At 34.2% G+C, this 72,089-nt stretch overlaps 3 protein-coding genes and 3 long non-coding RNA genes across 6 annotated transcripts in view; 2 read left to right on the forward strand and 4 right to left on the reverse strand.

Annotated features, from left to right (window-relative positions):
• The window catches only part of LOC145323314 (uncharacterized), a 1,114-nt gene extending 56 nt beyond the window's left edge, over positions 1–1,058 (reverse strand). Inside the window, exons 1-2 of the long non-coding RNA XR_013880915.1 lie at positions 1,019–1,058; positions 664–723 (exon numbers count right to left, since the gene is read on the reverse strand). This is a non-coding gene — a long non-coding RNA (uncharacterized LOC145323314). The remainder of the gene's footprint in view (positions 1–663; positions 724–1,018) is intronic.
• Positions 1,059–3,928: 2,870 nt separating this feature from the next.
• On the reverse strand, positions 3,929–6,034 carry LOC145323434 (uncharacterized). Its single transcript, XR_013880975.1, has 4 exons — positions 5,973–6,034; positions 4,907–4,937; positions 4,243–4,314; positions 3,929–3,983 (listed from the first exon to the last, which is right to left on the reverse strand). It is a non-coding gene; the product is annotated as an uncharacterized LOC145323434 (long non-coding RNA).
• Positions 6,035–15,121: 9,087 nt separating this feature from the next.
• LOC145322149 (uncharacterized) lies at positions 15,122–18,007 on the reverse strand. The gene is made up of 6 exons (XR_013880511.1): positions 17,924–18,007; positions 17,386–17,527; positions 16,929–16,979; positions 16,456–16,540; positions 16,204–16,269; positions 15,122–15,382 (listed from the first exon to the last, which is right to left on the reverse strand). It is a non-coding gene; the product is annotated as an uncharacterized LOC145322149 (long non-coding RNA).
• An 11,156-nt stretch (positions 18,008–29,163) lies between these two features.
• Positions 29,164–51,754, forward strand: LOC145322155 (endoglycoceramidase-like). Its single transcript, XM_080163963.1, has 18 exons — positions 29,164–29,317; positions 30,122–30,164; positions 30,678–30,801; positions 31,313–31,402; positions 31,823–31,857; positions 32,205–32,300; positions 32,706–32,862; positions 33,189–33,294; positions 33,660–33,748; positions 34,418–34,494; positions 35,057–35,180; positions 35,635–35,709; positions 36,015–36,085; positions 36,430–36,507; positions 50,015–50,099; positions 50,327–50,457; positions 50,773–50,882; positions 51,303–51,754. The coding sequence occupies exons 1-18, from the start codon at positions 29,232–29,234 to the stop codon at positions 51,487–51,489; spliced, it is 1,764 nt and encodes a 587-aa protein (XP_080020089.1). The 5' UTR covers positions 29,164–29,231; the 3' UTR covers positions 51,490–51,754.
• Positions 51,755–60,400: 8,646 nt separating this feature from the next.
• Positions 60,401–63,134, forward strand: LOC145323315 (uncharacterized). The gene is made up of 2 exons (XM_080165745.1): positions 60,401–60,462; positions 61,914–63,134. The coding sequence occupies exons 1-2, from the start codon at positions 60,448–60,450 to the stop codon at positions 63,006–63,008; spliced, it is 1,110 nt and encodes a 369-aa protein (XP_080021871.1). The 5' UTR covers positions 60,401–60,447; the 3' UTR covers positions 63,009–63,134.
• A 3,002-nt stretch (positions 63,135–66,136) lies between these two features.
• On the reverse strand, positions 66,137–72,023 carry LOC145322150 (uncharacterized). The gene is made up of 2 exons (XM_080163961.1): positions 71,968–72,023; positions 66,137–67,371 (listed from the first exon to the last, which is right to left on the reverse strand). Exons 1-2 carry the CDS (start codon positions 71,977–71,979, stop codon positions 66,388–66,390), a joined length of 996 nt encoding a protein of 331 aa, XP_080020087.1. The 5' UTR covers positions 71,980–72,023; the 3' UTR covers positions 66,137–66,387.
• Between the last annotated feature and the right edge of the window lie 66 nt (positions 72,024–72,089).

Here is a 72,089-nt window from a genome sequence, read left to right on the forward strand (position 1 = left end):
AAATAAAAAAACAACAAGAATAACAAGTTGCGTAACTGAGACAGCGTAAAGTAGCACCAAAAAATGACGATATACGAGAAAATAACCAATGAGAGGCGAGTAAAAAACTTTACCATTGGTCAATTACAGTGTATACTGGCCCCTCATTGGTTAACTTTAATGTATGACGTCATTTTTTTGGTGCCACTTTACGCTGTTTGCGCAACTACAATATCAGTTTCATGGGAAACAAGGATGACAACGTTCAACAAGTAGCGAAGGTAAAAGTTGTCCCAACCATAGGTATTAAATAAAATGTACACAGATTACAACACACAGAATAATAATATGGGGGGGGGGGGGGAGGGGTGCTCCTCTTAATTCCCCTAGAGGTTAGGGGCTAAGCCTCCAGTTTTATGTAAAGCGGTTTTCTATTTCTATAAATTTTTTTTACGGTAATGAACAACTGCGCTATAACTACTTTTTAAATTTACAGGGTAGGGAAAGGGAGAAAAACAGCCTAAAACAATCCCAATTCTTAAATCTTAAAAGAACAGCTATTCCGGGACATATGTGACGCTTACCTTATAAAGAGAACCCAATCGGTTCAATGGTTATCAAAATCTTAGCTTTTGACAAAGAAACCTTACTACTGTACTTATTAGGATTGAACCATGAACTTACCTTATAGCATTATTGATCAGGGTTATATTATCTTGTAAATCAACTAAACTGGCACTTTTACTAAAAAATATTTGTGGGTCAAGATAAAAGTCAAATAATAGACGGGACCCTGTTCCGACTTTCAATTGGGTTTTTAAATATCAGCCAATAGCGTCGGAAATATTAGCACAGCTAAGTCGCTATCAAAGAGCAGAAAGCAATTTGCTAGCAGAAGAAACAGGTCCCCACCACTGGAACCAGGTAGTTGTATGGCTTATACATACATCTATACTTATACATTTATTGGGACAGGTTTGTAAGCAACGTATAACAGGTGAAAGTAAAAAAAATTGCATAAGTTATCAAATGTGGTTACCTTATATAAGCTAGATTTTCTATGATGGGATCCACTGAATACACTCTTTAATTATATAGCAAAAAAATTAAGTATTTGATAAATCTAATAGATACTATCTGTCTATATAAAGGGTGTGCAAAAAAAAAATGCGGACATTTTTAAAATTGAAATTGCGCGGCTTGTGTTAGTAGTTATAAAAAATACTACGCATACCGTTAGAACCGCTAAGAAGTCCATTTTTAGGAAATATAAAAACGATTCCTGTGCTACGCATAGTTTAGGAGCTACGTGTTAAAATGTCCCAACTGACTTAAAACTTGACTTGCGGGTAAATTTTGGGACATTTTACCATCTGGCTCCTAGATTATTTGTAGCACAGGAACCGTTTTTACATTTCCAAAAAATACAGTTCATAGCAGTTCTAACGGTATGCGTAACAATTTTCTACTATTAACACAAGCCGCGCAATTTGGATTTAAAAAATGTGGCATCTCTTTTTGCAAAATATCTTCTCTAATTTTTAGTTATATTTTAAAAGAAGTTGTATCAACTTTTTTGCTTTTTATTTAAGATAGCTAGCCGGTTCTTTCAGTAAGTAGTAGATGTAAAATTTTTCATAGAATTCAGATATGCAATCGTTTTTTTGTAGACCTCTTATTTTTAAAGTAATTTAAGTTTTTTTAAAAAATAATTAAGTCGGTTTTAAGGTACTAAAACGCAACAAAATAAAAGAAGAAAATGGCCAGTATGAACAAAAATAGTAAGATCTTTAATTTGACACCTTACTTTTAAAATTCTGTTGAGTAATTATTGAAAAAATCTATTTTTTTAACCTCGCTTTAATAAAAACTTTAGACCTAAATATTTTCTCAAACAGACATAAAAAACATGGGTTCATATATACCTTTAGAATCAGAAAAATATTACGAATCTATTCTAAGCAAAATTGAAAAAGTTTTATAAAACTATAATAAAAAAAATAAGTTTATTTTAAGAATCATAATTTTCGGCTTTAAAGGGTTAGCTTGAACCAAATCTGAACAAAACCTAAACAAAAGACAATGCAATGTAGCAGATATTTTTTAAACACAAGAAACAATAATGTATTTTTAACTGCATTGTTTTGAAGTTTATAAACAGACTGATGCATATTTGTTCATAATTTTTCATTCTTTACATGTTCTTTAATATCACTATATTTATTGTAGTATCTATTGTATATATTGTATGAACGTTCTCCTTTTTTTCTGGTAATTCTATAGGTTAATTTTATAGGTTAAGCTTCCCGATTCGTCAATTTTTGCGATTTGTGATTGGCTAGTTTAGTAGTTACAATTCTTAAAATAAACTTTTTATTTTTTCTATTTTTTATTACAATTTTTTAAAACTTTTTCAATTTTGCTTAGATTGGATTCATATTATTTTTCTCATTCTAATGGTATATATGAACCCATATTTTTTATGTCTGTATGAGAAAATATTTAGGTTTAATGTTTTGATTAAACCGAGGTTAAAAAAATAGATTTTTTCAACAATTACTCAACAGAATTTTAAAAGTAAGGTGTCAAATTAAAGATCTTACTATTTTTGTTCATACTGGCTATTTTCTTCTTTTATTTTGTTGCGTTTTAGTACCTTAAAACCGACTTAATTATTTTTTTAAAAAACTTAAATTACTTAAAAAATAAGAGGTCTACAAAAAAACCGATTGCATATCTGAATTCTATGAAAAATTTTACATCTACTACTTACTGAAAGAACCGGCTAGCTATCTTAAATAAAAAGCAAAAAAGTTGATACAACTTCTTTACTCGCAAGTCAAGTATTACATCAGTTGGGACATTTTAACACGTAGCTCCGTAATTATATGTAGCAGAGGATAGGTTCTTATATTTCCAAACAATAGACTTCTTAGCGGTTCTAACGGTATGCGTAACATTTTTCTACTATTAACACAAGCCGCGCAATTTCAATTTTAAAAATGTCCGCATTTTTTGCATACCCTTTATCTAAAAATTTTTATATTACCCCATACTGGCGAGGCTGCTGTTCATGACACTCTAACTAAGCGTCAGGTTCAACAACACAGGATAGCTAAGGGAAGAAAAATCTATCCTTTTCTGTCCAAAAATCCGGGGTATTAGGTTAAGTAACACCCATCAGACAACCAACATTTTGATACACGACCTTTGTCAGGAAGTCATAACTGTTCATAGTAATGAGTTGCGTCTGTTTTGGGCTAAGGCATTCCCCCTACTCTAGCTAGTTCTGTCGTGCATCTGACTTAGCAGCAGTAGGGACCATTTTTTTCGTTTTCATTTGTGACACGGTGGTTTGAAATTTGAATCACCTCCCCGACGACTAGCAGATGCAATACGTGTTGAGCCATGGTCGCGGGATCTATCTATATAATTATCTTTCTCAGGGGCGTCCAAGCTTTTTTTTTTGGGGGGGGGGGTAATTCGATTTTGGGGGGGGGGGTAAAATGGCACTGACACTATATAATACTGATTATAATTTTTTTTACCCCCCCCCCAAAATTTTTACCCCGAGGGTAAAATTTGCTTGGGGGGGGGGGGGGTAATTACCCCCCTGAAATCTGTTGGCAGGGGTAAAATTTGTTTACCCCCCCCAAAATTTATTAAAAATTTAGTATTAAATATGCGCGCGAAGCGCGCAAAAATTTTTTTTGTTAGAGATATTTTTTTTTTTTTTTTGGGGGGGGTATTTACCCCCCAAAAATTATTTGGGGGGGGGTAAATACCCCCTCCTAAATGGTTGGGGGTGCCTACGGCACCCCCAGGGTAGGGGTAAATTTTAAATGGGGGGGGGGGGGGGGGTAAAATGAAAAAAAAATCGTTTGGGGGGGGGGCTAATCGCCCCATTACCCCCCCCCCCCTTGGACGTCTATGATCTTTCTATCTGTACCTATGTTGAAGTTTAGCAGCCAAGATAGAATAATAACCCAGGTTACTTCCAATATCTAAATATAAAATAAGAAAAAATAATACACGTACATTTCGTACTAAAGAGTAGCCTATATATCAAACAGTAATTAAGCTTTAATTATAGACATTTTACAGTGTAACGGATAGATCTTATGTTTTACACGTCCATTTAATAAAGTAACAGGATGTCTGTCTGTCTATTTGTACCTAAGAATCTCACTAACCGCAGAACCGATATGGTTCTCCTTTAAAGGTTAGATTTTGATAAGTCGTGGGAATTACCTAAAAATTTACCTAAAAATGAAGCTTCTCGGAAAATATTCAGAACTTCATACATTAGATAAGTAGATTCCCTTTCGTAACCAGCTGAAATTGAGGTTATTTTAATTAATGTTTAATTTTCAGTTTCAGTTTTAAGAGTATGCACCAAATTGTGCCAAAGAGTAACTTTAATAAGAGTTTTTTTTATTTGTCTCTAAAGTTTAAATAACTATATCTTTAAAGGAGTGTGGACTTTTAGGGTCACAGCCCCTAGAGGCTAGCAGCAAAATTTTTAGTAATCCCCTACAGGATTCTAGATAAGGAGACAAAATAAGTTTTTAAGCAGCAATATATGTATATTTTATACAACCTTTTACATTGCAATGTTGCGTGAATTTATTTAAGTAAAAACATGTCAATAATGTTATATTAAACTGAATTTGGTACAGGCTTTGCATGTTCTTCAAATAAATAAAAAATAACAAAAAAATTATCTTATTCTGGTTCGCCCCGAGAGGAATCAGAGGAGGTCTTAAAAATAGGGGGAGGTAAAAATGAGGGATTTGTAAGGTTTGGGGGTTAAAAAATAGTTTAGGGAGAGGAAAAACACCCATGTACCTTCCCTCTTGGACATCTCTGGGGGTGATAGACAGAATTTATCATTTATAGAGTAGCTTCGCCACTAAAAAAAACTTACATTCAAATTCTTCATACGTATTTGACATAGTCTACAAAAAAAGAAAAATTAATAATAATCTATAATACAAAGTAGCTTGATGTCTCTCTGTCCGTCCGTCCGTCTGAAGCTTAAGATCTCGGTAACCACTGAACCGATCGGATTCTACTCTTCAGGGAATATACCTACTGGTCCTGTGGTGGTTTTAGGCTATTTTCTTGGGGGGTGGGACACCCCCAACCCCCCCAAAAATTCACTCCCCCCCCATTTTTTTTTTTGCAGAAGATTTCCTTGGTCCTCTTTTTTTTTGCAGAAGATTTACTTGGTCCTTTTTTTTTGGTGAAGATTTCCTTGGTATGAATTTCGCCTAAATTTTTTTTTGATCTCCTCTTGGGGCAAAGCCCCTAGAGGCTAGGGGCGAAGCCGCTAGTTATTAATACACAATTGCTACAATGTGCTCAATGGGTTTTGTTGTTTTTTGAAAAATGGTTTTTGTAATGTTTTTTTAAAGGTTAGGTAGATAAAGTAATGTTAAGCAAATTTAGGGTGAGAGGGAGATTAGGGGGGGGGGGGTAACAATGTGTGTAAAAGATATGAGGCCATAATTAATGGGAATTTCACTAACAAAACCAATCTGGAGGACAAAGGACACCAACAAACCCTGTAGGTTCATCCAGGTACAGATTAAATATTTTTTATGACTTTATTGTGTACAAGCAACTATGACCTTAGAGGCCTTTATAGGCAGGAGGTGAAGTGGGAGTTCAACCCCCCTTTTTTTTATTTTAGTTTAAAAAGAAAAATTCTGAATTTTTTTTTTTTTTTTTTTGGGGGGGAGTTTTTTTTCTGGAGGCAATGAGCATGAGAAGCGACATACATTGTAAAAGAACCCACTTAGGTTCAGTGCTTAGCAAGATAGATTGATTAAGTAAGAAACTATGATTTTGACTCTCTCACAGTAGGAAAATGTTCAATTCTACTAAATTAAAAAAACCTCATTCTTCACAGTAGATTTACACAAAAAGTAATTTTTACCCCAAAATGTAGAACAGATATACAAAGTAAATGGCAATAAAGACATTTTTACCTCTAAAGCTTCTTTGATGCATAATATCCAGGAGAAATTCAAATGTTTATAAGGTAGATAAGTTCTAAATAATAAAATAACAATTTTAAAAATGCAACATAAATTTGGTTTTAGAAAGCTAAATGATAACATCATAAACAAGGATGATAACATCCACAAGTAGTGAAGCACATAAAAATCATAGATGGACAAACGAACAGAGTAGTTATAAAGAAATATTCAGTTGCCATAAATAAGAAAAATATGTATAGTAAGCAAATAATATTTATTAATAATGAAACCTCTATATAAACCTCTTGATACAGGTAATCATCACAAAAAAGTCAGCCTTCTATCCTAGATAGAAGCCAAAATTTCCCCATAAAGTAACAGACAGAATGTTGGCTCAACAGACAAAGTTTATTATAAGGTAGCTTGGCTATTATAAAGAAACAGACTGACATAATTATTATAGCTTCTTTTTGACGATATTTAAATTTAAAACCTACTTGACACAAGATCTAACTTTGTTTCCAATCATTGGTAAATCCTTCTCTAGTAAGTAGAAAATAATGATTAATATTAAAAAAAAGATATAATACATACACTCTAAATCTGATGTGGCAAAAGAAATCTCTTTACTAATGCCCAGTTCACAAATAACTTTTAGAGGTCGACCAATTTATTCTGTAGGTCAACCTAAACAAATACAACTAAAAAATTGGTCAACCTAAATCTTCTTTAAGTCGACCTAAAATTTCCAGAGGTCGACCTATGTGTTTTGTGAACTAGGCTATAGTTTCATAGATACATAGTTACAGACATATTTAGGTATAGTAACTAGTAAGCTTTATAGAACACATGATACGTTTTAAAAATAATACCTTGAATTACGTTAATTTTAAATGATGAATTTTGTATGATAATATCTGAAATAATCATATAGTAAAAGGAGGAATTCTGTTCCAAAGTTTGTCTGTCTAATAGAAGCTGCCCAGGTTGACAGATATATGCTAAGAAAATTATCTTCATAAACATCTAAAGTGTTTGATCGTACACCTGTTTATAAAGAAAATGTTGTACACTTTGAGGTGACCTATAGTACATAATTTTCATATGATGGTACACACAAGAAGTACAACGGTACAATAAAAGAATTTGTAACTTAGCCAAAAAAAAACACAACTATTCATTTGTACACTCAAATAGGAATGAAATGAGCTACAACCTGGGTTTTATATAGTAAAAGTTCTTAAAGAAATGTAGATGGCAACTTCCATAAAAAAAACAAATATATAACATTAGACGGTAAAACAACTGTACATGAACACTTGAATAGTTAGAATTGTCCTATCAATTTAAAACATTGATTCATGTAATAGTTGGAAAGTGTACCATCCCTTTAACCAATACAAGAAAAATCATTTTTAAGAGATGCTTCGCTTATAATATTGGTCCTTGTTGTCCTAGGTACCATAATTCCAAAAATCAGATGAATAGGATATTATATTATACAAAATATTTCTCGTATCGATTATAAAGTTGCTACGCTTCAGAAATCGTAACTAAATGTTATACGGACGGACATACGAACAGACCCTAATTATATAAAAGCTTCGTTTAAAAAAAGAGAATACTTACATTGAGTTATGATACAAATTACAATAAAAATTGCTAATTTAGAAAGCATTTTTCTCATTTTCCACATTTATTCCTCTCCAAATTGTCTGTAATACAATACGATACATGAGTTTCAAGTAAGGCATAAAAACCGGTTTTAATCCTGCAGATAAGAATCGGATTCGTAATTACACGAAATTAATGAAAATAAACGAATTTGATGTGTGACATCATACCTAAAACATTTTTGAAAATTAGCAGACTCTAGGTGTTAATTACATCGTTGCTTCGCCCCATTGTTACAAAACATTTTATTCCAATATGGCTTCGAATCCGATTAATATCCGTTGGATAAGAATTGGTTTTGAGCCATACTGAAAAATCATGTATAGCATCATATTACAGACAATTTCCCAAGAATATTAAAATAAAAACAGTAAAACTGCTTTTAATCTTTCAAATTTTCATTTTAGTATCCGCGGAAAGCGGTCTATAATACGATGCTATAAATTAATATTCTTTAGGCAAGGTTAAATGCAATAAGATGATTGTAATATTCTACATTTTAAGAGAACTATTCATTATCTATAATACAAAGTAGAATGACATCTGTCCGTCTCCGTCTGTCTGTCCGTCCGTCCCTTAAGATCTCGGTAACCACTGAACTGATTGGATTCTACTCTTTTATATTTTCTTTATACACTATAGGCTATTACACTCCAATCTCTGCAAAAACAAAAAAAAAACATTTAAAAATTTTTTTTGCATATATTTTGTGAATTCGCCATTTATTCGCGAAAATTGGCGACTAATTCGCAATTCTTTCAGCTGGGAATGGCGATTCATTTGGCTGGGTAGGTAACAGAAGATGTAAGGATTCCCATACTCACATCATTTCTTAAATTTCCTCTTTGGGCAAAGCCCCTAGAGGCTAGAGGCGAAGTTCCTAGTATAATATATACTAACAACAAACAAAAGAGAAAAAAAAACAGTAACGAATATCTCCAAAAATCTGTGAATTTTAAAGGCTGCTAGCTTTCAAACGGCTGAATATACAACGTTTTAATCGACATAAAATGCCTACAAATAACCTGGAATGGCCAATATCCAATGATGTAAAAAACGCGTAAAAAAGTCTTTTTTTTGTGCATTTTTGTGCACTGCGAGATAACTGTGCATTATTGATTAATGAATATTCCAGATTATTTTTAGGCCTTCTTTCGTGGGTTAAACTTTTGTGCGAGCATAATCTATATATTTCACCGTTTGGCCGTTTAAAGCCTTGAAAGTTCTTAGATTTTTAGAGATATTCGTTACCAATAACATTTTACCGTGGAACTTGACCCAAAAAATCGACAAATCTACAGAAAGACAACAAAAATGAAGAGACTGACAGACAGACACAAACCTCACTATAAACAGTAAAACATATCTACGCACAAACTTACACATTCGAAGAATAGCCTCGCAACTAAAAATATATATGCTTGATCCTATAGTTGTGAATATATATACTTGATCCTATAGTTGTGAATATATATGCTTGATCCTATAGTTGTGAATATATGCTTGATCCTATAGTTGTGAATATACAGGGTGGGGCAAATAAGACCGGACAAATTCTAACTTCTAAAGAAATGAACATAAAATCGTCAATTTTAAAGATTTTATTAAATTTTAAAAACTGGCAAGCAAAATAGGTATATGACTATTAGATTATTTAATAAAATCGTCGCCAGCCTTAATCACCGCCTCTACCCGCCTCCTCAACCGCCGGCAGGTCCAGGTGAAAATGTACCTGTCCAAGCTGGCATAGTTCTCCTTGATAGTGGCCATGATGGAGGTTTTTGTGGTATGGGCACGTCTATTGGTGCACGCTTCAAAGTAGCCCCAGGCCCAAAAGTCCATTGAATTAAGATCGGGCTGCTGGGAGGCCACATTTCCTTAGGAACGTGAGTAACCGCAGGACCTAATTCGCCCAACTTTTAAGCTACCCTTATACACGGAGGCTCTTATTTGGACCACAGTTGAGCTAGAACGACGTTCTATACCGTTTTGGAAATGGCATGAAGTTTCAGCTAGGGTTGTCAGCGCAACCCATAGTCTAAAATGAGGTTAAAAGTTCAATATGGGTCGCTGGAGTCAAGAACTGAGAAATTTTCACGAATTTTCACAGTTTTTGACTTTTTTTACATCTAAAAATCTGCCCCGTTTGACTTTGCTGGAGTACTACAGCCAAACCATTTCAGATAGAGAGCTCTAGTCTTTTCTAGTGTCTTACTTATGTATCTAACAGTATACCCAGCAAGTTGCATAACTCTACTTTACCTACAGTTAGGCTGAGGTCAGATTTAGTGGGCCCTAGTCGAGAATCCAGATTAAACCACCGGCGCATTTGGAATCTGCCTTGTTGAACATATGCGCGGCCAGCTCGTTGTACACGTCCATCTTCGTCCAAAGATTTTTTTGTGCTAAAAGGTTATTACCTAAGCTTTTTATAGTGTGGTCAAACGTCCTGATTGGTCAAGTAGTTTTGGCGCTATGGCCGTTTAAAGTTTGTCCGGTCTTATTTGCCCCACCCTGTATATGCTTGATCCTATAGTTGTGAATATATATGCTTGATCCTATAGTTGTGAATATATATACTTGATCCTATAGTTGTGAATATATATACTTGATCCTATAGTTGTGAATATATATACTTGATCCTATAGTTGTGAATATATATGCTTGATCCTATAGTTGTGAATATATATACTTGATCCTATAGTTGTGAATATATATACTTGATCCTATAGTTGTGAATATATATACTTGATCCTATAGTTGTGAATATATATTCTTGATCCTATAGTTGTGAATATATATGCTTGATCCTATAGTTGTGAATATATATGCTTGATCCTATAGTTGTGAATATATATGCTTGATCCTATAGTTGTGAATATATATGCTTGATCCTATAGTTGTGAATATATATGCTTGATCCTATAGTTGTGAATATATACATATGCTTGATCCTATAGTTGTGAATATATATACTTGATCCTATAGTTGTGAATATATATGCTTGATCCTATAGTTGTGAATATATATGCTTGATCCTATAGTTGTTAATATATATGCTTGATCCTATAGTTGTGAATATATATGCTTGATCCTATAGTTGTGAATATATATGCTTGATCCTATAGTTGTGAATATATATGCTTGATCCTATAGTTGTGAATATATATTCTTGATCCTATAGTTGTGAATATACATGCTTGATCCTATAGTTGTGAATATATATGCTTGATCCTATAGTTGTGAAAGCCAGGGAGGGAGAGGACATTTGGCTGTTTATTACACTAGTCCTTAAAGTTTTGTAATCACGTTTTCTTATACTTTAGCTTAACAACTTTGGGGACTAAATTTTGATAATCTGGTTCATGAAGTTGAGCGTCCAAATGTTTTAATCACGAATAATAATGTACAAAAGGGGTAATTTGTTGTATCATTATTGGGCATGCACATTAATTTATCGGCCATTGTCTTATCCCTGTAGATCCCTATGTGAATGGTTTAGGAAAGAGTTCTGGCAAATGAAGGTATTATTCTGACAATTATCTTATTATTAATCTTATTTAATATAGTAACAAGGTCAACTTTATCATTCTAATAAAAAAAGGATATTTGTAGGGATATAAAGGGATAATACAATGGACGACTAATTGATGTACATCCCCAATTTTAATAAACAAGATGAGCCCTTCTGTAGATTACAATTAGTGGTTGAAAAGTTTTGGATACTCAATTTAATAAACCAACCAATCAAAAATCATTAAAAGTTGTTAAGCAAGCGAATAAGGAAACGCTTTTTACAAAACTGTGGGGACGTGTGTAATAAACAGCTAATTTTCCCCTCTATAGGTATGTTTGTCTTAAGTTAATTAACTACTAGTAGGTTGCTGAGGTAACAATTTTATGCAATAAAAGAACAAGTTTTATTTTAAGATTTCCCTCAAAAAGCTTGGCGAGCAATGATACTACCCCCCCCCCCCCCTCCTATGATTTGAAATATAGATTAGAAAAAGGGGAAAGGGTAGTTTTATCCCTGTTGGGTACCCTAACACTGCCGGGATACCCTGTACCAAATATAACCTAATCTGAGCTGAAGAAAAATAACATACAAAATCTACCCCTCTACTTCAAATAATACTACTTCAAAATATGAAAAGGGGGGGGGGTTCTCTGCCTGACTAGGCATTTGGAGGGAAACCGTTTTTATTGCATTATGAATTGATCAAAATTCACTTTTATGAATTAAGATTCAGTTTTGTGTATTACATCTCATATGTTACTGGTTTATTAATTACTTTTATGTATTATATAACAGTGAGTGTTTGCCTAATAATTCTTATATAAAAGTAACAGGATGTGTATATGAGTCTGTCTGTTTGTGTGTACCTAAGGATCTTAATCCTAATAGGTCTGGGAAGGTTTATAATTATTATATGGGAGGGTACCTCCATCCTCCAATAAAAAATCACCAATATAAAAATTACCACACCAAAATTGTTCTACTTTTTCTTTTTAAATCAATTTAAAAACGGTTGGCGGGTTATTTTTTTCTTTTAGCGATTTTAGCTTTACGAACTGACGGACAGAAAAAGTAAATTACAGAAAAGCTTCACTTCAAAAAGTTATTTCAGAAAGGCTGGATATAAATAAACCACTTCTAATGAATTTAGTTTAAGTTTAAAGTGAACTAATTGCAACTTAGCCAACTAGACTTCTTTATCAGGGAGGGAGGGAACACTGGGCTCTTTATTAAGCTGGTTCTCAAAGTTTTATAATAACGTTTTTTCATTCGTCGACTAAAAAAAAATTGGGGACTTGAATTTTAATTGGTTGCTTCAATAAGTTGAGTTTCCAAACGTTTCAACAACTAATTGTAATCTATATAAAAGATATTTGTGTATAATCATTGGAGATGTACATCAATTTATCGGCCATTGTCTTATCCCTTTAGATCCCTGCTTCTTTATAATTACACAATCAGACCAACACAGTGACTAAACAAAATCAGGATTAGGTCAGTTTGGAATTAGATCTTAATTTTTCTTAAATATTAGGTCAAGTAAATTTCAGATTATTTTCTTTATCCTTTTTTTCCATAATTTTTTTTTGTTAGGCTAGATAAATTATCTTTTCTTTTTATAAAATAAATATTTTTAAAAAAATTATAAAACTCTTATTTTGACCTAGTTTCTTCCTTGTTAAAAATCTTAAGTATCCTTAACAGAGAACCAAATGAAAAAACTTTAAAATGAAATTTTCATTGAACTAAAATGTGCTGAATTTGTTGATTTCTAAGTAGTTTAGATCCAGATTTTTAAAGTTTTTAAACATCCATGCTATTATTATATTTATATATCCGTACACTTATTATAAAATTTTGTATGAAGATTCCTTTATCATTATTTACAATCTGGAAAACAGAATTTGGTTATTACCAGAAAGTAAGTTGAAACATGTTGATTATTTAGTTTTTTTTCAAAATTGAAATGTTGAATTGTCAATGTTTATCCTATAAAATAAAGTAGAATGGATATAGAATATGCATGGATATTATTACAGGGGAAAATTTGTCTTCAATTTAGGTTGTGTAGTATAATTCAGTTTTAAGTTTTGGCTTAAAAGTAGAAACATCATTTACTCTTTATTGCTCTGTAAAAGTTAAGAGAACATTTAAGAGAACATTTAAGAGAACATTTATTTAGTTAGTCAGTTGCAATTGAGAGTCCTTACACAGAATACTATCTGGTTTGGGGTCGAGTCTTATTAGACCAATTCAGCTATTTACAGACACCCTACTACTTCAACTAGTTCAACACAGACAAATATTCCACCTCTTCAGAGTTATACAGCTAATTAATACCTTTGTATTAATTAGACAGACAGTCATCCTGCTACTTCAGAGTTATACAGCTAATTAATACCTTTGTATTAATTAGACAGACAGTCATCCTGCTACTTCAGAGTTAAACAGTTAATTAATACCTTTGTATTAATTAGACAGACAGTCATCCTGCTACTTCAGAGTTATACAGCTAATTAATACCTTTGTATTAATTAGACAGACAGTCATCCTGCTGCTTCAGAGTTATACAGCTAATTAATACCTTTGTATTAATTAGACAGACAGTCATCCTGCTACTTCAGAGTTATACAGCTAATTAATACATTTGTACTAATTAGACAGACAGTCATCCTGCTACTTCAAAGTGCATAGTTAATTAATACATTGTATTAATTAAACAGACAGTCATCCTGTTGCTTGGTGTCCTGATATACAGACAGACATCCTGTTACTTCAGAACTTTCCAGCTTAAATAATCAGTAGTTTTGAATTATTAATATATTTAACCATCTATAATACAAAGTAGCTTGATGTCTGTCCGTCTGTCCGTCTGTCCGTCTGTCCGTCTGTCTGTCCGTCTGTCTGTCTGTCCCTTAAGATCTCGGTAACCACTGAACCGATCGGATCCTACTCTTCAGGGAATATACCTACTGGTCCTGTGGTGGTTTTAGGCTATTTTCTTGGGGGGTGGGACACCCCCAACCCCCCCAAAAATAAAAAAAACCAACCCCCCAAATTTTTTTTTTTACATTTTTTTTGTAAAATCTCAGTAACTGCTGATCAAATTGGGCTCTACCCTTCTGGGAATATACCTACTGGTCCTCTGGTGGTTTTAAGCTATTTTCTTGGGGGGTGGGACACCCCAACCCCCCCAAAAAAATAAAAAAATCCCCACTTCCAAAATTTTTTTTTTTAATTTTTTTAAAACAAAAACCAGTAATTGGGGTGGGGGAACCCCACTGCAACATGGGGCGAAGCCCCCCATAAATCCCCCCCCCCAAAAAAAAAATCAAAATATTTTTTTTTTAATTTTAATTTTTGTGTATGCAAACAACCTAGGTCTGATTTTTACGAATTGAAATTTTTGTGTATACGGCAAACAACCTGGGTTTAATTTGTACAAATTAAAATTTTTGTGCTTAAAGGCACAACCTGGGTTTAATTTTACCACAGAGTAATTAAACAAAGAATAATTTTTTGAATATTTCTATTAAGGAGGGTTGACTTCCCAAAACTATGTAAGGAGGGTTGACTTCCCAAAACTATATAGGGCGAAGCCCCTAGAGGCTAGGGGCGAAGCCGCTAGTTTCTAAATAAAGTATCTATATATAATCTTATTTACTCAAAAACTGCATTTAATCCAATATAATAAATACTTAAAAAACTGTTTGCATTTTGAATTGAATATTAAGTCTACTCTATCATTAACTTATGTAAGTCTGTCTATATCACATTTGGCGCAGTCTTATTGTACTACGTGTTATTTGGACCTGCTACTGAGTTAAGGGTGGGGGAAGTGGTGTTTAATTTGAATTCACTCACTTTTTGAGATTTTTTTATCTCGGATTTTTCACAGTTTTGTTTTATTTTTTTTTTTTTATATTTATAACTTTATTTATATTTTAGGTTTCTGTGGAATTTCATTCTTTAACTTTTCTGATCTAAATTTCACGGCGAATCTAGTTCTAGTGCTCGGATATGGCTGATGAAAAAGGAGAGCGGGGTAAAGGTGAAGGCAAGCGTGGACGGCGGCCTAAGCGGCCTCGGGAGGCTGAAAGTCAGGATGATGATGGAACTCCCGACAATTGGGAGGAGGATGACGATGCTGTTGATGATGTTGGTGGAGGTGCAGGTGCTAATGCAAATGTGGAGTCGGCGTTGGGCGACGTGGAGAATGATGTTGTGCCTGAAAGTATAAAGAAATATGTTAGGGCAATGTTAAAGGAGCATACGACTGTCAAGAGTCAGGTGGATAAGCTAACGGCGGCGAATAAACGGCTGGAGAATAAGGTGAAAGAGTTCAAAAGTTCAGATGAGCATAAGAAATTAGGTTATGATGTTGATTTGGCTACTATCAAGAAAAAGGTGGCTCAATTGCCACCAGATGGCGACATTGGTGGATTCTTGTATGAGACAAGTTTGGGGGCTAGTGTGGCTACAGCTAAATCGATGGGGGATGATTCATTTAATGCATCTTTTATTAATCGATTGAGTGTGGAGGCTAAATTGGATTCTACTAGTTTCGAGGCTAAGAGGGTAAAGAGTGCTCCTGGACATTTGAAGTTTTCGCAGATAGATTTTTTGGGTCCAGCTGGTAATGGTAATTGGATGAATGTACGTGAGAGTTGTTTGACCGAGTATGAGAATCAGTTATTGGATATATTTCCTTTAATCGAGGAAAGGGCTGAAGTGCTTAAGGCTTACAAAAAGGTGGCTGGTGGCAGTGTCAGTCAGCAGACTGTAGAGGGACAGTTTAAGGAGTTTTATCTGGTAAGGGGTGTCAAGTGGGACAGTGATTTTGTGCGGGACGCTCCATTTTGGGATGGAAACATTGATTTTGAGGATTATTTTTTGTCCTTGTGGAGGGTTGCTCGGTTCGCAAAATTGGAGGATCCCATGCTTTTTAAGGATGTGTTGTACAGTAGGATGTTTGAGTGCAAGGGAAAGAAAATGGGGAGGCTTATTACTCCGGAGGCTAATGCCTCCCTAAGTGCTTTAGGTTATTACCTGTTGATAAGGAGGTTGGTGATACCATTTGCAGATACAGAGTCAGCTACTGAATTCTTCTACGCCCTGAAACAAAAGAGTGGTCAGAATGTGGATGTGTTCTTTAATGAGAAATTACGGTTGTTTAGACTTATGCATCCTGGTCATATTTCTAAACAATCTTGGCGTGATTTTTATAACAATGTGGCGAAGAATTTGTTGTTTACAGATTTAGCTAGAGATATGGCCAACTTTGTTGAATCTATGCATTACCTGGAGGATTATAGCTCATTCTTGACTTATTTGATTCGTAGAGGTCAACATTACATCAGCTGGGCTCGTTCTGGACACATTTCACCTGAAAATGTGACGTCATGTTATTCCCAGGCTATGGAAGGGTTGAAATTGGAAGAATCTAGGGAGGTGAAATCTAGGCCTGTGATTAGTGAGGTGCATGTATCCGACTTGGCTGACAGAACTGGGACTGGCGATAATAATGCTTGGATTGAGGGGAAGGATGATATCCCTTGGGATCAAGTTGAGAATGTGATTGGGGCTTTGAATTCGAAGGCTAAGAATATGATTTGTTGGTATTGCGGGAAAGAAGGACATATAGTGGCTGATTGTTGGCAGAAGAGGGATGGTAAGCCGCCTGCCCCTGATTCTCGCATAGGTAAGACCAAGGCTAAGTTCTTTCCGTAATGAAAAGGGAGAGGGGCCTGGAGTGCCTAATAATCGGGTGATACCTGAGCAGTTTCTGAAGAAATCAGTCAATCAGAGGGGGCCGGCTGTGGATTCTGAAAAAAGCAGAGATGAAAAACAATACGAGGCTATGATTGCTGAAATGGCTAGGTTCAATTATCAATAATATCCTATGTAGTAGTGTGATGATTGATTCGATGTATAAACCTTATTTTATATATTGTTTCTTTGTTCACATATATTATATCTAGGTTATATTAGTGTAATTGAGTTTTTAAGCTATGTAAAATTTGAAAATTTTTGCTGTTTTGTATTCGGATAATGGCTTTCAATGTTGTGAAGAAGTTTCTGTTTTTGTTTTTTTTAGTCAATGTGTGGAGGTGCTAGTAACTGTTAATGGGAACAATATATTATATAATACATTTAGTACAATTGTGTATAAAATTTGGTAGGTATCTAAATAAAGTTTTAATGAATATTAAACCTTTGAGGGGTACTTACTTGTGTTGCAAGGAGTTTGGTGTCTAGTCACGAGGGGCTGGTGTTCTGCAGGCTGTGCATGACATAATATGTTGATCAGTATGATGGCGGCTGGTGGATGGCGGAGGGCTGGCTGCTGTGTTGTAGATTGATGGCTTTGTATCTGAAATTTGAAGTTAATTAATTAAATATATACATTAATTATTTATAACACGACATTGAAATTTTAATCCGACGGAACGGTGGCAGAAGTTACTAGGGCTTTAAAGGGATCGTGAAGTCTTGAAGATAAAGAAAGAAAAATGCCTATTTGCGCGGATTTAGAGTTTTTGTACCAGGAGCTGATATTACAGTGGGGGAATTAGGAATTGTTGATACAGGAAATAATCTTAATTCTTTAATATCTAGAGAAATTTTTGATAAACATGAAATTGGTTTCTGTCCTGCTAAGTTATCAGCCTATTCGGTAGATTAAAAGAAAGTTAATATTATTGGATATGTTGAGTTAAAAGTTAGATTTGTGGGAACCAAGCTGTGTTTACAGAAATATTTTATGTACCTGAGGTAACAGGCAAGTTGGTGAATCTCAGTTCTGATTTCCTGAAGAAAAATAAAATTAATATTTGTTTGGAAGTGGATAAATTTGAATTTCATGGGGAATCTGTTCCTATTAATTCCTGTTTACAGAAACAGGTGGTGGCGGAGATACAGAAAATTCCTATTTTGTCCGGACGAATGAATTCTGAAATTCCATCTAAACCTACCTTGTCAGGGATAAAGGAGGGGGGTGGGTTTGGAGAGTTATATTCAACGAAGTATAATGTGAAGTTGCTGGACAAAACTATTTTTTATCCTGGAGGATCTACAGCTGTTGTGCATGTGGCTGGATTAAAGAATGATGGGTTTTGGTATGTGTCCCCTAATTCTTCTAAGATGACAAGTGGCAATGGGATTATGATTATTGAGGGAGTGTATCAGCCACGGAAAGATGGGTCCTGCGTGGTTGATGTAGTTAATGCGTCAATAAAACCTATTACCTTGCTGAGAAATGTGAAGATGGGGCATTGTTTCGTCATGGATAATCAAGATGTCACCTGTAATAAAACAATTAATGAGTTGGATAAGCCAGAAAAGTTGTCGGGGCAAAAAATGCATGAACGGGTACAGTTTATTATTCAAAAATTGAAGTTAAATGAAAACCAGATGATTAAAGAAAATCCAGAATTGAAACCTAAGATTATTAAAATTTGTTTGGAAAATTTTGATATCTTTTCAATGAATGATTCAGATATTGGTGATTGTCGATTAATGACATATAATATAGAATTGTTACCTGGAGCTAAACCTGTGAAGGCCAGAAATATTCCGTTGAATCCAGAGTACGATGCTAAGTTGAAAGAACAGTTAACCAAAGGGTTGAACGCCGGCATCATTGAAGAGGGTTTCTCGGATTGGTCTAGTCCTATTTTTGCTGTGAAAAAGAAGGCTGCACCTGGAGCAGAGGCGAAGTTGAGGTTTGTCATCGATTTTCGCAATTTGAACAACGTGACTAAGCGGGTGGCGTGGCCGCTGCCACTGATTTCTGATAATCTGACAAAGCTGGGTTCTGGCAAGGTGTTCAGTACTCTTGACTTGACAGCTGCCTACCATTCGATGACTATGGATGAAGACTCTAAACCGTTGACAGCTTTTAGTGCAGCAAACAGGATGTATTTGTTTAACAGGTTGCCATTTGGGTTGTGTAATGCACCCAGCCTGTTCTGTGCTCTGATGGATAAGGTGCTGTCTATCCTGCCAGGAATGTATGGATTCTGTATCAGTTATTTGGACGATTTGATCGTATTTTCATCAAGTCCAGAGGAACATGTAGAGCATCTGCAGGCGCTGTTTCAAGTTCTTAGGCAGGTCAACCTGAAATTGAATTTAGATAAGTGTGATTTATTGACTAGAGAATGCCATTATCTGGAGCATATTATTAGTGCCGCCAGATTGAAGATGAATCCTTCATATTTGGAACGGATTAAGGATTGGGGCAAGCCTAAGACAGGAAAGGAGTTACAGAAATTTTTGGGATTCACTAATTATTACAAACGGTTAAGTTTGTTCTAATCATAATCTGCTTAGTTTATTTTCCAGGTATATATTTACGTGTCAGCTAGTTGATGCTAAGACTGAGACAGCAGTGAAGGCTATTTTGGAGAATTTTGTACCTACCTATGGTTTATTTTGGAGAATTTTGTACCTACCTATGGTTTATTTTGGAGAATTTTGTACCTACCTATGGTTTATTTTGGAGAATTTTGTACCTACCTATGGTTTATTTTGGAGAATTTTGTACCTACCTATGGTTTATTTTGGAGAATTTTGTACCTACCTATAATTTATTTCGGGCTTTGAGATCTGACAGAGTTACAAAAAGGGGGTAATGAAAGGATTGGGGGTGGACACCGTTTTAGTTCCTTTCAAGAATCCGAATTTGAATCTCGTGGAAAGACAGAACCAAAGTTTGTACGCAGCTTTAAGAGTAGACGAAATCATGAAATACTTGGGAGAAAAAAAAAAATTACCTGTGGCAACATTGGTGATTAACTGCTCCAAGAGCTCGAGGACAGGTTATTCGTTTTTTGGTCGTATTTGGAATTTCTGAAACATATGGAGGATATAATTAAGAGAATTTTAACAAATTTCAAACTATATTTGGAGGTTCAAAACAAACACAGAGTACAGAAGGAAGCATTAAGAGTGACGTGTCCAAGAAGTTACAGTCTTTCTACGGTGGGCCTTTTATTGTGGTCAAAAAGTTTTCGGATGCTTTGTATGAATTAGCGCCTTTTGGGAATCACCCCCTCCTTCAAGGGATTGAACATAAAAAAAATATTATGTATCATTCAAGTCAATGTTGAATTCTGTTTTAAAGGGACTGTGTATGAAATATCTCCCTTTAAATATATGATGGCGGTTGAGTCTGTAGTACCTGTTTCTAAAGCTGGAACGAGTGTTGATGAGGTCAATTTTCCATTGGATTAGTTGTTTCCATTTGCTATCTTTGCCTGAAAAAGTGTTGACGATTAAAATGAGTGGGTCAGTAGCTAAATGGGATACAAAGAGGAGGTTAAATCTCAAGTAGGAGGTCCTGTGGTACATGTGCAGATTAATAAATATAAAAGTTTTATATATATGTTTATATAATGGAGATTCATTAAATTATTGTTTAATTATTTTAATAACAAATATGTGCTTATTAAGCTAGTAAGTTGGAAAGTTGATCTACAATAAAAGTTAAGTCCAGTTGATAGTTGGAACTGAGATTGTGAGCAGTTAAATCATAATATCGAGTTATAGTGGTAAACCATCAAAATCAGGTAAACATTTTTACTTTGTCTGGTGTTGGGAAATTGTCTTTTACATTTTTATGTGATGCTGAAGATGTACCTGTATTAATGACAGAGTGGAATGGCAGAACTGTGAGATTCTGATTGTGATTGTTCGGTTTTTGGGCTGGTTCACAACAGATCACAAGAAGATAGGTGTCATTTCAGTAATTTTTGGGCTGTAGAAATTGCAAATATCACCTTGTTTATTATTTTTAATTTTAAATATGGCGTCTGAAGTCATGGTGGCCAAAATTGGTTGGCGATTTCTCCACATTTTTCATTAGGATTGGAGTAGGAGGAAAAATTGGCATTTTCAGATTTTTTGATGGATTTGTATTATTTTATTCCTGAATAAAATAATAAATATTCCTGATGTGTTTTTGTGGGTTACATCAGCCAAGCTGAAATTTGTCCTGGATGCATAAAGTGGAGGAGAATAGTGTTTTATTGTTGCAGCTGACTTCTATATATCATCAAGTGGAAAGGATTGGTTTGTACATTTATTATGGTTGACTGATAGCTGGCAGCATTTTGTCATGGTGGTGATTGGCGCGGCTGGAGTGTGAAATTTTCTTGGTATCTTTCGATTTGTACCTTGGCATCCCTGACATAAAATTGATATGATGATTCGTATAATGTAATCTGTTTTAAATGTCGTCTTAAATATAAAAAAATATTGAAATTGTAATTATCAGGAAAGATGGATGATAAAGAGAGACATCGGCTGGTTCCTGGTCAGTTGCAAGAGGAGCACGAGAGGTCTTTAGAGAGGTTGGAGGATGGTAGGACCAACAGGCGGCGGGTGGTGTACAGAAAGGATGATAGGGCTGGTCCCAGTAGAAGACAGCATAAGGATGGGCGGCAGGTGGTGTACAGAATGGATGATAGGGCTGGTCCCAGTAGAAGACAGCATAAGGATGGGCGGCCCAGGTATGAATTTAATGATGAGTTTCTGAAGTTTCTGAAGAATAATGATGATATTGGCAACGACGGTTTGGAAGTGAATCTTGATGCATGGGACAGGTGGCCGAGCGGTCAAAGTGGTCTGAAGGAGGGCGAAGGAGGGTCAAGAAGAGGTGTGGCCAAGCCGCCTGCTGTTGGGTTAGATAATTAGGGTTCTAAAAATAAAAATTTGAGAGTAGAGGTGACATGTATTTTAAAGGTGGAAGCAGTAGTTCAACAGGTGGAAAATGCTTTGACAAGTCATGGGGCCAGTGTGAAGGGGGCTAATTTAGACATGTCACAGAAAGAGTGAAGAAAGAGTAAAGTGTGGCCAAGCCGCCTGCTGTTGGGTTAGATAATTTGGGTTCTAAAAATAAAAATTTGAGAGTAGAGGTGACATGTATTTTAAAGGTGGAAGCAGTAGTTCAACAGGTGGAAAATGCTTTGACAAGTCATGGGGCCAGTGTGAAGGGGGCTAATTTAGACATGTCACAGAAAGAGGCAGAAGTTCAGAGACATTTGACAAATATATTCAGCAAGATCAGGCGCAAAATAAGTAAAGATCTACCTGCTGTACCTTGGCAGCTGCAACAGGCTGGGAGTACCAGTGGGGCGGTGGCTGCCAGTGAGGTGATGGTGGTTCAGGGAGACGTTCCAGATATTGGTGCTGAGTTGGAGGTTCAGGCTTCAGTGCCTGCTGAAGAGGGTTCTGTAGCTGCTGCTGTAGATAATGCGGTAATGGCTGCTGATGTAGATTCAGATTAGTGAAGCCTTGACGGCGTCAGGAGGGGGAAAATGTAGTATAATTCAGTTTTAAGTTTTGGCTTAAAAGTAGAAACATCATTTACTCTTTATTGCTCTGTAAAAGTTAAGAGAACATTTAAGAGAACATTTATTTAGTTAGTCAGTTGCAATTGAGAGTCCTTACACAGAATACTATCTGGTTTGGGGTCGAGTCTTATTAGACCAATTCAGCTATTTACAGACATCCTACTACTTCAACTAGTTCAACACAGACAAATATTCCACCTCTTCAGAGTTATACAGCTAATTAATACCTTTGTATTAATTAGACAGACAGTCATCCTGCTACTTCAGAGTTATACAGCTAATTAATACCTTTGTATTAATTAGACAGACAGTCATCCTGCTACTTCAGAGTTAAACAGTTAATTAATACCTTTGTATTAATTAGACAGACAGTCATCCTGCTACTTCAGAGTTATACAGCTAATTAATACCTTTGTATTAATTAGACAGACAGTCATCCTGCTGCTTCAGAGTTATACAGCTAATTAATACCTTTGTATTAATTAGACAGACAGTCATCCTGCTACTTCAGAGTTATACAGCTAATTAATACATTTGTACTAATTAGACAGACAGTCATCCTGCTACTTCAAAGTGCATAGTTAATTAATACATTGTATTAATTAAACAGACAGTCATCCTGTTGCTTGGTGTCCTGATATACAGACAGACATCCTGTTACTTCAGAACTTTCCAGCTTAAATAATCAGTAGTTTTGAATTATTAATATATTTAACCATTTCTAAATAAAGTATCTATATATAATCTTATTTACTCAAAAACTGCATTTAATCCAATATAATAAATACTTAAAAAAACTGTTTGCATTTTGAATTGAATATTAAGTCTACTCTATCATTAACTTATGTAAGTCTGTCTATATCACAGTTGCTAACATGAAACTCATTTATTGGTCACTTCGTTCATCCATTGGGATTGGAGGGGATAATTTAAAGGGGGCATATTATTTTTTTAGCCAGAAACAAGTTTCACATTGCTAGAAAACATGAAAATCTGGTGTAACATCCAAGTTTATTCCATTTCCCACAGCAATTCTTTATAATACAAGTTTGCATGTGAATATAAATCTTAAAAATTTGGGATTATTAGTTATATATAAGTTTAAGAGTTGCTTGGGGAGGGCCAGAATAGAAAAGGGAGAAGGAACGTTTCATGAAAAGTACAAAATGCGAGAAAAAAAATTAGCAGTAAAATAATAAATTTTTATTTAGTGACTTTGTGTGATAAATTTTGTTATTATCTAAAATTTTTTCAACAAACAGTTTAGGACCTACAAAGGACTTTCAATCCAGGGATCTAAAAGGATAAGAAAATGGCCAATAAATTGATAAATTCCATTAATGACAATACATAAAATTACCTCATCTGTAGATTACCATTAGTGGTTGAAATGTTTGGACACCCAACTTATTCAACCAACCAATCAAAATTCAGTAAAAGTCCTCAATTTTTTTAAAGCCAACAAAGCAGAAAACTTTATAATAAAACTTTGGGAACTAGTGTAATAAACATACCAATGTTCCCTCCCTTCCCTTTAAATCGGACTACACAGTTTTTCAATTAAATAAAGAAGTTGTTTTTCTTAAAGTTTTTATATGAACATATTCGTCGTAGAGACATCTCAGAAATAAGCACTTGAAATCTTCTTCAGATTTCCTTTTGATGATTCATATCTAAGAAGATAGATTTCTGTGCAGCGTGCCCACTAAAAATACTTTTTTTTGCCAATATTTGGTAAACTTTGATAGTGACTCGAAAGAGTGATTACAACATAATTTTTCATTAAGTAAATCCTATTGTATAAAGTAGTAGGCTTTTTTGTCAGTATCGTAGGATAACGTTAAACCGAAAAGGATGAAGCTTTTTATGGGTCTAGAAAGTTTGTAACTTTTTTTGGAAGAGGGTATCACTACCCTCCCAAGAAAAATCGCCCTTATGGAACAATTACCCCACCCCACCCCAAAAAAATTAATTTTTAAAAACTAAAATTGAAAATTGGGTTAAGGAATTCAACTCACCCCTCCTAAAATGCCCCTAGAGGCCTCTAAGGGGTATATCCGCTGGTTATAAATATTTTAAAAGGAAGATTTTATCAAGATTGACTACCAAAAATTTTGCTTTTAGCGAAATACTAATTGGTAATTCGAAACTAGCTAAAATAAACTTATTGTTTAAATTACCTTCCTAAGATTTGACCTCAGATGATAGGCTAGGTGTAAGCAAGAATCAGTGTTAAGGTGTTTAGGTTAAGCAAGAATCAATGTTAAGGTGTTTATAGAAACGCTATGGCGTGCTTTACTAACAACTTGACACAATCTAGGGTTTAACCCTGATATTTCGAGTATTTTGCACTTTGTACGAGTAAAATGAAACGTTTAACAACCTTCTATTCTAATCTGTATTCGAATGAAAACTAAAATAATATAATATTTTTATACTTCGATTCGTTATGAATTATTGAGTTTCATAAAACCACAAAAAGTCAAAAATAGCAAAAAATCTACCAACATCACTCTTGTTAGAAGCAAAGCTTTCCTACAATAAATGTCTGTCTTTAATAGATAGATTTGATCGTAAATTTAAACATTTTAAAAACTTCCTATTGATTTCAAACTTTGCATGATCATTCTCATATCTTTTTAAAAATAGCGTTGCAACTCTATAATCATTACATAAAAGTCAGTTTGTCCATTATGGAGTTTTTCCGACACTAATATTTTGTACTGCAAATTACCCAGTTGACTTATTATTGCAATGATGGTTTCTTTGGGGCGATATTGCAATCTATTATAAGCAAAGCATCTCTACATAATCAAGGGCATAAATGTCAGTACGTCCATATTAGGCATCCTCTGCTACTGTCAAATATCAGAAAGAAACAGGGGACAATTGCATGATTATTACACTGGTCCCCAAAGTTTTATAATAACGTTTTCTTATTCGTTAACTTAACAATTTTGGGGATTTAAATTAATTGTGATTGATGGTTCATTCAGTTTAGTGTGCAATCGTTTCTACAACTAATTTTAATTTACAGGTGGGATAATTTTGGGTATCATTATTGGGAAAGTATATCAATTTATTGACCATTGTCTTATTACTTTAGATCCCTGGTTTCTGCTACTGTTAAATATTGTATGTATTGTATTCACATATAAATATTGATATAAGCAAAAGCGTGTGACGGTAATGTTCAGTAAGGCATAAACTTATTAAGCCAAAATTTCACTTGATTCACTTTACATCGGCTGTGCCCCTTGAGAACATAAGCTTTCATTTTTTTAAAGCTAAGCTTTTTTTATAATTAGGGTAGGTCCATCCGTCCGGAACGGATAGCTTTTATCGTTAATTTAGGCATGTTAAAATTGTCCTATCGATTTCAAACTTTGCATGATGATTTCCTATGATTATACTATTCATCTGATGATTCTTAGGATAACAAGGTAAAGTATTTTTAGCGAGGCAACTCTATAATCCAATCCTAAAAATTAAAGTATGTCCTTTTTACTGTATCTTATATTTACACAATTTTGCAACACATAGTTATAAACCTTTACTGGACCTAAAAGAAACTACTATCCTCGAAAAATTGTTTTCTTTTGAAAATTAAAAGTATAGGATAACCCCCAACCTTTCCCTTAACCTTTAAGTGCCCCTAGAGGCCTCTGGAGCGTAGCTGCTAGTAATTAATATATTGTTATTTTCAACACTACTTTATAAACTCAACAGGGTATATATAATTATGAACCTGTTTGTTTTGCAACTTTAATGCGAAAAATGTTAATATCTTATTATATAAAGTTTTTTTTGTCTGTAGCTTAAGAATTCGATTAAACACTGAACCGATTGAGTTCTCTATTTCATGGAAGCTTCTTAAAGGTCCTTATGGTTTCAGGATTTTAGTTTTTATATCTAAGTTTGGTTTTAAGCTATGTCCCTAATTTCCTTACTTCTTCGAATACATAGCTCATACATAGTATGACCCACGAAAAAGTATTTTTTAGGGTATACAGCCCTTATTTCTTAATGTATCATCAAAAATAGCACATATCCTTGTTCTCTATACATTTCCACACAAGCATATATATAAAAAATTTAATTTTACCTCCATTAACACCAGAGATTTTTAGAGCTAAAGTCTTACTGTATGAACGGAGCACATCCGCCAGTTTTAACATACAGGAGTGATATTAACCTGTTTATTTCTCAACTTTACTGCAAAAAGATGTTGATATTATTGTATATAGCTAGATGAAAGGTAAAAAGCTAAGCTGATTAACCCAAAGTCTCTTCCAACATTCAGGGATGCAGGGATAGGTTGATGGGTCTAAACAAAGTCTCTACCAACATTCAGGGTGGCAGGGATAGGTTGATGGGTATAAACAACGACTTAAAGCACCAATTGGTTTAAAATTTGGGGCAATATGAAAAAAAATTAAAAAATTTTAACCTCTATGTCAGAATTATTATAGATAATCCATAACATGAAAAAAAGGCATGGGAACATGGGAAGCTCTTTATAGTGCTTATAAAAAAGACGTCATACAATACAAATTACCAACGATAGGCCAATACACAAACCAAATTACCAATTTTAATTGAACAATGGTAGGCCAGTTATCGTCATTTATATAGGCACAAAAGTCAAAACGCAAAATATTTAAAACTTTTGGAAAAACGATGTAAAATAAAGAAGATGGAAAAACAGAAAATCGTTAACAAAATCCTGTTCACGTACCTTAATAAACCTTTTCCAATATTCCTGATCTTTGCTCTGTGTTTGTATGTTTATTTGTGTCTTATAAAGCATTTTATATACGTGGATATATAGACAGGGGAAAATTTTTCGTCAAAGTGGGTTGCTAATATGGACCTCATTAATTGATCAGTTTTTTCATCCAGTTTGCGGGGAGGGTATGGGGTAAAGGAAGTGAATATTAGGTATCGTTATTTTAGCCAGCTGTGAGTATCACTTTATTAGAGAGTACTTGAAAATCTAATGCAATATCCAATTAATAATATATCCATTTGTCTTATTTATACTTTCCCAAGGATTTGGGTTCAGTCTGATAAACCTGGGAATAAAGAAAATTAATTATTTTCTGTAGCGCAGCTACTCTATGATTAGAATTTGTCCTTTTGCACGTATATTCTCCCTTGCTTTACTGGCATTAAAATAACAATGTTATATAAGCATTTTTCCAGTTTCGCTTCGAATCCGATTAATATTCGCTGGATTAGAACCGGTTCAGAGTCATACTTAAAAGAATAATGCATAGCATTATATTACAGACAATTTTCCACGAATATTAAATCAAAATTAATACCAGTTTTGTTAAACCCGAGGGGCCGAAATTTAATTTCGGCGGAAGACTGTCTATTATAATAATTTGGTGTTGATGCTGCGCTTCTTGTAGACAATCATGTCCTTGTCCTTTGTTGACTCAAGATTAACATTTTGTATAAATCTAGAGCAGGACCTAATTAAAACCAGGGAAGGAGGTTACATTGGACTGTTACTTACACTGGTACCCAATGATTTATACCCACGTTATCTTATTCGTTGGCGGAAAAACTTTGGGTACTTTTCTTAAATTTTGATAAGTTGTTTTCCGAGCAGTAGTGATAAAAAAAATTCACTTTTGAAAATCATTCCTTAAAAATAAATTATAATAAATAGTAAGAATCATTAAAAATGTTTAGACAAAGATATATTCTGCCTTCGAAAGATTGAAAAACAATGTTTGGGGAAAAGATACATATTCAAATTAATGTATTTAATTGCTCTTTTAATTGCTATGAAATGTGAGAATAACAAAAATAAAGTTATTGCAATAAGTTTAAATTCCTTATTTGTTCTTTTATCGGCTTTTTTTCGTGCATGCGTGTCTGTGCTTTTTTTGTTTGTTACAACCGATATATTATTTCTTGGATGTTGCACCAGATTTTAATGTCCTCTGATAAAGTGATGCAAGCTGCTGGATAAAATAACGATACGATACCAGTACCACAAATCCACCACCTTCACTCCATCCCCTACCCTCCTACTGGATGAAAGAACTGACTAAACAACTGAACAAAAAGATGTCCATGTTAGCAACCAAAATTGACGACAATTTTTCCACGTCCTAATATCCACGTATGTATATTCTACATCCATTTTGTGTTACCAAGTTACCCAAAACTGACTTTCCAATATGTTAACGAAAGTGCACTGTAGTAAAGACAACAACATGGCAGAAGATTATGAAAAACTGTTGTTAGAACATGGATTATAAAATTTTGTAAATATAATTAATATCTGTATCACAAAAAGTAAATGTTAACTTAATTTTGTTGAAATTAAAACTTACTACACTTCAATTTTGTAAAAACGTTGACCTTTTTTTTTGTCAAAAATAAGTTTAAGTTAGAAGTGATTTGCTAATTAACTAACTTAAAACTGAAAATAAGAATCTAGAATACATTTGATTACATTCGCCACCATCTTTTGTCTTTTCGACTACGGCTGCTTTTTCAAAAACTTTTGTTGATGGTTAATAAGAGCTGAAACAAAGCTCTGGTTGAAATATTACAAACATTTGTTTATGTAAAATTTGAATTTATGAAATGTTTTTTTTCTTCAGAATATTTATTCCTGTTAATGTAAACAAATATGATGTATGTAGAAAACATTATAAAAAGATAAGAAGTATAACAGATTAATTTAGTCTGTCAACAATGTTGGAAGTGACAAGAGTGAAGCTCTATATTATATTCTTGTTAGTTTCTCTGTTAAGTCAGTATGTTAATTCTGAACTACCAAGGTAAAAAGACTATTATCAGTATGGCGTCGAAACTGATTAATATCTGCTGGATTAGAACTGGTTCCCAGCCATACTGAAAAATCATGTATCTTATCGCATTACAGCCACTTTTTTACAAAACTAGTTTTAATCTTTAAATTTTTTATTCCAATATCCGAGGGAAGCCGTCTATAATTCGATGCGATAACTAACTATTATTAAAAAGATAATTATAACTAGGGAATAGTTATTAATTGCATCGTATTATAGACAGCTTTCCTCAAATTATAAACTGGTATTATTAATTTATGTATATTATATTATAGCTCAGAGCTGTATCTAATGCAGCGGATATTAATTGGTTTCGAAGTCATACTGGAATAGTATTTTATCGCATTGTTTTATAGACAGATTTTTGAGGATAGTAAAGAAGTATTGATAATGTGTGTATGTTATTGGTATAAAATTGTCTGTAATTCGATGCTATACATGATTTTTCAGTATGGCTGAAAAACGGTTCTAAGCCATCGGTTATTATTAGGTTTCAAAGGCATAATGGATTTAAAAAGTGATTGAAATTTGTAAAATTAAATATGATATTCAACTCCCTAAATTTAACTTTCATAAGAAAAGTATTTAATTAGGTGGATTTAGATTTACTCTTTCCCTAAATTAGCTTAAAACCTGCAAGGGACCAGAATAGAACTTTAAAAGATATCAAATAATATCCAAATTATCCGTTTACAAGATCTTACTGCACACACAAAACAGACAGGCATAATTCCAACTACTTTAATATTGAGGTTTTTATATAAACTATTTTAGAGTTGGAGTAAGAAATGGACGATTCTACTCCAAGGATGATAACAGGGAAGAAGTGATTTTAGAGAAGAAAAATAAATACCTTTATAAAAAAACATGTTTTTAAAAAAGAATACTGACGCTCCTAGCCTCTAGGGGCTCTGTATTAGAACAAGCAAAAAAATATCTTCAAATCAGGCAAAGACTTAAATCTGAAAATTAAATAGTCTGTAACCAAAACAGGACCTATGTGAAGCCCAACTAAGATAGAGATCCCAATTTAGTAGTTATTGAGATCCTAAGCTTTAGACAAAAACCCTTTAATAGGATATTGAAGTATTGTAACAACATTGAATACAAAGATAGGCCATTAGACTAAGAAAGATTTCTTTGTTAAACTCCAAGATGAAAGTGTCTTTCAATCCATGAATTCCTGATATGTTATCACTAGTAACAGTTAGTTGAAGTAGCCAAGAATAAATTTTTGATTGAACTACATTTGTCTACAAGTATTATCAAATTATGCAATAAAATGTTCAATGATATTGCTAAAACTTTAAAATCACTTGATAACCCTAAAAGAACCTTGATGTTCCGTGGGATAAATTCAGTAGTGAAGCATTTCCCCTGGTATGATGAAAAGCTGCTGGATCCTGTCAGGCAGCAACAGCTACAGGACTGGGGTTTCAATGCAGTCAGACTAGGTAACTTACAGGAAGCTTTTTATATTGTCTGTGAAAAATGACATCATACTGGCCTACCATTGATCAATTAAAATGTATACTGACCTGTCATTGATAATTTAGTCTGTGGATTGGCCTATCATTGGTCAATTGTATTTCATTTTATTTTCTTTATAGCCACTATAAGGAGCTTCAATTTACAGCAACTCTACATGTACCATATGTAGGTCTGTCTGTATGTAATGATTCTAAATTCCTAAATGCTATTTCCTCCAAAATGCAGCTGGGGGATTTAATGCGGTTAGACAAGGTTTCTTACAGTAGTACAGGTACTCTACACGTTGGTCGGTATGTAAAGCTAATTATTTTTTGTTACAGTTAATGCTGTTAGGCTAAGTATAAGAAATAAAACACATACTAAAAAGAAGCACCTACTAAATTTAAAAGATGTAACGAATTTTAAAAAGTCTAAATGAAGTTTGTTAAAAGAATTGATGTTGTTGTATTGTTCATTCGTACATTTTGTTATCAGGAATGATGTGGTCTGGCCTGGAGCCAAGCGAAGGTCAAATCAACGAAACATATCATCAGATAATATCACAAACTGTGGATGGATTAGCAGGTACGTTAGCAATGTGGAATAGGAGAGACGAATTTGTTGTCAATTTAGCATGCTATTATGTATCTCATTTATTGGTCAGTTTGTTCATCCAGTATGAGGGGATGGGATTGTGTAAAAGAAATGGATGTTGGTTATAGTTATTTTAGCCAGTTACGAGCATCACTTTAGCTACTTAGCTGGTATCACATTAATGTGAAGATTTGCTTTTCTTATAGTAATTGTATCTACCCATTAAATTTTATGCCTTTCTACAATAATTACAAAACTTGGATAAATACATATTTCAACTTTTATGTCATTCAACCTACTATATTTCTTTGATTACTTATTTGCAATATGTGTATTTGATACCACATTAAACATTTTAAATTTTAAAAACACAGTATATTTTGTGTTGATAATTACAGATTCATATTTTAGAACATGGAATTTATTCTTATCTGGATATGCATCAGGTTAGTGTTTACAAACTTTATAATACTGATAAAATAAAAGCGAGGGGGTAATTCCATACCTTTAAGTTCTTAGTATTAGGGGCCATTTCTTTAAGAGAATATACTTACCCTTCTTGTAAATTAAGAAGAACCTGCTAAAACTGGAAAGGATAATCTTATTGGTTCAATGGGTATCAGGATCTTTTGGAAGTGTATTAAGACACATAATGAATTTTTGTACATTATCTCTAGGAAGTTTACATTTTCTTTAAGTTATATCAACCTACCCAAAATTTTTAATAAAAGTTATGCAATATTTTCAGAAATGTTTTAAAATTGCCATATTTAAGATAAATAATTATTTTTAGGACGTTTTAACTGCCACTGCCGAATATTGGGGAGTGCCTGAATGGGTTGCAGCTAAAATGGATCCTCCAGAACACCCATATCCGTGGCCAATGAAGGTATTCCTAAAATGCTAAAAAAGAGATTGAGTCTGATCCATTTTGATGAATAAAATACCATGTTTAAACAGTTGTAACAAAATCAGGGAGGGAGAAGACATTGGGCTGTTTATTACACTAGTCCTCACAGTTTTATAATAATGTTTTCTTATTCGTTAGTTCGACAACTTCAGCGAATTTCCTTTGTCTAAACGTTTTAACCAATAATTGTAAATAATCTACAGAAGATGTAATTATTTGTATCATCATTGGGGATGTACATAAATTTATCGGCAATTGTCCTATTCCGTTAGATCCCTGCAACTCTTAGTCACCTATTATATCGTCAGTAGATTACAATCTAAAAAATTCTTTAACACGATGCCATAAATAACCATAATATTAATTTAATTTCTTTTCTAACAGGACACATCTGGCTACTCTACCTGGGCTTGTGGTTACTTCACACAGGAAATATCCAATGCCTTCCAACAGCTGTACACCAGAGATGACCTGATGGATCACTTTGCCAACTTCTGGAAACATGTCACTGAACGGTACATGGACACCACTGCTGTTCTAGGTATATTTCATTGTAGCAATGGATATACAATATTTATGGATATAATGACAGGAGAAAAATTGTCGCCAATTTAGGTTGCTAACATGGACATAATTTATTTGTCAGTTCGTTCATCCAGCAGCAAGGGAGGGGATGGTTATTTTAGCTGTTTCAATTCATTACTTTAGTGTATAGAGAACTGAATATAGAGCAGTATTACAGACAGAAAAATTAACAAAAAGACAGACAGACGTATCCCACTATAGGGTATAATTTGGGCTACTAAAAGAATTTTAAGAAATTTTATTGGTAGTTGAAGTTTAGGGTAATATCTTGTCATTTTTTAGGATATGAGCTTATGAATGAGCCATGGACTGGAGATATTTACCAGGACCTGAGCCTTCTACTTCCAGGCAATGCGGGTGGTAAGCTGCTGGAACCATTCTTTAACAGGTACAAGTTAGTTATTTTTTGATCTAATTAGAAATTATTTCTTTATACTAATGTATTCGCCTCATTAGGTTTGGCCGCCTATAAAATTTTTTGTAAGTTTTTTTCCCATGGTTATATCACTTAGGAGGGTTGGCGACCACATGTACAGGATGAAAACTAAAATTGAGATATTAACAGGTTTTATTTTTCTCAAGTTGCCCATTATACATTTATATTAAACAGAGCTGGATCTTTAAATCATTTTAGTGGTGAGCCAGATCGGGGTGAGCTAACTTTCCACCAATGAGAGCACAGCATTTTATGAAACCCCGATCTGGCTCACCACTAAAATGATTTAAAGCTCCAGCTCAGAACAAATTATTTAGAGCCAGTGATGCTATAAGATCCCTTGACAATGAAACCCTGATTTTCTGGGAGCCAACTACATATGCTTACATTGCCGACCTTGATCCAGGTTAAACTTTTATTATAGGGCAACATATTGTAATTTGGCAGTTGTAGTTGCATACTTAAAGAAACACAATAAATGCTTTTACACGACAACAGCATGAACTTATTGTTCTTATTTAGGACTGTTGTTGATGCTTAACTCAGGACTCAAATTTACAGCAATTAAAGGACTTTTTACCCGTTTTTAATCTAGCCCTATCAAAAAAGGATGTTCTTGAAGATTACCTGATGACTCATTCCAACAGCATGTACTCATTGTTCTAATTTAGGACTTTATACAAAGGGCTGTTCTTGATGTTACCTAAAGGATCAAATTTACAGCAATGAAAGGACTTTTCCTTGTTTTATCTAGGAGTATTTACAAAGGCTGTTCTTGAAGCTTACCTGATGACTCATTTGCATGTACTGATTGTTCTAAATTAGGACTTTATATAAAGGACTTTTTACCTGTTTTTGATCTAGTACTATTAAAATTTCACAAAGGCTGTTCTTGAAGCTTACCTAATGATTCACATCAACAGCATGTACTAAGGGTTCTAATTTAGGACTTTATACAAATAGCTGTTTCTAATGCTTACCTGAAAGCCCAAATTGACAGGAATGCTGTTCTAGTTGGGTATGTAACAAAGGCTTTTCTTCAAGATTACCTCATAACTGAATGTTCTGATTCTAGGGCTATTCACAGAGGCTGTTCTTGATGCTTATTTAGCAACACATAATATCAGCATATTCTACCCAGTTTTAATCAAGGTAGTATTATATTTTTATAAAACCTTTATATAAGTGTTTCCCTCTTGAGAATGTAATGATTCTTGTTATAAAAGCAAATTTGGACTAATTATAGAATCAGTACAAAAGAAGTTAAATATTTGATGATTACATTTTATGTTTTGAAAAACAATGTTGTTTACAATTTAAACTTACGCACGTGTCATTTCATTATCTTACACTTTACAAGAGATTAAAAATCTTCTTTATTCAATTAAATATGAAAATCTAAATTTAGCATGATGTAGCTAAGATTCTATTTTGAAAAGCTTAAGTGGGCCTATCTTGAAATACTTCACACACCCATCCTCCTTCACAAAAATCCTAAAATTGTATAACTATTAAAGATAACAACTATGGTATACAATATTGAGGTCATAGTTATTGTTTAGAAATAATACCCTTCAATGTCAGAAAGCTTATTAAATTTCCAAATTTAACAAATTTAATAGATTTGTTTCTGCTTGATAATAATAATGGCTCTTAACTGTGCTGATGGTTTTATAGAAAATTTAAAAGAAAAAATATTTGTATTTTTTCAAAGGCATGTGGTGAATTAGCAGATGATGCAAAAGTAACAATTCCTGATGAATTTGATGTTCTTACAATTGTCAATCAATTTGGTCATCATGATGGTATGCACAAATCATCTAGAAACAAATATTTAGGTGAGGGAAAATATTTAATATCCTATTATATAAAGTAGTAAGGTTTTTTTTGTCTGTAGCAAAGGATCTAGCTAACCGCTGGACCGATATGCATCTGCTTCTTATAAATCCAGAAAGATTAGGAGGATAACTCAATCCTCCCAAGAAAATTCATCCATAAAAAAATTACCCCTGTCCCTAAAACTTTTCTCTTTTCCTTTTTCAAACTATAATTGAAAAAGAAGGGAAGACTTCCCGAATTCACCATTTCTTCAAGTGTCCTTAGAGGCCTCTAGGAGTGGCGTCGCCGTTAGTAAAAATAAAAACAGTAAAAACAATATTAGGGAAAGTTACAAAATTATAACCTATTAAAAAGTTAAATTATTTTGCAATTGCTAAAAATGATTTTTCACTAAACTTAAAAATAAAAGATTTTAAAGAAATCAAAACGAAATAAAATTTTTATTAATTCTAGTAAACCCATCAGAAAATACCCATGAACTGGATTCCAAGCCCAGCCTTTTTGGACCTGGATTTACTGCACCTCCGGGTAAAGCATTACATATTAAAAAAATTATGATTGTATATAATTACTGCAGCAACAACAGGCTTAAGACACTATGTACAGCAGTATGTAAAAAAATTAAGTTATTCTCATTCAATGTCGAATTATATCTGGGTATCTGTATTCAGTTTCTGTGCTATAAAATTTCTTTATAAACCCATGTAAATTTTAATCCAGAGAAATTTTTGGGTTAGTAAATTTTTTCTATTATTTTCTACCACCAAAATTTGATTCTGCACCATCAAAAAGACCTTACATTTGGTTTTAATTAAAGCAATTATATAATACAGGTGGTCCTGAATACCTGGATAGGACTGTCCTGTCTTGGCACTATTATTGCTGGGCTATTGGCTATGGAGAGGTAATAATCTTTTCTCGTATTCATTTGAATCCGGTGCACGTGGATAAGAACCAGTTCTCATCCATACGAAAAAACTATGTCTAGCATCGTATTTTATCCAGCTTTCTACGAATACAAAAATGTACAATTATAAGATTAAAATCAGTTTTTTTAGCCCCGAGGTGCCGCGAAAAGCTGTTTATAATACAATGCGAGAAATAACTATTAATGATTATCCAACATAAAGATTGAAGTTTTTAGTTGAATTAGTTTTTTTGTGTCAACTCTAATGTATACCCTTTAAGATGCATAAACAACTAACAAACTCGAATTATTTTGGATAAATCTAAAGATCCTTTCTTAAGAACAATGAAGATTTCGATCCTGTACTGCGGGCAGGATGTGATACATTCCTGGGACCTATGGCCTTTAGAACAGTCCAGGTAAACTAACTATTTTTGCCTTTCTGGAATCTGTAACTTTTTTTTTTAAAGATTAGGTAACTAAGGGTGCCTAAAATCAAGCTCTTAGAACATTTCAGGAAACTAAGAATTCCATACCTTCTTGGAACTTTAGAACAGATCAGATAAAGAAACATGGTACATTGATGTGAGTTATGGTATACATTGAATGTTTAACCTTCTTGGGACCTAGTAGCTCTATAAAAGTTAATAAAAACTAAGATTCGCATATAATTGAGGGTTGAGATGTTCAAATAATTTAGAGTATTCGATTTAACTGTTATTATTTATTTACATATTGACGTATGAGGGGATGTACAGACAGACTGGAATACGAGTATAGAGTAGCTCCGATACAATTTAATAATCAATAATCTAACAAAGTATTTCTAAAAAATACACATTTATTAAACAATTAAAACTGGTTAGAAATAGGCAGATTAATGGGATTATTATTATAGGATAGATTTAATATGATATCAATCAAAGGCTTGGACGTCCTGTTTCTTAGTTAGGTAAGAAACGACGTACTTGAACACGTGGGAAATATAGATACCGCCAGCCTAGACATATAGGCTTGTATCTAACCGAATGCAGACGGGAGGAAGCGTATTCACTCTTTGGCCTGCAACAATCAACTAGCCCTCAACACAGCAGGATGGAGTATGGTGGCGGTTACAAGTGGAGGTCTGACTCAGCCAGAGAAGTATAGGAATGTGAACAGGGATAGGGATACATAAACTTGGGTGTTGATTACCACACTTGCCCCCTCTGAGGGAATATGAAATATTCCCTCACAGTTGACCTGCACGCCGGCTTCTGCGGGTTGATGTGGTACTCGCAGGTTCTTCGATTGCGGCCATAGCCCTCTCTACGATATCCACAGGATTGGGTTCAGCGGGAGTAGGATTTTCTGGAGCTGCTGGAGGCTCTGGAGCAACAGCATTCTGGAGGGCTAACATGCCCTCACAGGGAGCCGTGGCTACTGGATCTTCAGAGGCAGCGCCAGCCTGCGGATTAACAGGCAGATCAATTCCAGATGGAAAGAGCTCACTGATTTGAGCATCGAGCTCTGTGTCACTGTTTTCCTCTGCAGGATCCAGTACCTCTGGATTGCCTTCTCTATCGGTGGGCCTGTACTCATCAGAGCACTCAGAACCGCCATAATGGGAGATCAGCTCAACTCCATCATCATCTGGCCGGGGTACGTCCCCAGCGGGAAGGGATGCCTCTATGGTTGCCACATTCTGCCCAGGTACATTCATTACATTACAACGAGTATTAATATATTTAATTACCCTGTCAGAGTTTTGGTCCAACAGTCGACTAGTGGCCTCAATAACCGTGGTCATTCGTGATTTTAACTCAACGGTCGAGTCCTCAGAGACGGTGCGAATTTTATCGCGCAAAGTTTTGCGGTTCCGCAGTAATTCTGCGGAAATTTCAATAAGGCGCTTGCCATGTTGTATATATGCTTTCTCAACAAATGAAGCATTGCTAGCAATTTTAGTTTCCAGACTTCTCTGGAAGGGGAGAAGAGCTTCCTCCATTGCTTCTTTTACAGTGGAGGATAGGACTTTTTTCCATTCCTCAGCGGTCACCCAAAAAGCCTTAGGCTCACTTTTGCTTTCTGCTAATGTCTCTTTCTTTTTAGGGGGTAATGGAGGCGGTTGAATTTCCACCTTAGCCTTTTTGGCTACTGGGCCGCCGCTGCCTGTTGGTGTTGGCGGACGTTTTTCTACCGCTTTTGGGGCAGATTTTACGGCGACTACCTCCAATTCAGGTGAGGCACTACGTTTTGGTGGCGATTCCACCCGATTTTTTTGCGGTTCCCCTCCCCTATTTTGTTCCATTAGAGGCCTGGTTCTAGGCCTGGCTTTATCGGAATATTCGTTGGCTTCTAAGTTTTTAGCCTGCCGCAATTTTTCTTGCAAGTCTAGGAGTTCCTTTGGAACATCTTTTCTCGCGGTGCGGTAAACGTGGATTGATTTTGAGACACATTGCAGTTCACTGAGGTTTTCAGGGTTGCGCGGCGGTTTTACACGCGGCTGATACCTGTTTTCATCAGGTTCATAGTAGGCTTCCTCAGGGCCGCCCTGGGGATAGCCATGATTGCTGTCATAGTAATAGTCCTCTTCATTGTAAAAGGGGGCCTCTTCATATTCTCGACGGTATGAAGAGTGACCGGCCCCATGGGAGTGGTGAAAACCCCTTGAAAAATTCCGCCTGGGATATCCTAAAACAAAAATAATAAACTTAAAATTAAGGGTCATTAATTCCTTATACCGAATAAGGAAATATTTTTACAAAGACGACCTTTAGGGACGACAATCTTATAGGTATATATGCTTGATACAGGTCGTCCGTTTTTGAGGGGATTAGTTTTCCCCATTATTTGTAAAATCCCGCAATTCATGTGTTTCACTCGTACCTCCTTCTTTGTACGCGTGAATTTTGGTGCAGGCTAATATGTAGATAATAAAAGCGACGCATAATAACGACCCTATTCCTGTAAGGATGGCTGCTACTACAAGCACTATATGATACCAAGTACTGGATAGAAAATCAACCACCTTATGATACGTTTGAATAAACCAGGAGTCAGTTATTTTTACTTCAAAATTATTGGAGTCTGCGGCAAGTTGGCTGAGGTATAGTTCCTCGGCACTTTCTGAGAAATTAGTTTTTTCTAGGCTTTGCCAAGAATGATATAGAAATAAGCTAATCGGTTTATCCATAAGATATTGATTTACATTTAGTATTTGCATACCCTGCCCTTGATTACCAAGGAATTTTCCTTGGTACAAATGTAAGAAAATTGGGTTTTCGGCACATTTAGTCGGGGTTAAATGGGTGGTATTAACCAATCTGCGTGAAAATGGTGATATTCCCATAGTCTTATTATTGATTGAAACCGAAAAATGATCCACAAAACAGGGTAAATTTTCTCCCAAAGAAACATTGATTTTAAGACTATCGCACTGTATTACTAAATCCAGCTCACCGAGCGCCCTAACTAGTTTTTTACGATGAGTCTGAATACTGCTTTTAGACAGAAAATGGTTCTGTAAACAGCGAGTTTCGGGGACAATTAATTTGTTATATTGTTGGTAGGAATAGAAAATCTCTAGTGGTAACATATCATCTTTTTCTTTAGCGTTTAAGAGTGGGAAATATGGTTTTATAGAATTTGTGAACCATACCATTAAGTTATCAATATTAGTTTTGTAATAAAATAATTCGGGAATTAGACTTTCAAAATGTTTTTTATCTTTAAGTTCTAGTGCTAGAGTAATTTGGGGATCGATCACTAGATATTTTAGGGCACCCTGTTCTCCTTCAAATGTAAACAATGAAATATTAAAGATGTCTACCGTTCGCCAAGGAGAAGTGAATTTTTGTGCGCTATCAGTTTTATCATCTGAGATAATTCTATCGTAGCCTATTCTCAGATTGTGATCTAAACAATTGTTTCCCACCCAGTGACTGCCCAGGTAACAGCCCGCTTTTGTTTGTAATAATTCAACAGGCTCAGCCTGGACCCCTATTTGTTTTTCCTCAAATGTCCCAGGGATAAAAATGCCGTTAATGTTTACGCCGTTCCCCTCGCAGGCGGGGTCGATACCGTTAAGGATGTTGTTGGGGTAAGTAAGTGTCCCGTTTACCAGGAAACGCGTATATGACATCTGGTGTTCATACACTGAGACTGATTTCCCTTCAAAGTTAAATATTTTAGTTTTGGACATGGTGTAACAGTCTTCATAAGTTACGAGGTTCGGTATCTCTACAAGTGCTGGAGCAGCGAGGTGTATGTGGCTATATCTGCCACAATACCAGTAATGAGTACTGGTTCGGAGGTGGCAACGAATTCCAGGTATAATTTTTCTTTCAACCTTTTGCAGCAGGTGAAATTGTTTTTGTTCAATATTAGTAATATTAAGAAACGCAGCGCATTCAGAGATTTTCAAACGCGGATTTTCGTTTGTTACACATTGAGTCGCATCTATTTGTATTATTTCGGACGCATTTGATTTTGCCAAAATAATAAAAAGCCCCAAGAATCCCAAAATAAATTTACCTCGAGCTCCTGGTGCCTTTGCCAAATGATGCTGCATTTTATTTTTATGCTTCTCGTTTTTCTCTGAAATATGTTAATTAGTTAGTTTTAACATATATTTTTTTGTTTATTTTCGTTATTATACATACGTAGATTAAGCTATATACATTTGCCACCTTGGTTTTATATAATACATTTATATACATTTTATTTCTTCCTTTTAATTGGGTTATGCAGTCCGATTTGGACATGTATGCGGTTATCCCCCCCTTGTGACCTAGTTTTTCTTTCTTCTTCTAATATATACTTGGGTACTATGCTTTGTTTGTTAACGTTAATAACCTTTTCAGGACTGGATTGTTTGGGTCTTTGTGCGAAGAAAGAAGCCTCGGACGGGACGGTTTCTTCCAAGAAACTATTTTCGACGTGAATTTGGGGACCGGATGACCGATCTGCGCTAGGGGGTTCTTGGTCTTTGGGCTGTGACTCAAATGGTGAGTTTTTTTCCATTATATCCCCTCCCCCATCACAATCCACCTCCCCCTGGGGTAAATCCTGACTAGTTTCAGGGTTTCCTTCCATAAAATCGTCACCATCGTTATCTAGGTAGGTAAAATCGTCATTTTCCATACCTTTATTATCGTTTATTTCGGTTTGCCCGGTATTATCTATTGTTAAGGTTATTTCCTCAGACGGGACGATTTCCTCAATAGGAAAGACGTTAAAGGAAAGTGTTTCCCCCAATAATTCTATTTTAGAATCTATTTTCCGTATTTTATCTCTACTAACTACTTGGTTAGTTTTTATTGGATTTGATCCAAAGGGACTGAGCTCAAAAAGGGCCTCTGAGAATTTTTTTGTTACAATAAAAGGACCCCCATAGAAAGATTGCAATTTTTTACTGACCCCTATCTTGACTAGGTTAAAAAATGCAAAGACCACGTCGTTAACGAAAAGGGGAGATGAAGCCTTCCTAGATTTATTTTGAAACTCTAAATAGATTTTAGATTTTTTGGAAACCTGTGCAATAATTTCTTCCAAATTTTTTAGGTAGTTCAAGTAAGACCTGCAGTCAATGTCCTGCCTTTTCTGCAAGATTGGAGAAAAGAAATCAAGATTGAGAGTTGGTTGTCTGCCGAACATAAGGTAATATGGCGTATACCCCGTTCTTCTAGACGTACTAGAGTTAATTACAAAAGTGGTCAAAGCTAATTTTCTTGCCCAGTCTTTACTTTCGAATCGGTCATCGGATCTTAGACCTGCATAAATGCTTTGATTATGCCTTTCACATGGGTTGCTATTAGGGTTTCTTGGGGGAATAAGTTTAGTTTCGATACCTAGTTCCTCCATAACTTTTTTGAAAACTTCCCCAGTAAAATTTGTTCCCCTGTCACTTCTCAATGACCGAAATAAGCCGTAGATGGGTACCACCTGTTCAAGGATGACCTTCACCGTGCTTTCCACGGTGGCGTCCTTGATGGGGTGAGCGATAATGTACCTAGAGAATAGGTCAACAAGGATAAATATGTAGCGGACATGTTGTCCTTGAAAATAGTTAGGGGTTAAAGGACCGATAAGGTCTACGGACACCTGGCCAAAAATCTCGTGACTAATGGCTGAATGGGTGATAGGTTGCTTGTGTTTAGGTACCTGCCCTATTTTTCTTAGGCAGGTAATACAATTTTTGATGCGTGATTCGACAAACTTATTAATTCCTATAAGGAAGAATCTTTCATTTATCTTGCGTGTTGTTTCGTTAACCCCCTTGTGACCTATACTATTATTATGTGCCAATTCAAAAACTTTATTATATAATCCAATGGGTACGACGGGTCTTTCAATGAATGTTCCATTGCTAAGAGGTTGTCTAAATATTAGAAGTCCTTCCATAACGTATAAATGTTCTATTAATTTAAAAAGGACCTCTTTCCGGCCGGTTAGTTCAGCTTTTTCAAAGCTCGACAACTTCTTTTTTTCGAATATCCACCTACGAATTTCAGATAATACTTGATCTTTTTGTGTTTCAGATTGCCAAACATTGTTCACATCGACTTCCGAAGCCGAATGTAACTCAAAAATCTGGTCTTGGTATGGGCAATCCTGTTCATAAGGATCCAAGGTAAATGAGCTAGTACATTTTTCACAATCGGTTTCCTTATGTTCTTTGCATAAAAATTGCCCTCTAGATAGATTGTCGGCATTGCAATGGTCCCTACCCTTTCGATGAATTACTGTAAAGTCAAAACTTTGGATGAAGAAAATCCATCTCAAAGTTACACCATTTATTGTTCCTTTTTGCCATTTTTTGTAATGAACTAAGGAAATCGAATCTGTACGCACAATAAAGTTTCTGAATCTTAAATAATGCAGAAAGGTTTTAAGAACAAATACTAGACATGCTAATTCGCCTTTATAACTTGGATAATTTTTCTCTGCCCCGTTACATTTTTTGGAGCATATTCCAATAATTCTTTCTTCCCCCCCCTGGTTTTGGCTGAGAATTCCAGCGAAATAACTCGTAGAGAAATCTACGTCTACTATAAAGGGGTTAGGGTTATCCCACTGGGGATAGCCTTTACTTATAGAATTTGAGAACATATTTATGAAATTTTCCCAATCTTTTGATAGGGAATTGGTCCATTCGATAATTTTATCGTTTCTGTGTTCATCTAGGGTACAAGAATTTTTTGCATAGGATGGGAAATAGGCCCTATAATAATTGGAGAAGCCCAGGAAACGCTGGAGTTCCTTGCCTGTCCTGGGCCTGCTCCAATTTTTAATTTGTTCTAAATATTCGGGGTTCATTTTAAGTCCTTGGGAACTGACTATATGACCTAAATATGTACATTCGGATGTGAAAAATTTACATTTGGCTAGATTTAACTTAAGTTTTGCTATTTTTAGGACTCCGAAGAGTTTTCTGAGATGTTTCAGATGTTCCTCAACATTCTTTGAGAATATAATAAGATCATCAAGGTAAGATATTATAAATTCATATAAGCCAGGGATAAGGGTTAGGACTTTGTCCATCAAGTGGCAGAAAACACTTGGCGCGTTACACAGTCCAAACGGCAGTTTCTTGAAAAGATACTGCCTGTTAAGGGCTGTGAACGCGGTCAAGTGTTTACTTTCCTTCGAAATGGCTAGCGCATGGAATGCGCTAGTCAAGTCGAGGGTGGTAAATACATTACCAGTGCCTAATTTTTCTAAATTACTAGAAATCAGGGGAAGGGGCCAATTAATTTTTCGTGTTACACTATTAAGCGCACGAAAATCGATAACGAACCTAAGCTTGCCTTCCCCCCCAGCCGTCGGTTTTTTCTTTACCGCAAAGATTGGGGAGGACCACTCGCTGTAGCCCTCCTCAATGACGCCCCCCCTTAGCCAATTTTCAATTTGTTCTTTTAATTTGGCTTCGTATAATGGGTTTAACTGAATGTTTCTAGCCTTAATAGGTTTAGCCCCGGGGATCAAGTCTATTTTATACTGTAAGAGATCACAGTTACCGATATCGGCATCGTCAGCCGAAAATATATCAAAATGATCAAGGCATAATTTTACTACCTTTTCCTTCATCCCTGGGTTATTTTTGATAAGATCACTATTTTCTAAATCTAATTTTTCTTTAATGAATTTAATTCTTTTAAGAAGTGTAGTTCCTGATAATTCATTTATTTGATTAATACTTTTATTGCAGGAATTTGGGGAATCTGATTCGAATTCAAAGCAATATCCAACTTTAACGTTATCCAATAAGGTAATATTTTTTCCTGCTAAATTAACAAAATTTACCCAACATTCTCCCTTCTCATTTACATTATAAATACCCTCCATAAGCATTAAGCCGTTATGGCTTGTCATTTTAGAATTATTTGGGGATATATACAGCTTCCTATTTTTCTGATGAATAGGAATTGTTATCACCGTTGTATTCCCCCCCGGCAAGAATGTTGTTTTCTTTGCTAATTTTACGCATGTTTTATTTTGTTTTAATGTCCCAGTACCCCCCTGGTTACTCCAATTTATTCCCGGGATAAGGGAGTTTTGTTCCGTATGAACATTATTTGTAGGAATTAATGGTATGTTTTTACTTTCTTCAACTATATTAATTGTTGAATTTTCTATGGGGATTTGCTCGCCAGTGGGGAGCTCGAAGGAGAACTTATCTAGTAATAAATTAATTCGATTAACTTTGAGAAATTCATATCCTAGATTTATAATTTTAGAAGTCGTTTCAGGGATGTAAAACGTTTCTTCGAATATTTTATCTGACCCATCAAAGCTGAATTTTAAACTTACATGTCCTATGATATTTACTGGTTTTAAATCTACAGACAGAGCGCTAAGATTGGCGGGGGTGAATGTGATTTTGTTATCATCTAAGATTTCTCTAGAAATAAGGGACCTAAAGTTGTTTCCTGTATCCACTAAAGCGTGTTGCAGGAATTCCCCCCCCACGGGATTAAGAACTTTTAGTTTTGCACAGATAGGCATAATAAAATAAATTATATTTTTAGTCGAAGCCTAAGATGCATATTTTCCAAGATCCCCACCTCAGCGGTTAGACGATGGTAATCCTCACACAGAGACTTCCTGTGTTCCAGGTATAGTTGTCTGTCAAAATTTTTTAAATAATGAAATGTTTTAACAATAAGGTTAATTGTTAAAATAATTTTGTATAGCTTTCTGGGTTTCATTAAGTTTTTTATCAAGCGCTTTTCAGCTCCAGAAATGTCTCAATAAGCATGAGAATGTTAATAGTTCTAAAGAAACTACTTAATTTTTATACGGGTCCTTATTTATATACTTGGATATATGATAGAAACCTATCGGAATAAAACTGAACTAAAAAGTTTTAAAAGGTTGAAGGGCTACAAAGTAGCTTAAAAATAAGTGTTCAGCTTGCAACTAACAAGACATTAAAAACAGACTGACTTATTTTTTGACTTACATCTGTATTTATACAAAATATAGTGTCATTAGTCAGTATCTGATTCACGATACAAATAATTTAAGGTTAGCGCTAAATTATAGCTCAAAAATTATTAGATATGGTTAATATAATAAAGAGGGTCAATGATGACTGGTTTATTATTCTGATATTGTTAGTATTTATACTTAATTTTTCCACCTATGGGGTAGAACAAGCTTATATATATTTACTAGAGTATAATTAATGCTGAAATCAGCTTAAAAAAATAGGATGTGGTTTGTAGTAACTGCTTTGATAGTAACTGGCCTCGATTAATAATGTGCATTCACTTTTATATAGACTTTTTATTCCACTGGTAATCCTAGCGGAAGCTAATAGAACTAACTTTATTTCATTCTGCTAGTAATCCTAGCGGAAAATAATTTAATCAAAATGTTTTAAGATTTTATTAATCACATCTTAAGTGATTAAGGATTTTAATTTTTAAATGCTGCTTGGTTGCAGCTCAAAAATGAGTAAATGATAACAACAAAGAACTGAAGGACAACTGAATTAGATTTGAAAATTTGCTTGTATTTATACAGATTTTCCATAGACCCCCCCCTACTTAATCTTATCATTTACTTATACGGACCGCGGTAGCATTCTAGGCGACATCTTTCGGATACATAATAAATTAAATATAGTTCTATTATTGTCACTGTACAAAATGCAATAATATTTATCCATATGGATAAGTTATTATACATAATTGCTGAAATATTTCAGCTACAAAAATCAGAGGCTAAGAGTGAGCAACTCTCAGATAAAATTGATACTGAGGGTTCAACTCAAGAATCATTGTTTATATACAGATAATGCGCTTAAGTTCCCCTAGCGGTTAAAAATTGAACTAGAATGTTTTAGACTCAATATATATACATTCAAAATATACGGTATTTACATTTTAGATAGATCATGCGATATTAAAAATAAATACTACTAAATAGAAAATAGGTATTCACTTATTAGCTTCTTGATAAAGACTATTAGATTTTTAAAAATGGAAATATTAAGTGCATGTGAAATGCTCCTCAGGTTACTTCCCTATTTCCCCCAATTTCCTGTATCAGCTACATTTGGATAGGGAAAGGAGGGGGGAGGAGTTTATTTTGTGTTGCTTAGTCAGACTTAATAACAATAATTTGTTTTATTTTTTCGCGCCAAAGCATTGCTTGGCAAGGGATATTTGATATTAAGGAATTTGCAAGCTTAGCTTGGCATGGGATATTTTGTTTATCTTTCATATCAAAATATGAAACTCATTCAGCAAATTTTTATTTTCTGGGATAGGGACAATTAATATCGCATAAATCCGCTTTTACATTTAGTGGACATGATTTTTAACAATCGCTTGTACATATTTATCTATTTCAGATTCTTCGCTGGCTTCCTGATCCATTTGGTTGATAGTTTTACGCGCATACTGCTCAGGTATTTTATTACTATTACTTGGAGCTTTTCTAGGCGTGAATTTACTCCGTGTTTTACCAAAGCGGGACTCAGGATTTGGGGGCTCCCCAGCTTTCTTTTTGTTGCAATTTTGCACTACATGGCCCGGGATATTACAATGCCAGCATTTAATATTTTTACTCCTCCCATTAAAGGCTCCTATAACGCCCTCGATTTGATCCCAAGCAATAGGATCGTCTTCATGATCTACCCAAGAGGGAACCTCGTCAGGTTCTTCGGTTAAGTTTTCCTTATACATTGCCGTGTTAGTGGGGATATTATCTTCGATAATGCTGATTATGGGTTGTTTTTTCGTTTCCGCAGAATTTTTAGGTAGGAACATTTCCATGGCTTGAGAATAGCAAGCCGAAAGGTTTTCCTTGCTAATATGGCCAGACCCATCCCAGTTAACGTATCTCTGTCCGAGATTAATAAGTTTATTTAAGTAAGCGTTGTAATCGTCCAAAAATTGCATACTCTCAACATAATTGGCCATGTCTATGGCAAGGTTGGTATACAGCAGATTTTTGCTAACGTTAAGATAGAATTCTTTCCACTTCTTTTTAGGTATGAGGCCAGGATTCATGAGTTTGAACACCCTAAGTTTGTTTTCAAAATAGGTGTCAAGGGGTTGATTAGTCTCCTGTTTTAGGTTGTAGAAGTACTGAGAGGCTACTTCTGGATCCGAGAAAGGAGTGACCAGCCTCCTAATCATCAGGTAATAACTTAAAGCAGATAAGGCCTGATTTCTTTCAGGCGTAATTAAGTCTCCTAATCGTTCCCCTCTAGAGTCATAAATTCGCTGGTATAAAATATCCTTAAAAAGAATTGGGTCACAGATTCTGTATGTCTTTGCAACCCTCCACATATTAGAAAAGAAGTTATCAAAGTCAGCCCTACCGTCCCACCTAGGGGCATCCCTCGCAAAATCGGAATCCCATTTTTGTCCCTTAATAAAGCATTCTTTAATAAAGTCATCGTCGGCGGCGCTAGTTGTTGCCGTTGCGGCTGTGCCTGTGTTTGGCGTATTTCTTGTAGAGGGTCTTGTTGCTACATTGGGTGCAGACCTTGTAGGTCTACGGAGGGGTTCTAACGATTTAATCCTATCAGGGATAAAGGGAATCCTTTCTAGTAAGGTTTTTTCATATTCAGTTAGAGAAGTTTCTCTTACATTCATCCAATTGTCATTATCCGCCGGACCTATAAAGCCTACAATTGAATAGGCCATACAACCTGGGGCTGTCATCCTATCCTTGGCGACCCATTCAACCACATTTATCTTTTGCTGGACCGATATCCGGTCATAAAAAGTGGCATTAATTGAATCATCACCTATGGTGTTAAAATGAGTCATGTTAAGACTTTCGTTTAACGTTTTTTCCGCAAACAGTGGGCCAAGATTTCCGTCCGCTGGGAGTTTTGATACTCGGCGTTTTAGATCTAAAATGTCGGTGTCGGCTAATAATCTGCGATGTGATTCTGTGTCCTTAAACCCTGCCCATTTTGTTTCTAATTCGAGCTGCATAATCTCGGATTCTTGTTTTATTAAATCTCTATAATGTGACGAATATTCGTTTAACTTATCATTTAACGCTTCCGATATGAGATCTTTGATTTTTTCAGGGGAAAGCGGGTCAGCCTGCTGCTGCTGCTGCTGCTGCGAGGTACCAGAGACGGCCGGAGCCGGCGGAGGCGGCGGTTTGGTTTTATCAGTTTCACCTTTTTTATCGGTCATGGTGCTGGAGTGTAGTGTTCGTTAACACTGATTTGTCTACCACGAAACTTTTTAAGAACTTGGGAATATCCCTTTCTTCCTGTTTTAAGGAGAAAATATGGAAATGTGTGAAATTAAATACTAGTGTGAAAATAAAAGGCGGGTTCCTTTTTATCTTTATTTGGCAGTTTGCCACGAAATAATTATTATAAATATTCTGTAACAAATTGTTACTGTAAACCGTTTCCGTGAATAAACTTAGTTATCAGGAAAATATTAATTTCACTTTGCAATCGAAGCTACTTTACAATTTAATTTTGTCTGTACGCTAATTATCTAAACCTTCCCCCCTCAAAAAATGAGTGGTAGACAAGACTGCGCCAAAATGACGTATGAGGGGATGTACAGACAGACTGGAATACGAGTATAGAGTAGCTCCGATACAATTTAATAATCAATAATCTAACAAAGTATTTCTAAAAAATACACATTTATTAAACAATTAAAACTGGTTAGAAATAGGCAGATTAATGGGATTATTATTATAGGATAGATTTAATATGATATCAATCAAAGGCTTGGACGTCCTGTTTCTTAGTTAGGTAAGAAACGACGTACTTGAACACGTGGGAAATATAGATACCGCCAGCCTAGACATATAGGCTTGTATCTAACCGAATGCAGACGGGAGGAAGCGTATTCACTCTTTGGCCTGCAACAATCAACTAGCCCTCAACACAGCAGGATGGAGTATGGTGGCGGTTACAAGTGGAGGTCTGACTCAGCCAGAGAAGTATAGGAATGTGAACAGGGATAGGGATACATAAACTTGGGTGTTGATTACCACAATATATATCATGCATAACAGCTTTTTCTTCCTGTATAAATTTTTTTTCTTGCCTCTTTCTCCTGGGAAAGGGCACTTGAATTAGGGGGCAGTGCCACTTTTTAACAGAATTTGGCACATGCCAACCAAATGCAACTTTGACAAACAGCACAGAAAGGATTATATTTTAATACTACAAGGAAGGGGTTTTAATAATTTGGTAATGGCTTTATAGCCATTTATAGCCGAAGCTACACTAAAGTTCGAAATGTCCGTCTGTATGTCTGTTCAGGTGTTTGTAAGGTCTGAGATCTAATATACTTGGTACGTTGGTACATATATTAACTACATTTCTTGTTCTCCTTCTATTTTTTGACAACAGAACATCTGTTGTATGACTCTGTTTGTACGTTTGTCTATCCACAATTTATTGCTTTGCTCTTTATGGATGTATTTTTTTCTGTAAAGGAACGAGCAGTTGAGCTGGGTGGTAGTGCCACATTTTTAACTGAGTTTGGCATTTGCGAACCAAATGCCACGTTGACGAACAGCACAGGAAAGGATGATTATGTTCTTGAATTTATTAAAAAACTAAATTTACAACAATAATAAACATGCAATTGTTGTATTCAAATTATTGAAATTGCATTTTATTGAACGTTTTAAAACAAACGCAATTTTGAAGCTTATTATAGGTTAGTTTAGGTTAAGTTTAAGTTAAAATTATCCTACAAGGAAAGTACCTTAAAAACTAAAAAAATAAAAAATAATCCTTGGCATCAGGATATCTGGAGTGTCTGACAGTTCTGGACCTGGCTGACCAGCACCTGCAGAGCTGGAGCTACTGGGATACTGCTGGAGGCGGAGTTTTCTGGGACAATGCGGGTCAACCTTTGCTTGATAGAGTCAAGGCATAGATATCTATAAACATTGGGGGCATCACTTAGTAATTGAAGACCTTTTTAACCGCCCCCCCCCCCCCACCCAAATATTATTTTAGGTTTATTTCGTTGGTTGGCTATACCTTATTCCTGCTAACTCCATTATTCTATTCTCACAACCAAAAACTTATTTTTAGCTCCTACCCTATCCATACTGGTTACTATCCCTGAGTGGCTTCTCTAACCTTTACTTGCCTTAAGTATTGGCAAGCTAATCATGTTTAGCTTGGTTTCTCTAAAGATAAAAATTTTCTGGTGATTTATCATAGATATCTACTCCTGTAGGTGTTTACACGGCCGTATCCGCCAGCCACCGCGGGTATTCCCCGTAGGATTCAGTTCGATGCAGAGTCCAAAGAATTTGTCTTTGAGTTTGAACCAGATTTTACTATCACAGGGACATATTACATTTAGAAATTTACAAATCTTGTATGTTGAACTGTTTGTTTCTCTTAAATCTTTCCAGTGCAGTGCATTTGCATTTGTCATACATCATAAGGTTTTTAAAAAGTCATATTGCAATTAATTTGATTGTTATCTTGCTCTTTGCTACGCCAACTATGAACAACTCGTTCTTGTTATAAAATTGTCTAATTTCATTTATCTAACTTTTCTTGAAAAGTCTTCCCATTATGTACTTTATTACCTATCCTAGTTAATAAAAGAAGTAAAATAAAACAAATAATATACAATATACAAGAACGAGCGGTTTCTCCAAGAAGTGCCAAGAAGAGGGGAGGAAGGGGCAAGTTGTGCTCACAAGGCTTCTAGGCACTTTGTTAGAAAGCACCAAAAAATGTAAAATGTCCTCCATTAGAAGCCCCGACTGTTATCTACGTACCCTCGCTAGTGTATGACACTGGTTTCGAAGTGCTTGTAGCTGATGGTGTCAACTGGTCTATGGCTGGGGATGGTGGAGATCAGTTTATTGAAGTTACAGTGTCACAGGACTTTGCAGAGCCCAAAGTATTTCTGTCTATCATTCCAAAAATAGATTTGTAAGATGTATCTTTTGCAATGACCCCTTTTTTAGCAAACAAAAACATGTTTAGTAAAATTTGGCTTTCTAATTTAAGCTGTTAGAAGATTTGCTTTAATATTCAAAATAGTCATATTATACATTTTTTTAGGTTGTAAATACTAAAAAGCCCTTTTTTCGGCTTTTAACAATTTTTTGCCAAATGTAGTTTTAATCATGTACAAAAACAATTTTATAATGTATATTTATTGCAATTAAAATCTTAAAAATAAATTATTGTGTACTTCTGTATCATTTTTTTTTATAAATAGGTACATATCTATGTCATAAGTGACCTCACTTCAGTTCTTTTTTTATATTATATTCTAAAATTTTTTCTTTAAAACGTATTATCTATCAAGAAATACACGAAACCTAGTGAAGAAAAAATAGTATGGTATCGTATTTTAAACAGCAATGTTTGTTCATTGCTTAAACTGTTTTTAAACTATTTTTGAAAGGTATATCAAAAATATACTTTGACACCTGTAGAATCATACTGCAAAGCCAAAAATGAGAATAATTGCCCACATCAATTTTAATTAGGATTTTAAAGTTTATTTTTTACTATGGATTAAATAATTTTTACTGAATCGTGATGTTTCTCCCCTTTGTAGGTAAAATACTCAACTTTTAGAGTGTCTTGCTTCGTAAATATTGTATGCTAGTATACAGTAAAGTTAGGTCTTTTGATTATATCTATCAATACTAATTAAAAATTAATTCTTTACAATATATCAATGAATTAACATAAAAATGTTTCATGTCTATTATACATTAAAACACATAAAAATTGGCTGTAAAGGGTTAAATAAATTAAGATGACAACAAATGTTTATGCAATACAACAAATTTATTTTTGTCACATATACAAATATGTTATAAAATAAGATTATTCAAACATATTTTTAAAAATATTTTTAAAAAGTATGTATCTTTTATGAGTAGGGTTTTCATTCTTTTCATTTTTATTAAATAAAATTATTTAACTACGTTTGAAATAAGTCACTTTGTGAAAACACTCTTTCGGAAATTATAATGAATTGAAATGAAATAAGATTCCTTATTGGTTTAAATTCAGCATTATGTTTTTTATTGTATTATGTCAGATTTTTCAATGAAATTTATTGTTTTAGAAAAAAAAATTATTTCCATTGAACAGAGTAATGTTTTTTTTATTGTATCAGTATAAAGTGAATTATATAAAATTGTTCACTAAGTTACAATATTACACGAAGTAAAAAAAGACCTTTTGATCTGGTCAAAATGACCAGAGCAACAGTAAAAATTAATTTTTAAATCCCCCAAAAAAAGTTTATTGGGGACTTAATTTAAATTTGGGCTCGGCAGTCTGATTCTATAGGTGTCCTAGTATATTTTTGACCCCCCATTCAAAAATAGTTTAAAAACAGTTTAACAAATAAGACATTCATACATATATTTTTCTAGATTGTTAGCAACATATGAAACATTTCTTTTCCAGAAGTTTTTTTTATTAACCATTTTATGGTACCTTATTGTTAGAGGAATCGTCATTCGTGGTTCGAAATCGATGATAGTTGTTAGCATCTTTGACGTTTTATTATATTTAACCAAATTTTAACCCGACAAAAAGGGCGACTTTTGAAAATAATTGCTAAATTTTTTAATGTGAAAATGTTAACCATGGTAAATTTAATTATTTTCAAGACATTGTAGGAGGCGGCATAATAACATTAAATATTGTATAACAAAAAGAAAATAGGGTGCTTCGTTTTTTTTTATTTTGTTTATTTTTGTGATAGTTCTAACAATTTTTGTGTTTTTATTAAGGGATCTAAAGGGATAAGACAATGGCTGATAAATTCATGTACATATTCAGTAATGATACACAAAATTACCCCTTCTGTAGATTACAATCAGTGGTTGAAACGTTTGAACACTCATGAAATAAACCAACCAATCAAAATTCGATAAAAGCCAATGAATAAGAATACGTTATTTTAATAATTTGGGGACAGCCTCTTCCTTGGTTTTTATTATTTTATTTTAATTTTTAATAATTTTTGAATATATGAATCATCCTATTTTTCACCCTTTCATAAGAATTCAAAGCACAGCGTGTAAGTAGACAGGATGAGAGAATGAGAGAGAAGAAGAGAAAGAGAGAGAGAGAGAGAGAGAGAGAGAGAGAGAGAGAGAGAGAGAGAGAGAGAGAGAGAGAGAGAAAGAGAGAGAAAGAGAGAGAGAGAGAAAGAGAGAGAGAGAGAGAGAGAGAGAGATTTGGTAGCACAGTATTGTCTGCCCTAAAAATTTAATTATTTCAACACTCAACAAAAAGTTGATGTCCAAAAATTTTGCATATCCAAATTAGACATACGACTATATACATACACCATATATTTTAAGTTGCACAGCTGTTCTATAATTAGGGTTTATCTGTACGTCCGTCTGTTACTCTTTAAAAGTACTGGTTCTTTTTTATCCTTCCTGTTGATTGAAGCTGCGCTCTATGCCAATGCATTGGCATAAAATGTTGTATTGAGTGTATTTCTTCTTGATATTATTTGTAACAGAATCATAGGAAGCTTCACTGTAAGGGAGAGCCATATCGGTCTAGCGGTTAACAATATTTTTAGTACGACAGACAAACACCCTGCCTCCTTTTTAAAAGCAAATCTTTTCTAAAATCAGGGTCCGTACTTCCATCCGTATCTGATAGCTTTTTTCGTTTATTTAGGCATGTTAGAATTGCGCTATCGATTTCAAACTTCGCATGGTGATATCTGTAGTAGCTAGGTACGAGTTAGAAAGCGTAGCAACTCTACAATGAATACCAGAATGTCCGTACGTCTATTTTAAACATGTTGATTTATAACTTTTTTAACAACTAATTTTTAGGTGATCTAATTATCCTATTGGTCTCATTTTTAGTATACTGATTCCTAGGACAACAAAGTACAATATTATAAGCGAAGCATCTCTCAAGTCCTAAAAATGTAAGTACGTCCATAAACATTATCCTGTATATAATCAGTTTTTCAACAAATTTACTTACAATTTTGTTTCGACTCTTCTACATTCATATTCTGATAATTCAGTTTTGAACCTCTACAAGTGTTAATGTTCGTTTGTCCTACTGCCTCAGAGCTTCGCTTTTATGGATGTTGTCATCCTTGTTATGTAAAGATTAATAAATTGTTATTTTTATTAAGTCTTAAAACTTCATTAAATTTTTTAAAATCAATTCCTACCGCTACTCTAATACTAATGTTCATTTTCTTGTAAAACAAAATATAGAACAAAATAGCAAGAAAGGCTAAACAAAGCTAAAAAACAAGCATTCATTTTAAAAATTATCAAAAACCAATTTACTCTCAAATGTAGTTGAGCCTTTGCGAGATAAATCAAAGTAAATAGAGTAGTTATGATTTTGTTCAATAACTCAGTTACGTGAAAGTCTTTTTATTGTTTGAAATTGTTCATTCTACAATCTACATTAACTGAAAATGAACCTTAAAAAATAAATGATTAAATTCGCTACTTCTTGAATTTTTCTATCTTGTTCCAATCTACAATTGATTTTGTTTTTAAAATGCGACAATTTATACGCCCCTAGAGATAGGAGGAGCAACCCTATAACATATGTGTCTCTTTTAGTTCTTATCCACAGTCATTCTCAGATACTCTGTGATTATTTCCTTCTGAGTCGTTTTTGTGAAGATTCTTTTGACCAGTGAGTATCTTTATAAACTCAAACTGTCTGTTCCTTTGTCTATAAAACTTTACGTAGTTTAGAAGCAAAATATTGTTATTATAAATTATAATTAATGTTTAACGTTTCTTATACAAATAAAATTGTATTACTGAGTAACCTTTTTACATGGCATTCCAAGAAAAAACGACTTTTTCCCTCAAAGTGCTCAGACGAGCACATAAATGAGACACGCTTCTTATTCTAAATTGAATTGAAAATTGATATGAGACTTTAAGGGAAAGCACCAAAAAATCGGTGTAAGAATTTGATATGATGAGAATATTTAAAATATTGGTGTGGACCTCACACCACAAGATCTGGTGTAAAAAGTTGTGGAATCAAAGTTTTGTGGAAGAATTCTTGTGGAAAACTCAGAGAATATCAGGGAGGAAGGGGACATTGGACAGTAAATTATACTGGTACCCAATGTTTTATATACACTTTTTCTTCTTCTTTCACAAAAACACATTTCTTAAATCTTTAGTGGTTTGTTTAAATTAGTATTGTGGAAATTTTTGTAAGGTTATATCTGGGGGGAAGATAGTTGTGTTGATTTTTTTTATAAGCCACTGTCCTTTCCCTGCCTGGAAAAAGTTGATCTATCCCGCCGCAGTTACAGGAAGGAATTGAAAACTTTTCATTATTGGCGTAGTTAAGAAGCTCTTTATAGTGCCTAAAAATGACGTCATACAATACAAATAACCAATGGCAATACACAGACTAAATTACCAGCTGCAGACTAGTATACATTTAAATTCATCTGCCATGGCAGGCCAGTATATGTGATTTTTTATGACACTATAAAAATCTTCCATGTTTAAAGAAAGAGTATTAGATAAACCTGGATAGAATTTAGTGGCCTGTAGTGCAAACAAAAGTTCCTTTTTTTTTGGTGTACGGAGAAATTTTCTCGGATCCTATTAAAGATAGACAGCGTGCGTTTCTAGTCTTTATTTTGTTTTGTCCGTCTGTCTTCGGTTAAGCTTTAAAAGACCTTATATTTCGATTTTTTAAATATCATTTCTCTTTTTATTTTTATGACAACTGATCATCTGCTCTGAAACTCACTTTGTCCCTTTGTAAATTCAAAAAATTTTTGTGCTTCGCTTGTTATGGATGTTGCCATCCTTGTTTTTGCTTTCAATTCATTTATGTGCCTATTTCTATTTGTTTTTAAGAAGTTTAGATCGACACAATATCATAGGAAATTTATAAACTGTAATTGACCAATGGTAAAATTCATACTGGCCTCTCATTGGTTATTTTATCGTATGACGTCATTTTTTTGGTGCCACTTAACGCTGTCTCATCCCCCCTCCCTAAAAGTTTGCTAAATGGGCCCTTGTGACAAGTATAAGTTTGATTATAGATTTTCTGGTTTAAGATATTGCATATTAGGAATATTTAGAAAGAATTTTAACCATCTTGAATATATAAAGAAAAAAATATAGATTGGAAAAGAAATAAAATAAGGTTTAGAATCTGTTTAAATACAACAAAATGTGAGAAAATTGAAGAAACAAAAGAATAAAAAATAAGGATTAGTGAAAAAGAAAAACTTGGCGAAAAAAATGCGTTATCAAACTTTAATTGTCGTTTATAAATAAAGAAATTAATATTCGCAGTTGCAAAACAGACTTTTTTTTGAACCTAGTAATAGTGTCTAACTTTTTATCTTTGTGACGTAACAAAAATCCATCTCTTTTTTAGGGGTTTCCTTTCCCACCTCCCCTCTCATCCTTCAATTTTTGTTACGTCACAAAGAAAAAAAGTTAGACACTATTACTTGGTTCTTTTTTTTGAAACTTTCGAAATTATTCTTTAATGGCTTAATATTCAGGGATCTAAAGGGACTAGATAATGGCCGATGAATTGGTTTACATCCCTAATGATGACACACAAAATAACCCCATCCAAAGATTTAAATTAGTGGTTGGAGCGTTTGAACACTCAACTTAACAAACCAACAAATCAAAATCCAGTGAAAGTTCCCAAAGTTGATAAACCAAAATAATAAGAAAACGTTATTGTAAAACATTGGGGACTAGTTTAATAAAAAGCCCATTGTCCCCTCTATCTCTGCTTAATATTATTAAATTTTCCTCCCTTAACAATAGTATTTGTGTGTGTGTGTACATTACCGATCAACCAACCAGTTGCTATACTAAGTAAAGAAAACATCTTAGAGATGACATGGATTCAAAACTTAGGAATTTGAAACAGTTATTTATACAGGAAGGAAGAGGACAATGGCATTAAACATTTCTCTCACCTAAATCTTGACCAAATATTTTAAAGCGATGAAATATAAAATCTCCAATGTGAGACTTTTTAAGAGTAAGAATTTTGTTTCCAAGGTCCTATCCCTGTATTCCTAAGTTTTACATATGATACAATGTCTTTTGAGTAACACTGACACAAGAATTTTCAATCAGTCTCATTTTTTTATACAGGGATACAAGGATGGACATATTTTCCAAATAAGTTATATTTGAAATTCTTAACCTCGATAACTCAAACTACTATCGGATATCATCTAAGAGCTCTGCATTCAAAATTGAGGAGAGGGAAGAAAATAGCATAAAACTATCCTAAGACTTAAATATAAAAATGAATCAGTCTAAAACCATCCTCAAACCAATATGAAGCTTCCCTCACAAATGGAGAACTCAATCGGTTCAGTATATTCTAAATCTTAAGCTAAAACAACAAAATTAGTACACCAATAGGAAAATATAAATATTTTTATCAGTAATTATATTCCCTGAAAAGCAAAGCCCAATATAAGAGTGGAAGAGATATCTTTTCTTTGCATTTTAGGAAGTTTTAAGTAGTCATAAATGCATGGAGATAATTGTTCTTGTCTAACCTCATCTTGAATTAAAAAGCTTGCTGCTTTTTTTATAATCAACCAAAAATCTTAGATCTAAAAATGCATTATTATCAAGCTTGTTGTACAACTAAGCATGGCAGAGAGCAATAGTGCTGATACAATTTTACATAAAGAGTATCTGTTTTGAAATTTGCAAAAAAAATCTTCAATTATTTTTATTGGTTTTAGAGGTAGGTTGCACCAACTATAATAGAACTTATTAACTCGTCAGATAACCATATGCCTGTTACTTTAAAATGAATCTAAAAGGTCTTATTTGACCTCGACAAATGCTCGAACATTTCAGAGACGGAGAGGACATTGGGCTGCTTATTACCCTAGTCCCCAAAGTTTTATTATAACGTTTTCTTATCTTGGGAACTTTATTGAAATCTGATTGGTGTGTTAATTAACCCATTAGTGCCGAACCGGGCATTAAAACCCGGTTCCGAAAAATGGAAAAAAAAAACGGTTTCCGGCTTCATAATTGCATCATTCTAAGCATGAATCCCCCCTCTACTACCCTGGCTTTCATTTCCCCCTGGAGCAGGCAGTTTAGCTTACTTCCGTTTGCTGGTATAGCTCAACAAAATTTGAAAATCATGAAAATTCAAAATACCCCTTCTAACTTTTTTGTTTTTATAGTAAAGTCGCTGATTTTTTTTGTGAAATCTAATGTTTATTGACAAGTACATCTATTTGTGAATTCGTTTTATTCAAATTATGATTTTTTATATGATTTTTTTATCGTTTTTTTTAAAGCCCTATTATGACCCAGTTTGGCTTGGCCATAAATACCCGACAGTTTTAATTACCGGTTTTTATTACCCGGTTTTAACTTTTCAACCAATAAAAATAACAGTTTGCGTCATTAGTAAGGGTTTGAGCCACCCTAATAACCCTAGTAATCTCTATATGTGTCACCCAATAGTTTTATGCTCGTTTTCTGATATGTAACACCCAAATTTTATATATTCTTTTTTTGTAGTGTGTGTCTTTTAAACCGTTTTTTTTTAACTGAAAAGGGTGGTACCTATAGACGAAACACTAAATTTGAAATAAATCACTTCGTATATTACTTGTAGCTCTATAGATTACATGAGGTTGTGTAGTTTTCAATTACGGATTGTATCAAAGTTCTAAAAAGTGTTCATCTCACTTTGAGGGTTCAAAAATTACATTTTTTGATTTTTGGTCGAAAAAACCGGGTTTTTACTACAAAACCGGGTTTTAATGCCCGGAGAACCCGCCCAAAACGGGTCATAATGCCTGGTTGGTATTTATGGCCAGGCCGAACCGGGTTTTTTTGCAACTTTCCTGTGCACGCCACTAGAGCAAAACAAAAAAATTGGAATTCCGTTTTTACCATTATAAAGCTTCCCTGAGATTTTCAGCTCGATCAGCCCATAAAAGTGGCGCTCGGCACTAATGGGTTAAGTTGAGTGTCCAAAGTTTTTTACCATTAATTGTAATCTACAGAATAAGTAATTTTGTGTGTAACCATAGGGGATGTACATCAATTTATTGTCCATTGTCATATACCTTTAGTCATTGAGAACTTTACAAGCAATGTTATGTTTTTCTATGATATTTTGTATCAATACTTTTAAGACAGCTACTTCGAGGGAATTCCCTTAACCCATCCTCTTATCTATTCCCTCCCTCCCCCCATTTTTTTTTGTCTAACACAGTAAGTTACAAGAATTAAATACTGAAGTCATTTTGTCCTCTGTAATTACAGTTAATTTTGTATAAATTTTAGCCTCTTACTGTTATGTTCAATATTGATATAGATGAACTCTAAATCTTATTCTAGATTAATATTAAAATCTATTTAAGAAGACACGTATGAACAACGGTGTACCTTAACATTCACAAAATTTTGACCGCAAATTAATATTACAAAAAAAATCAGAAAAATATATAGAATTTCATTTTATTCAAAGGGTGCACTTTTTCTCGCTAACAGCTGAACCGAGATGCTTCTTCTTTATACGGTTAGACTTATAGGTCAAAATTTATTGGGGAAGGGTACTTCAGCCACCCAGGAGAATTGACCATTAAAAATCCTCACCCACCTACAAAAAAGAATATTTCTTCACCCTCGATGTTAAAAACTAAATAGATTTTCATGGTCTATTGTGTGGAAGTAATAGCACACTTTCAACAACATAGTCTCTCTTTTTACTGGAACCATGAGGGGTTGCTTTTGAGGCATCGTCTTATTTACGCTGCCAAGGGCGTAAAAGTTGGGTAATATGATAAAAAGGATTGCTCAGACACAGTGTGGTGTCAGTAATAGTTTGATGCTAGACTGAACTGGATCCAAGCATAATGTCGTTTAAAAAGGTTAGTGGAGTTTTTTCGTACTTTTGGAAAAAACAAGGATGGCAGCATCCATAAAACAAAACAGACAATCAGACGAACAATCATTAAAAATTGTATAAAAAACATTGCTTTTGATATTGAAGAAAAGATAATTATATCTTAAAGTCCTAACAAAACAAGGATGACAAAATCCATCTAAGCGAAGCCTTAAAATCAGACGGACAGACCTATTCATAGAAAAGCTTCTCTAATGAAAAGAACCTAAAAATACTTAACGTAGAAAACGTAAATGTGGATAATAATTGATTCCACATACCTGTCGATATGTACTATTGTTTTTGTATGTTAACAAAAGACAATCAAGATCAAACAGGGGTTTAAGAATATCCAAAAATAAACAAAAACAAAACTTTGAAGAAAAGTAATAATATAAATACAAGGTTGACAACATCCATTATTAGCGAAGCTTTTGTATACAATAAAATTTAATAAAATAATAAGAAAAGCCAACGTGTTTAAAGAGAAGATGCTCAGTGGTCTTGAAAATCAAATTTCAGACAGCTATCTATATTAGCAGCAGCGAAAAACACATTTTCCAAATTAGAAATATCTCTTTTAGAGCAAAACAGACAGACTGACGTAAGTGTAACTGGACAGATAATTTATAGAGTAGATTCTCATTACTCAGTTATTTTTCATTTAAGCAACTGACTAAATCACATTTTTCCTTTAGAGACTGAGAGACAAAGTAAATTCTAGAGTACCTTAGAAAATAATACATACATAAAAATAACAATAAAATAAAAACTATTCTCTTGAGTATAAAAGCAATGTCATACAAAATTTGAGATAAAAAAGTTTTCAATTTTGAAATGGCATTAGGTGAAGTTTTGGTCTAGTATGTACAATTTATGTTGCCATAATACAAACATAGAACGATATTAGAGAATATTTTTAAAAGCTAAGCTTTTCTATGATTAAGGTCGGCCTGTCCTTACGTCCAGACTATTAAACTGTGCGTGATGATTCCTAAAAAAAATTAGGTATGATTTAGTAAGCATTGCAACTCTATAACCGTTTCGAGAAAGGCCGTACGTCCATTCAAAACATGATGATTTTAAAACTTTTTATGATTTTTGGAATAATGATTCCTAAAACGACAAATTAAAATGTTATAAAAAAAGCATCTCTATGATCAAGTCCAAAAAATGTAAGTATGTCCTTTAACAGTATCTAGTATTCAAGCAGTTATTAATTTAGAAGATGTTCTAGTTTTCATTGTCTTTGTTTGAAAAAACATTATTGTTTATTTAAACTTTTACCTGAACCGAACCTTATACATATATGCATTTTATATTGTTAAGTTACATCAATTTTTTACACACAAAAATTGTTCTATAAAATGTTTAAATAAACTTGTAAACCTAAATTCAGGTTACAAAATGTAAATTAACAATTATTTTTTTCTTTAGTTCTTTGGAATTTTCCTTCTCCTGACGGCCGCCAACTGCCAAGACGTCCTGTTTCGCAGCTCTCTGTTGCCCGGCCGAATCAGCCACCATGCTAAAACAGTGAGCGACGGCGTGTCAACAGTACACCGCCACCAAACACACGCCACCAGTCCACGTGTTGCACTTACACCTGCAATAGAACCGGTTTTCCTCCGCCAGTCAGTTGAAGAGCCGATACTTCTTCAGCATGCTGACGGCAGGTTTTTTGCCCTGAATGCCAACCTTCAACCAGGACAATTTTTTCGTACAGCAGATGGAAGAATTTTTACTTTAAAGTCTAATATTGATGCTTCAGATAGAAGTGTTGTTAATGAGAGTCTTGATGTGACCAGAGATGGTAAGAATGAAGAAGAATCAACAACAGTTGCCACCACAACCTCCCAACCAACAACAATTGCAACAACTACACCAGCTCCAGTTACAGAAGTAGCGTCTATCATACCATTACAATTAGATAAAGAAAAAACATCTGCTAGATCAACAAATAATGCTGATAATAATGAATCCTCTCCAGTGGCTGCCTCAATCATAGCCACAGCTCCATTGACACCATCAACAGCAAGATTTGTAGGAGCTCCATCCGCATCTGCCAGAGTTTCACAACAGCAACACTTTAACACATTCCATTCAATTGACCACCCCTTCGTGCATGCAGCTTTCCCAATCTCCAGAGCTAAAATTCAACGTCAAAGAGCTTCAATAGCAGCGCCTTTTCTTAGATCAGCTGTTCCTGTTCTCAGACTTAATGATCTTGATCATGCCATAGCCGTTGATGACCATGTTGGCCATGCTATTGTCCAACATACTCCTCTGTTGAGAGCAGCTGCTCCAGCAACAGCGGTAACCAGCCATTTTGAGTCATCGCCAGTGCCAAGAACAGCCCAACAGCTGTTTACCACCCTTGAAGCTGTTCCTAATGTTGTTGCCACTGCCCACCATTCACACGCTGTGGCTGCTCCTGTAGCTGTCAGAGGACACCAGTTGGCAGATTCTAATACTTCTGTTTTTAGAGGATTCTATTCTTTTCCTAATGCGGGAATTGATTTTGATTTCTAATTAACAAATTCTTTAACATTACAAAAAAAATCTAGTCAATTCAGTTATTTAGATTGTTATTTATCTATTTAAGGAATCAAATACTATAAATTTTGGTTATTTATTTATTAATAAAACATAAAAATTTATTTATTAAGTTTTGTTTCTTTTTGATATGTTTAACAAGTATGACAACATTCATAAAAGCGAAACTCTAAAACGGTATAACAATCAAACATTAATACTTATAGAGTGTCAGAAGTAAAAAAAAAATTAAGTAAATTTGTTGCAAACTGACTAAATATAGGATACTATTTAAGGACATACTTATATTTTAAGAACTTTATTATAGAGGTTTTTTGCTTACAACATTATACTTTTTTTGTCCAAGGAATCGGTTATAGAATTGCTACGTTTCTCAAATCATACCTAACAGTTATGGGAACCATAATGCAAAGTTTGAAACCGATAAGACAATTCTAACATGTCTAATTTAACGGAAAGAGCTAAACGTTAATCCTAATCAAAGAAAAGCTTCTCTTTTAAAAATTACAATGTCTGCAAAATTGTCAACAATAACTAGTTGTATTTTTATTTTTAAGTAAACATTTCTGTCTAGTGAAATTCATGAAAATATGAGAATGTAAAAATCATATTCTTTATGTATGTGTACTTTCATGTCTTGAAAATCCATAATCCACATTGTATTTTAAACAAGGATGATTACATCCATTTGTGTTTGAATTTATAAGCATTAATAATTGAAGAGAGGGGGGGGGGGTAGTTTTCTCAAGCAAAATTAAGCACATTTGCAACAAAGTCTATGTTGGGTTAGTTGAGCTGGATAAAGTATATTAACTAAAATAAATAATAAAATTTTTGTCCCCTTGGAAGTACATTGTGATATAGAGAGAGATGGGTTTCTTATGGTAAATCCATCATACATATAATATACAGGCTGATTCAGGTAATTTGTCCAATTTTTCACCTGTAGAAGAAGATTAAAAGAAACTCTAAATCTGCATGGTTAGGGCCCTCTTCATAAGAAAAGAAATTACTCCGCCCCAATATTGCAATAAATATGAAAATATGGGTTGAGGGGATTCAGTGCTCGTTTGGCGCTTTGAGGGAAAGCATCCATTTTTCTGATATTCTGAACAGAATTTTAAAATGATTATAATTTTACTATGATGACTAAGTTATCTCTTGTTCTTTTTACATGAAAGTTGTGGTTCGTGCCCTTTAAGCATGCTCATATTTTAACTGTTTTGACACTGACTTTTGCTTCCCTATTTTGATGCCTAGACTGATTAGGCACCAAGTTATACCCGAAGCATCTCTATCATCAAGTTTTAAAAGTATATATTATAGTATTGAAGTAGTTTTTCCCTGCAGACTATTAGATAATACCTCGTAAGGGCGGGATTCTACTTCAATTTAAGTGATCATATACAGAATTCAGAGCATCATCCACATGTAATGGGATGCGATACTATAACACTAAAGGATATTAGGTTAAGTAACATCCATCATACAACCAACCCTTAAATTGCACGACTTTTGTCTGAGAAATCCTAACTGTGCATGGTAATGCCTGTTTATGGGCCAAGGCATTCCTCCTACTCTTACTACTTATGTCGCGCACATGACATAGCAGTAGTAGGAACCATTTTTAAAGTCTTTAGTTATGACGCGGTGTAGGCCCGAGATTCCAACCTATCACCTCCCCGGCGACGAGCGGATGCGCTACTTATTGAGCCACGATCGTGGGTGTCTCTTGGTAATACAAGTTTGTAGGACGATTGTAGATATGTTGAGCTTTGTCTTTATTAATGCTATCGTACTTGTTATATCCAAGTTTTATAATAACGTTTTCTTATTCGTGGCTAAACAACTTTGGTGACTTTAATGGATTTTGATTGGGGGTAACTTTGTGTATCATCATTGGAGATATGCAACAATTTATCAGCTATTGTCTTATCCCTTTAGATCCCTGGTTATAGCTCTCGTGAGAGTCTATCCATCAAATATTTGGGGACACATTCATCATTCTGTAAGTAAGTTAAATTCAGGGATCTAAAGGTATAAGACAATACTCGATAATTCATAAATATACCGATGATAATACTCCAAATTACTCCTTCTATATATTACAATTTTGGGTTGAAACGTTTCGACACTCAACATAATGAATCATCCTATCATAATTTGTTGTTATGTTAAGCCAACGAATAAGAAAACATAATTATAAAACGTTGGGGACTAGTGTAATAAACAGCTCTATGTCCCCTCCCTTCCTGGTTAAGATTTATCATTTCTCCACCTTCAATATCAATATTCAACTTTTCACCAATTTTTGAGTAATTTCATCTTCGATAGAAACAAAGCTTTAAAACAAATATAAAGTCAGTGTATGGCTGTTGATTTTGGGTTTTAAAATGCAAAAAAAGCCAGTCTCATTTTCTATGAATAGGTAAAGTTGTAAGTTTGAAAATCAGGGACGTCTAAGCTTTTTATTTTAGGGGGGTAAAATTGGTGGTTTTAAATGTTAATCTCATGTATTTTTCAAAAATTAAAGGGGAATAAAATAATGGGGTTTCTAAGATTTGAGGGAGTAAATACTAGCAACCCCTAACCCCCATCCTTGGACGTCTATGGGATAAATTTTATGCAATTGAGAATTGTAATTTTATAAATATAATCAAACTAGATAGTTACCTAAGGCTGTCAGTTAACCTTTTTGGTTATCAAGATCCAAAACTAAAAAAATTGACTTTAACAAAGCTTTTAAAAGCTCACAAAATACTGAGATATCCAAAATAGTAAAAATATAACTGCTTAAGCCAATTTTAGTTTCCAAGTAGGATCATTAAGGAACTGAACATTCAGGTCTTTAACAAACTTTGAACGGCTCCTGTGACCCAAATTTTTCATGCTTCCAGAAATTCATGTTTTTAAAATTCAAAAGAAAAATTTACCTAAAACTAAACATTTTCTAATAATAATTTATAACAATTTTTAATTCCAATAGTAGCGAGACTTTTTTAATATATCAAAAGATTAAGAAAAATTAATTTCCATGCACTGTCAATATCCTAAATATTTTAAAATTTAGACACAAATGAATACAAAAAAGGAAAACAAATATATATTATATATTTTTTTATTTCTTTAATAGTTTTATAATAAATATTTTTTTATAAATACTGAGAAGACTTCAAAACAATGACTCTAATCACAGCCAAGATAAATTCCACTATACACAGTAAAAAATAATTGACCAAAATCTGTTTTAGTAGAAAAAATACTTAAAAATTAAATTTTTGTTTAGTGTATACTTGAAATAAAAGCCGTCATTTTCATGAAAAACAGGTTGAGGAGTAAGTTTTAAAACCGGTTCTTAATTGATGATGGAGACTGGACTGACAAACCTAAACTGGGACAAATCCAGACCAGAATTGGCCAGCAGGGCTCTCAGGGACTGGTTAGAGGAAATGGCGGCGGAGTTCTGACGAACAACTGTTACAGGACCGGCAAAGTCATCGTGGTGCAGTCTGTGAACGGCGTGCACAGCTTCGGGCACCTGGCGGACAGTGCTCACAACTGCGGGAGCTGCGGTGTGGAAAACGGGAGCGGCGGCAGTGTGCACAGCGTGGACGGCAGTGGCTGGCCCGGCAGTTCTGATAACGGTTGGCACGGCAGCATGGTGCACAGCATGAACAGCGGCAGGGGCAGCTGTTCTGATGACAGTTGGGACAGCAGCGGTGTGTACAGCGTGGATGGCGCTGGCGGGTGCAGCGGCAACAGTGCGCAGGGGAATAAGGCGGGAGGCGTTGATTGATTGACGGGCGGCAGTGGCGGTGGCGGGGACACGTGCGGCAATTACAGTATCCTCCTCATCGATGGCGGCAACAGTAGAAACAGCGGCGGGAGCGGCGGAGGGAGAATTGAACGGGATGGCAACGGGTCCTTCAGCGCCGTCATAAGTAACCTTGGCCTGGAAACCATGCACAGCATCAGCGGTGTAGGTCACGGTACGGATACGACCGTCGGGATCGGCGACGCTGTAGGAGCCGCGCACCACATCTCCGTCCCTACTCTCCTCCCGGGTCTTGGAGTCTCCGGTCAGCGTGTCGGCGATGGAATACCCAAAGTTGTAGCTGGGATTGGGGTCATACCCTTCGTCTTCGCGGCCACGGCCAGTGGTGCCGCCGGCATTTGCGGAAACAGCAACTACGGGAGCGGCGGTGGCGGCGGGGACTAGTCTCAGTTGGGTGAGGGTGGGGACAGCTGGAAGGGCATTGACGGTGTGGGTAACGAGTCTACCGTTGATGAGCTCAACCGGAGATCCGCGGGCACAACTAGCAAGGCTTACAAGCAAGATCTAAAACAGAACATAATTATAGAATAGCTCTTTTTCTTTACTAACACTAAATATTCAAATAAATTGGGGATACTGGAATATTACGATGGTCAATGAATTCATCCTCCGTTCAATTATTGTGGCAGGTAACAAATGGGAAAGATGCGAATGTACATTAATTTTGTAAATATTTTCTTTTTAAACCCAATTTGATAAAAGCATATTCTTTTTTTAAATATTTACTCCTACACCCACATATATCAGGATCTAAGAGATAAGACAATGGACGATAAATTGATGTATATCCCCATAGATAATACAACAAATTACTCTCCTTCTGTAGATTACAATTAGTAATTGAAACATAAAAAAGTTTGTTAAACCAACGTTTTTTTTTTATAAAACTTTGGGGACTTGTGTATTAAACAGCTCATTATCCCTCCTCTCTCTGCACATATATACTCCCCACACTGCCTTACGCCCCCCCCCCCCACCCACACTCACCCCTTGCAAAAATTGTCCTAAATAGAGACACACACAGATATGCAAAATACAAGGTGTGCATTCACTTTCGAATACATTTTTTTAAATTCGCAAAAAGACACATTCCTATCCTACTTTTTGTCTTAAAGGATCTCGCTAACCGCTAAACCAATATGGTTTTGCTTTACGGTGAAGCTCCTTTTAGGTCCAGGAAAAGATTTTAGCTCTTTTGGAGGAGGGTTTCTCCACCCACCCAATAATCAATGACCCCTCAAAAAAATATTATTAGTATTTTTTTAAATACTAAAATTGAAAAATGGGTAACTACAAACAAAGCAAAGAGGTTAAAACAATTTATGCTGTTTTATTAATACATAATATGCAGTTTTTCCTGATAAAAGTACAGGAGTTATTGAATACTTAAGCTTCGGACAAAAATAAATACTACTTTATATAATCGGATAGATGTATGTGGAAGTTAATGTACACCAAAATATAATCATATACAACCAATATAACACAATTTAAAAAAGAGAGGTTTTATCTCTACACTTTTAAAGGTTTTTATAGAGATATTAATTGCATTTTTAAAAACTTTGATATTTTTCTATTATTAACTCTAATTAACAATAAAAAATCTAAATGAATGAATTAAGCTCACTTGCACCTTTTTTATTTCCAAGCTGCTTGCAGTTTAGGGGAATCTACCCGAAAATTTTTAGATGATTATAATCTAAAATTATAAATCTACAAAACAAATTAGATGATTATCTGATATAGTAGCCGAGAAAATCTCATTTTATTAGAATTTACGTACGGACAGACACAGCTTATAGTTATAGATGCTACGCTTCTTAAAATAACAAGATTTAAAAGTAAAACTATAACTTAAACAGCGTTGCTCCTCTATAGTTAATACGTCTGGTGTGGCCTATCATAAATATTGAATACATATTACATAGTGTCGCTCCTCTATAGTTAGTATGTCTGGTGTGACCTATCATATTGAATACATAGCGTCGCTCCTCTATAGTCAGTATGTCTGGTGTGACCTATCATAAATATTGAATACATAGCGTCGCTCCTCTATAGTTAGTATGTCTGGTGTGATCTATCATAAATATTGAATACATAGCATCGCTCCTCTATAGTCAGTATGTCTGTTGTGACCTATCATAAATATTAAATACATAGCGTCGCTCCTCTATAGTTAGTATGTCTAGTGTGACCTATCATAAATATTGAATGCATAGAAATATTGTTGGTAGGAAATTGAATGCCATGTTGTGTATCTTCTCTATATGTATCTTCTGTATGTATGTGTAAAAAATATTTATCCCAATAAAAAAAGGATGACAACATTCTTAAAAGCAATGCAAAGAAACGGTAGGACAAACAAACTTTATCACTTTTATGTATGTAAGTTTGTTACAAAACTGCTTAAATGCAGGATACTGTTTAAGAACCTATTTACATTTTTACGACTTTTTAAAGAGATGTTTCGCTTATAGCATTGTACTTTGTTGTTCAATGAATCATTATTTCAAAAATCAGATGAGGGAAAATGGGTTAATTTTGGAATTGGAGTAGTAAAAATGAAAACATGTAAATACAAATAAATCTAATCTAAATTATATAAATTGATTAATTTGTATGTTTTTTTTCTGCTCTTCAAAAAGATTTTAAAATTTTCCATGAGGATAATAATATTATGACTTTTTATAAGACTTCCAAAAAAGAAAAAAACAACATTATGAAGACAAAATGAATTGTTTTTTAATCATTTTGATATATAAAGTTATTATGTAATTTGATAAATAAGAAGAAAATTTATTTATTTAACTAAGTAGAGCAAAAAAAGATAGAATAAATCTTTTTAAAAATGAAAAATATCTCCATCAATGCTTTTTAAATATAGCCAATAAAAATAAACTCATCAAATTATTGCTTATGAAGATTGAAATTTTTGGTGGAAAACTATTGATAATGTTACATTGCATTGTATTGGTTAATCATTAATTGACCTAAAACCCCACATGTTTTAATCCAACGAATGCCAGAACGCGTTTATGAATTATAATTTACTGACCAATGTCCCATCCTTACCTGGAAAAATAAGTTTAGACGAGTCTAGAATAGGTAGATATATATCAACATACATTTTGCAAAATTTTAGATCTTATCAGTGAAGATAGACTAATTCTCATAGAATCTCTTTTTATGCAAGTGGATCGTACAAGCCCCCCCCCCCTCCCTCAATTCTGATACCTATCTTTTTAAATACAAAAATAAGATTTTAAAACTTAAAATACAAAACAAAAGACAAATTTATCATAGGGTTACTTGGTACATGGTAGTTAAAAAAAATAATGTAAGTAAAAATAATAAGTTTGAAGAAGGGCTGGCACTGGGTCACATGAAGTTAAAGAAATGCTGTCCTAATTGTTATCTTATTTTGCCATTTTTCATCATTTTTGCAATTAAGGCTTCAGTCCAATTTATCAAACGTCTCCTACTCGTCTAAATTGAACTGTACTCGCTCATCAAGGACGTCTAAGTTTTTTTGGGAGAGGGGTAAAATGAGGTGCGTTAAAGGTTCAAGGGGGTAGATTAATTTACCATCCATTGTACCGTCCTGTAAAGCCTGGTATTAACAACAATAATAAAAAATTTCATTTTCTTAATTCAAATAGACTTTTTAAAACGGTAATGTCTTGTAAAAATCCACATTATCTTATTTAAAAAGCACAAGATCTTAAGTAATTTACGACTATACTAGTATGGCTCTCAATCCAATTAATATCCACTGGATTAGAACCAGTTATCAGCCGTACTGAAAAATCATATATAGTAACACATTCAAGACATTTTCCACGCATACTAAAATATGAATCATTACATTAAAACATGTTTTGTTTGCCCGTGCCTTGATTTTCATATCTGCGGAAAGCTGACTATAATACGATGCGAAAAATAACTATTAAACCTCTATAGCAACACAAGTATATGCATAAGATGATAAATAAACTAGCATCTTTGTCTCATACAAAGTGCTCTTACAAAACAGGGTATTATTTTTTGTAAGCTATTGCTGAAAAATTTAGTACTTGTTTCTTTGTTGCCAAAAGTCAGTTTAAATGCCAGAAAATGGCAACAATCTAAAACTGGCATTTAAAGCATAATTTAGAAAAAAATTCCAAATTTTTGGATAAGTGTTTTTTTTTAAATTAGCCTTCCCTATATTAAATATATACTCTCTGAAATTAATATTATAAAAATGCTTGTTTAGATTCATCTTTGTATTACTATGTATTGATTTGCTGAATACAGGTGAGTATTAATTTGTTGAAATGTCAGGACACCCAAACTTCCCAACCATCAAAATGTAGGAATTTATCAAAGTGACAGCTTCAATTTTTGATCTAGAACAAAATAGTGGACATACGAAACAGCAGCCGTAAATTATGCTTAAAACAGTTGCAAGATATTTTTTGTTGTTGTATATTTTAACTGTAACTATGTATAAGAAAGGGGGGGTTGTTTTTTTTTTGTTAAAAAAAGACAATTTTGCCTTAAAATTTTCGAACATTAAAAAACCATTATTTAAACAAAATTAAATGTTTACATGCATGTTTTTATAGAAAACATGGGTGCCTTAGAGATCTTTTATTGAGGCAAAATATTCCAACGATTTGATTTAAGGATGAAAAATTCGACAGTTTTGGTATGATTGTATGAACTGATGTTACAAAAACGTCGACAAGAATATCAACTTTTTAATCTATAACGGCAATATAAAAGAAAACTTTAGAGCAATTGCTATTTTCAGCAACGCGAGAACCGGTCCTAATCCAGCGAATATTGGTCGGTTTCGATGCAATACTGAAAAAGTTTTTAATATTATAAATATCAAAAATATGACCTAAGTTAAAAAAACTTAATTATTAAGCTAACATTGCTTTTATATATCTAATAATATAAAGTATTACGGTGATTTTTTTTTGTCTGAAGCTAAAGATCTCAGAAAATTGGTTGTCTTATTGAATGTACTAGGTTGGTTTCAGGCTATTTTCTTGACCTCCAACGCTTTTCCTAGATTTTAGGGGGCAAAGTAACTAACATTAAATATTTTACCTTAGCCCACATTTTGTTTTGTCTGGGTTGGGGGAAGGGAATCTACTGTTGACCAAACAGCTTCTTCAAAACCTATTTATACCAAGTTACTTGACATTTTGTGCATGTACCGTCACGGGTCA

This window comes from Acartia tonsa, chromosome 6 (genome assembly GCF_053477335.1).
Source record: "Acartia tonsa isolate MP-2025a chromosome 6, ASM5347733v1, whole genome shotgun sequence".
NCBI lineage: Eukaryota > Metazoa > Arthropoda > Copepoda > Calanoida > Acartiidae > Acartia > Acartia tonsa.

What these genes read in the sequence shown, in the direction of transcription:
- LOC145322155 (XM_080163963.1), top strand. Translation starts at nt 29,232, where the DNA reads ATGTTGGAAGTGACAAGAGTGAAGCTCTATATTATATTCTTGTTAGTT. An exon ending in ATCTAGAAACAAATATTTAG is followed by an intron (nt 35,181 to 35,634) that starts GTGAGGGAAAAT and finishes TATTAATTCTAG; the next exon opens with TAAACCCATCAGAAAATACC. An exon ending in TGGATTTACTGCACCTCCGG is followed by an intron (nt 35,710 to 36,014) that starts GTAAAGCATTAC and finishes TATATAATACAG; the next exon opens with GTGGTCCTGAATACCTGGAT.